At 44.6% G+C, this 72,089-nt stretch overlaps 2 protein-coding genes, 1 long non-coding RNA gene and 3 pseudogenes across 3 annotated transcripts; 3 read left to right on the forward strand and 3 right to left on the reverse strand.

Annotated features, from left to right (window-relative positions):
* Positions 1-4,624: 4,624 nt before the first annotated feature.
* Positions 4,625-8,083, reverse strand: LOC147992943 (uncharacterized). Its single transcript, XR_015615428.1, has 2 exons — positions 7,940-8,083; positions 4,625-4,847 (listed from the first exon to the last, which is right to left on the reverse strand). It is a non-coding gene; the product is annotated as an uncharacterized LOC147992943 (long non-coding RNA).
* A 16,902-nt stretch (positions 8,084-24,985) lies between these two features.
* On the forward strand, positions 24,986-26,813 carry LOC147992944 (uncharacterized). Its single transcript, XM_087541964.1, has one exon. The coding sequence runs from the start codon at positions 25,620-25,622 to the stop codon at positions 26,670-26,672; it is 1,053 nt and encodes a 350-aa protein (XP_087398090.1). The 5' UTR covers positions 24,986-25,619; the 3' UTR covers positions 26,673-26,813.
* A 6,098-nt stretch (positions 26,814-32,911) lies between these two features.
* On the reverse strand, positions 32,912-34,805 carry LOC125531398 (berberine bridge enzyme-like Cyn d 4 pseudogene; annotated as a pseudogene).
* Positions 34,806-40,482: 5,677 nt separating this feature from the next.
* Positions 40,483-41,784, reverse strand: LOC147992945 (uncharacterized). The gene has a single exon (XM_087539181.1). It carries the CDS (start codon positions 41,782-41,784, stop codon positions 40,483-40,485), a length of 1,302 nt encoding a protein of 433 aa, XP_087395307.1.
* An 18,845-nt stretch (positions 41,785-60,629) lies between these two features.
* LOC147992946 (uncharacterized) lies at positions 60,630-72,054 on the forward strand (annotated as a pseudogene).
* Positions 67,398-70,590, forward strand: LOC125540074 (nuclear transcription factor Y subunit B-1-like; annotated as a pseudogene).
* Positions 72,055-72,089: the final 35 nt, after the last annotated feature.

Consider the following 72,089-nt stretch of genomic DNA (forward strand, 5'->3'; position numbering starts at 1 on the left):
GTCCTGGCTTTGTTTCAGGTAGTTCCAATGCATGTAGCTTGTAGGATGTGAATTTGAAATCTTTAGGTACTCCCTCCGTACCGGAACAGACAATGAACTAGCCAAGGTGGAGGGGAAAACAAGAGAATTTAATGTTTATTTGCTAATTAATACCATTGCATGCAATAAACTAACCACTGCATACCATCCTAGGTAGTCTCAAGTCATTAAAAACATACACACCTCAAGTCTCTTATTGGTTAACTAGATGATACCCCGCACTTTGTTGCGGGAATATTTTGCAATATTTCAATGAGGTTTTTGGTTACACGAAACATCAATATTTGAAATAATAGTTTTTGAAAGTATATAAGAATTTGATGTAAATAGTATAATAGAATGGAATTTTACATGCATACATGGTTGCATGTTGAAGTGAATTTTTAATATACATAGTTGCATGTTGAGGTGTGCCTTTTTCTATGCATGTTGAATGATGAGGTGGCATGCTTGCATGTTGAGAGAAATATGTTAGTGGGGGCTAGCTATTTAGATATAGAAGATTTCTTTATTCAAGTCAAGGAACAAGAAATAAGGTGGGAGTTAACACACCACATCTAAGTGTTTTGTAAATATTTAGTTTTTGTAAGATGACTTATGCACTGGTACAAAGGGAGTACTGATAGACACTCTTAAGGCTTTGCTTGGTTAGGGGCTGATCCACGTGGTTCTTCGGGGATCGTGGCCCAATCCACGTGGTCCGCCCCAGCAAAGAACTATTCGGCTATTCCCCATGGATCAAAATTTAGGTGTTTGGTTTGGCGCACGTGGGGAAAATTTCGGGCCAATCCACGGGGCGAGAAAAACCGCCTCCGTCCCATGGAACGGATCAACAGTGGCGTGTCTCAAGGAGACACACGAACGGAGGCGCGGTGCGGCCGGTGACAAGTCCGACAATGACATACTTCTCCGGTAACTCTCTTCGTCCTTTCTCGCCCTCCTGCCTACCCTCCTATTCTTCCGGTCTTGGCACTCGAGCCCCGACGGCGGCGTCTTTCCGCCATCTCTCCCTTCTCGCCCACTGCGACAATGGCCTGATACACTATATATACAGACTTCCTTATAAAAAAACTATCCAGACTTTGCCAACAAGCCGCCAGCGGTTGGCGTCGTGTATGTGCTTCTACGACTGCGCGATGTCGGCCCTGTTGTGTTGTACCAGCTCCATGAGCCTGAAGCCCCGTCCCCCGCGTCCCTCTCTGAGGCGACACGGGGGAACCCTAGCCGTCCCCGCCGTCGGCCTCCCTCCACCCTCCCCTCCCCCTCGCCGCCGCCGAGAGCCACCGCTGGGCAAAGCCCAGGCAGTGCCGGCGGCGGCGGGGCTTCTCCCCTGGCGCGGCTTCCCTTCTTCCTCGCGGCGGCTTAGTCACTCCGGATGGGCTTGGTGGCGCGGCGCTTCGAAGCTCCGGCGGCGGCTCGCTTTGCGGAAGGTTGGGGGGCTTGTCCCCGTCTGGTGGTGCCGCCTAGACAGAGGCTACGGCCTAGGGCTCTTGACCCCAGATTGGATCTGGGTGGTGCTCGGGCCTAGCTATGGCTGCTTGTCAGGTGTGGTGGCGGCGAGTCTCACGGTCTCTGGGCATCGTGGAGGTGCAGGCGGCGGCGTGTGCTTAGCCTGGGGATGGCGGCGGTCGTGCTCGGGAGTTGGATTCCTTCGAACAGATCAGGGTGAAAACTTGCTTTCGGCTACTGCCAAGACCGGCGGTGGCGGCGCTATCTGCATCGTTCCCTTCTTGAAGGCATCATCGTGGAGAAGTTCAAGGTCACTCTCTGCTACCTCCGAGGAAAGCCCTAAATCGGATGATCGGATGATGGCGGCGCTCTGGTGTCGTTCCCCCCTTGGGGCGTCATTCTTGGAGGTACACACGTGATCGAGGGACCAGAGGAAGGATTCTTTGGTGGAGCGGTGTGTCATCTCACTCATTGATGGCGGCGTATCATGGCGGCATGACGCTGTGGTGACTCGACGTCCGATGCGCTGAGATGGACTCGCGCAGGAGGGTGACGCGGTCTGGCGTCGTGGTGGCGTCGATGGCAGCTAGACCGGACAAGGTAGATGCATCAGTACAGCTCTGAAGATGGATTAGTGGCAGATGGCTGCGGCGGCCTCATACCCGGCAGGCGTTCTGGTTGAGGAGTGCGCCAGACCGGTGGGTGCCCCATACCCGGCAGGCGTCCTAGATGGGACCTCAGGTTTTAGATGTTAGGTTTGGCTGCGAGGTCTGTTTGGTATTAGGCCCAGACTATCAGCATTCCTTCATCAATTGGATATGAGTAGCGATAGATGTTGCCTAGACAATGGTTTTAGTCTTATTATTGTATTACTTTGTAAGGTCTTGTGTAAATAATTAATAAAATAGCTGCATGCATCGTCCAAATGCAGAGGCCGGTGGTCTTCCTCCTTTTTCTAAAAAAAAACCCAGCTCCATGAGGTCACTCCAGCGCTGCATATGACATCAAAACATGCGCCATAGGAATGAAACGAACAATTCCTCAAAACATGCGCCTCGGCGTTATCGGCGGATCTTCCTGAACTGGAACTGGATCTTGTGCGTGGACGCCGTCGTGCGAACTCAGAGTGACTGACTATGGGGACGCGGCCACACGACCTCTGGGTCACGGGCATGCTAGGTTGATGCATCCGAGCGCGGGGACCCTGGCAGCAGCCCCCAAGCAGGAGGAGGCGAGGTCGTCGTCGATGTGCAACACCGACAGTGTACACCGGCGACAAGGGTGGCAGCAGCGCGACGAGGAGGAAGCCGCAGCAGCAACACGATGAGGGGAGGAGGAGACGGCGGCAGCAGCACGATGAGGGGAGGAGGTGGCGCTGAAACCACACACACACCGGCAGGGGGAAGAAAAAGGATCATACTTGATCCATCAACGGCTAATTAATCCCCCGCAAAAATAAAACGCTAATTAATCTTTCATTTCTCTGCACACATTGGCATCGTAATTAGCAGCAATTGTGGCACCCCTTTTCTACTTGTGATGATGGTACAACCTATGTCAAAGTTATCTGTAACCCGAAGGCGAAGAGCTTGCTTTCTCAGCTCTTGAATGGGTTGACATGTATCTCCATTCATGTATACATGCCAAGTTTGAACTCTTCAAACTTTTTTCAACTCTTAACAGAATTTGACAGTGTTAGTCCTACCTTGGACTGTCTAATTAACAACCAACTGTTTTTTAATTGAGTCTCAATTGAGAAACAGGAACTGATAGAAAACATCAGAGTAACTAATGCCGAAGGTTAGTTTCTTGCGCTACTTACCAACTACTCCCTCCGTCCGGAAATACTTGTCGCTCAAACGGACCATGTCCCTCTCCAATTGTACTACTAATGAAGAAGGTTCCTGCGGAAAAAAAAAATTCTCTGCTACAAAGAACCCTGCCGTGACTAATACTGAAATTATATACACTTCCTTTGATACACATCCGATGCTATTAAGTAACGCCTAATTTTGGTAATTATGTCTTACAATTATATCCATCATTAAAGACAGATGATGAAGATAAAGAATTACAAAAAAGAAGATATAGATGAATACAGCTTGGCAGCTATGTGTCAACTCTTGAAACTAGCATCAAAATGATATATATATATATATATATATATACATGCTGCAGGAAGACACGAATGACCAGCAAAGTTGCATAGCTAGGCACATCAATCATGTTCAGCATTTTTTGCAAGTGAGCGGGCTTAAATAAAACAGTAAATGACAAAAAGTTTCAAATTGTTGGAGTTGAGAGCACAATGAGAACATGGGTGCAGGAAACACCACATAATCAGTGAGTAGAATATCAAAATAAAGGGCAAGAAAAAGGTGAACTGAAGTTCGTGCCCTACAACCTAGCTACTGTACATGACCATGTTGCAGTAAAAATGAACTACATCGCTCTACTAAATTCAGTTTACTGCACTGTGGATATATAATCGAGACAATGCCCCATAAAATTCTAAGCGGCACACTTTTCAGTTAAGATACTGTGAGAAACAAACACCTCATTAATGTCCATAGATCATACGCAACCAGGAACACACACAAAAGGACTCAAATGATTGCATTTTAAGAATTTAGACTACTTATTAAGCTTAACAAAGATGAGGGACAGGTGCAGCTTATGGTTCTAACTCGGGCAAAGCCAAGAAGAAAAAGTAATGCTGCGAAAAAATTCCAAAAGCCATTGAAACACTTCTGCTGATGTAAACATCACACAAAAACACACTCGCAGTGTATTCCGGATCTTCATACAACCTGGCGTGAATCAGCACAGACTGCACCAGGCTCTGTACAACCAGTCAAATGGAAGGGATTTATCACCCCAACAGAAGTGAATAATAAAACGTTGGTTATCAACTTATCATGGAGGTCTAAGGGCCAAAATTTGCATATCTTAGTGCTTACCATAGGAAACTTCTAGCCAAATCCTATAGTATGATAAAATTGGTTATCAACTTATCATGCTTAATTAGCTGAGAATTTGGATACGAACACATGTAAAGGCTAACTTAGAAATATCTTGATACCGATCCCCTTCCATTTGTACATCACCCCCCCCCCCCCCCCCCCCCACCTCCTCTTGATACTGCCTTGACATCATTGCTTGATGCCATACTCCTTCTGCAGCTCAGACACCATCTTGAGAACCTCGGTCACATCATGACGGGATACATTTTTAACACCTTCTGCTCGGAGACGCCAGAAGATCTTCACAGCCATATCATCGACATCCTTGATCTTAAACACTTCCAGGGCCGCCCGGATCTCGGCATCCCTCTGGGCAGCTGTTGGCTTGAAAAGACCCTGCAAACACACATACATACACACACAAATCAGAAGCAAGATGATAAGCCATCAAGTTTCAATTGTACATGCATCTGAAGGTAGCGCAGGAAAGATTGTGCAGTCTGCTCTAGGCAAGAGAGAGGATAGAGCTCTCGATGGTGAGCAACTCTTGAAAACTTGTAATCAGGAAGAAGTTATGTAGCAGACAGGAGGATAGGCAGGGCACATGTCAGCAAGGTGAAAAGGTGGCAACCGATCGTGGGGCCATCGGTACTCTGATGGGCGCGAGTGACGACGCCCGTCAGGAGCCATGAGTCTCATCAGCTGGAACTGCCGGGGTTTGGGGCAACTACGGACAGTTCAAAAGCTCGTGCGCCTGGTGCACACTTATTGCCCAAAGATTGTCCTCTTGCCAGAAACATGTCCATGTGAGGAGAAGGTGAAAAGAATAAAATGGAGACTGGTTTGAAGCATTGCCTTGTATTGGGATGAGTCAATCTTTCCTACTTCTAAAGATTTGAGTTGGTGGTGAGTTCACTCACCCTCATCCTCCTACTATAACACGTGGGACCTCCAGCAACAGCAGTCAAATTTAGAAAATGACTTCAAACCCATCTCTACTTCACGACTTGCCATTTGTCGCCCCCAATCCCCCGTCTTCTGCAGAAAACAAATCATCGTTCTCCGGCCAGCTGCCCACTCCAGTAGCTGTCCATCCGCGTTGGCAAAATTTGAATCCCCGTCTCTCACATGGACGCTGCAGACCACAGACGCCTCCCTCCCCGCCTTCCACCACCCACCACTCATGCCCGCCACCATCACTTCTACTCCGCCACCGTCGTTTCTGCGGCTCGTCAGCTACCTCTGTCTTCTCCACGCCGGCTCCGGTAAGGCAAGGACGGAAACGTGATCCTCTCCTATCTCCTCTTATTTTTAAGCAGTGAAGCAGAGGCGAGTGTCTGGTCGTTGGGAGGGGTATGGGCCACCACCGGACAGAGGGAACAGGGAGAATCCTCCACATCTGCAGAGGGGGCGGGGGGAGGAGGCCTAGGCAGAGCTTGGTGTGGGAAGAGAGTAGGATGGCGCGGGGGTAGAGGTCGTCAGGGTGAGGAGGATCCAGTACAGAGGGGTGGGTAGAAGACGAGGAGGAGAAGAGGGGGTGGCCAGCGGCGTGTGGGTGGCGGAGAGAGCGAGCCAGGTCGGCTCATACAGAGAGCGGGCTGGCGAGTAAGTTACTGCAAGGAGAGGAAGGGGCCATGGTGAATAGCGCCAGCCGTTAGGTTGCTGCTGCTACAACTACTGGAGCTCGACCCTGCGGGTTCCAGAACGATGTGAGGTGATGCGGTGCAACTGGGATTGGGGCTGGAAATTTTTGTTGAGGCTGCAGTAGAAGGTTGATTTGGGAGAGAGAGCAAGCGGGGATTGGAGCTATGGTTATGACTGTTGCAATTTTTCCAGAGTCATAAAGGGCCGATGGATGTACTAGTTTTGTTTTAGAAGTTCAATAGAAATACAGACCTATCAAGGTAAGTGGACAAGAGAGAGGAATCTCAAATTTGGTCAAACTGTGTTGTGTTGTTGAGCCTTCGTGTATTGATAGTTTGGCCTTCACATTCTGGGCATCATTAACCTGCAAATGAACTCACCTATTCATGCTATTATATAACATTCAGAAATCTGATGTGTATGTACCTTGTAGCTAGGATTTTTGCATCCAGAGTAACCGGACAAGTTTTGAAATGAATTTTTAGCTCAAGAGGATTTTGCATTGACTCGAATGTACAAAGTGCTTTCTGAAAATTGCAAAACTTTGGTAGCTTTCTTGGTTAAAGTGCACTATGGTCACTATGACTACTAACATTGCCAATAGTTTTCCTATTTTTTTACACTGTCCATGTTGCTTTTATAGAACAAGTTGCATGCCTCCACTAATGTGTTACAAATTATTTGTTCATGAGCACTCCACAGATGTAGGTGTTGAGAACTTGATGATGCTACAGCATACAAGCGCAGGTATGTGCTCGTGAATACACGTAGCTAGCTTTTTACTTGAATAACATAAGCTTCATGTCCTTCACGGTAACAGTTTGTTTGCATTGGCTAAAGTATTCTGGTATGAATTGGTATACGGATTTGCAACATAGTTTTATAATATATGGATGTAAATTCACTTAACACAATGTACTTACATCAATGGTATCTATAAAACAATGGGCATGCTTCTTTGTTGATATCCCTTATTATCCATTCAGTGTTAAGTCTTTATCATAACATAGACATGAGAAAGACAACAAACATATACATGAGAAAGAATAATAGTATAGGGGGAGATGCCAGTGGGGATACCAACTACGATTAGAAGGTTTACAAAGTTTTTCATTGCCATCCAGTTTATACCACTTTGTAGAATCTTAATTACTTTCAGAATGCTCGGCATGTCATGAACTCACCCTAGAATTAAGACATGAGCGTAATATGATAGTGTAGCCTGCATATTAATTAATATCAACTTTGCCACACCATTATATGGATATCACCTCATTTTTCCTATGGTGTTCCTGATCTTCTGTTTTTCAGTCTGGTCAAACTGATTGACACTTTGGAGCAAAAAATAAATACAAACCACATGACAAACACCAAGAGTAAAGAAAATTAGGTATTAACTTTGGGCGTTTTTTTTGTTTAGATATTGTTATGTCAGATATAACTATGAATATTTTGCAGGATCAACAATTGTCTTAGTAAAACTCTCTCGACCAGGAGTAAGATTGGCAGTGTGGAATGCTGTTGGAGCCTTTTTTCCTAAACCGTTTGAGCTAAGGACAATAGGTGGCGCACTTTCACATATTTTGGCTCGAATATTTTGTGGTTGCATCTTTCCTGTAGTACAGAAAGCTCCACTCTTTGCGGTGCTTAAATGGGCTATGGAAATCACAACTGGAACCTAATCTGGAAAGCTAAAGAGTCGAGAGGATGGAGGAATCGGCAGCAACGGCCGTGCCATGGACAACCCTAGTAGATCTTGTTCTTGTCCCCACGCCGTAAACACTGCTTGAGAGGGCGGGCAGCAGGGAGAGGGGGCGAAAATATATATAGGAGAAAAGAAGTACCGTTCTTGTCCCGATCCGGAAGCACAGCCTCCTCCATGCCTGCAGGAGCGCCGCCATCCTTCCCGCCGACTCGATCCGCCGCCGCCGCCTCTTCTTCTTCTTCTTCTTCCGTCGGTGTCGGGTGTCGGCTGTTCGGGCGAGAGAGTGCTCCTCCTAACCCACCGCTCTAGCGTAAGTGGGCCGTCCCAGGAAACGCTCCCGGTGCCCCGCGAGCGCCAGTGATCGGTTATTAGCCACGTTTCTTTTATTTCTACCAATTTTTCTATTAAAATGGTGATTTATTTTCCGAAATTTAAAAGACTACTCTACATGAATTTGAAACTACGTTCGCAGGTTATAAATAATTTTTTTCGAAAATTCTTTAATTTTTTCACGAATTTTAAAAATGTTCTAGGATTTAAATATGTTCAAGAATTTAAATATGTTACGAATTTTAAAAAATGTTCCACGATTTAATAAATAATAGTGATAGGTAAAAATAAGGGTAAAAACAGAAGAAAAACAAAGAATACTGACCGGGATGTTCCGGAACCTGGCTCCGTTGTGCCCAGCGCGCCCGATCATCCCTGGCAAGATGAAAGTTCCGGACTGCTCTCTATTCTTGTCGTGTCATGTTCCGAACCAGGATACTTTAGTGAGTTATTACACCAACTCCAATAGCTAGCCGAACAACCAACACCAACCAATAAGGAAGGCACAGATTGAGTCGGCTAGAGCAATGGAAATGCTCCAATATGCGCAAGTGAGGTGTCTGGCAGATACATTTCAACCTCCTACATCAAATGACAACGTATGTGCATGATGTCCATCACTCTTCTCTCCTACCTCTGTTTCGATCCTTTGTGGTTGGCTATCTTAGCTCGTCGGGGTGTCAATCGCAAGGTTAAAAAGGGGGCAAATAGGGTTCCCTGCATCACCCTATGTGAAGACCTAAAATAGGTGCCCACTTCCCCATTAATATTGATGATGGTGGTGCTACGACTCATAATGGTTTGCATGATACAATAACACCAATGATCATCAAAACCGCTCCGCTCAAGAACCTGATGCGGGAAGAACTAGTCCAAGCGGTAGTAATAAGCCTTCTAGAAATCCAGCTTAAGGAACACCCCCATTTAACATTATACCTTAACCTCGTGAACTATCACATGGAGCACCCATATCCCATCGTGAATAAACCTCCCCTTATAAGGAAGACAAATTGGTAAGGATGTGTGTGGCGTTCCACACCAGGAAAAAACCGTGTCGCACAAACCTTATCGAGATCCAGTGGAGGACATTGATCATCATGATCAGCCACGTGCTACTCCTTGCCTCATTGTGCCACTGACCACATTAGATGGATGCTCTCCACATAAGGGAATGTGCCATCAAAATAGACGAAAATATCTTGAAGCAAGAGAATGCAACAAACTCAATGCTCTAGTAGTACACGCAACCAATAAGGAGCTCGGCTTCCGGACGGTTGGTGAACCACACGACGATGACCTAATATGCCCTAAGCAACAATGTGAACATCGGTCCCGGTAGTTGGCTTGATTCACATGGACCATACTGAGAGTAGAAGAACTCATCATTTGGCTTGACCCACGGGTTCCTCATCATGGAGAAAGCCCACAAGCGTAGCCTATCATTGATGTGGAGGCCACTCTTGTACGTGATCACTATTGACACTTTTGGGAAGATGGAGGATGCCATTGCGAGGTAGGAAGTGTGCTCCGTTTGATTCTTGGGAAGGATGCTTGTAGCTTTTATATGCTTGGATTGATCGTGGGATGGGTGACTAAATTGGAGGGGAGGTCGAGGGAAGGGGAAATTTTGTTATTGCTTCAACCCGAATATAAGCTCGTGGCGAAGTGGGAGCGGTTGAATCTACAGAGGAGATCGAGGACATGGGAAAAGGTTAATGTGACCTCTCTCTGTGTGTTTTGGAATACATGTATTTGTTAGGCAACAAGACTTGCCATACACCTTCCTCGTTAAGCAACTTAAACATCCATTTTTTTTCAGTGAGCACTTGTTTTTAGTTTCGAGATTCTCAATGCCCAAACCACCTCGATCCGTAGGCCTACCTAAGATGTCCCACCTAGCATGTTTGTACTTCCGTTTCTGCTCATCGCATTGCCAGAAGAACCCATAATGAAAAAATTCTAGCCTCTTTAGCACCCCTTTGGTTATCTCAAGCGAAGAGCATGAACATCCACTACTAGGGAAAAGTCTATACACAGAATTTTGCCAGCAGCGCGCTTTAAAATAAGGCGCCGCTGCTAACTAGCAGTAGCGCTCGCGCACAAACCTCGCCGCTGAAATGAATGTATCAGCAGCGCGCCCACTCTAAGACGCGCTACTGCTATAATTGCCACGCCGCCGCTGCGAGGCTAGTTCTAGCAGTAGCGCGCTTGTATGAAGAGCGCTGCTGCTAGGGACCATAGTAGTAGCGCATTTACACAATAACCGCTACTGCTAAGTTTACTAAAAAATTTAGTCCCACCTCACTTCGTGAAGAGAGTTTGTACCACCTTAAATATGTTACTTCTCAAACTTTCACAACCACTTGGTCTTCATTGAACTCTATGTGTAAAATTTGTGACCGCAATATGAGTCTTCAGCAGTTCCTAAACTGGTGAGGACTCATATTGACAAATCAGATTGTACACAAAAAGATCATTGATGATCAATGTATTTTTGATGTCTATTTTTACATACTGACACATAGCAGTAGCGCGCTCTTTGTGAAAGGCGCTACTGCTAGGTAGTTTAGCAGTAGCGCCTTTTGCTATAGCGCGCTACTGCTAAGCCATTCCATCTCCCCCACTCTCCTGAAAGAAATATGCCCTAGAGGCAATAATAAAGTTATTATTTATTTCCTTATATCATGATAAATATTTATTATTCATGCTAGAATTGTATTAACCGGAAACATAATACATGTGTGAATACATAGACGAACAGAGTGTCACTAGTATGCCTCTACTTGACTAGCTCGTTAATCAAAGATGGTTAAGTTTCCTAACCATGGACAAAGAGTTGTTATTTGATTAACGGGATCACATAATTAGTTGAATGATCTGATTGACATGACCCATTCCATTAGCTTAGCACCCGATCGTTTAGTATGTTGCTATTGCTTTCTTCATGACTTATACATGTTCCTATGACTATGAGATTATGCAACTCCCGTTTGCCAGAGGAACACTTTGTGTGCTACCAAACGTCACAACGTAACTAGGTGATTATAAAGGAGCTCTACAGGTGTCTCAAAAGGTACATGTTGGGTTGGCGTATTTCGAGATTAGGATTTGTCACTCCGAATGTCGGAGAGGTATCTCTGGGCCCTCTCGGTAATGCACATCACTTAAGCCTTGCAAGCATTGCAACTAATGAGTTAGTTGCGGGATGATGTATTACTGAACGAGTAAAGAGACTTGCCGGTAACGAGATTGAACTAGGTATTGGATACCGACGATCGAATCTCGGACAAGTAACATACCGATGACAAAGGGAACAACGTATGTAGTTATGCGGTCTGACCGATAAAGATCTTCGTAGAATATGTAGGAGCCAATATGGGCACCCAGGTCCCGCTATTGGTTATTGACCGGAGACGTGTCTCGGTCATGTCTACATTGTTCTCGAACCGTAGGGTCCGCACGCTTAAGGTTTCGATGACAGTTATATTATGAGTTTATGAGTTTTGATGTACCGAAGGAGTTCGGAGTCCCGGATGAGATCGGGGACATGACGAGGAGTCTCGAAATAGTCGAGACGTAAAGATCGATATATTAGACGACTATATTCGGACATCGGAAAGGTTCCGAGTGATTCGGGTATTTTTCGGAGTACCGGAGAGTTACGGGAATTCGCCGGGAGAAGTATTGGGCCTTATTGGGCCATACGGGAAAGAGAGAGGGGCTGCCTAGGGCAGGCCGTGCGCCCCCCAAGGCCTAGTCCGAATTGGACTAGGGGGAGGGGCTGCGCCCCTTCCTTGTTTCCTGCTCCTACTACATGGAAGGACTCCTAGTTGGACTAGGAAAGGGGGAATCCTACTCCCGGTGGGAGTAGGACTCCCCTAGGGCGCGCCATAGAGAGGGCCGGCCCTCCCCTCCTCCACTCCTTTATATACGGGGGCAGAGGGCACCCCATAGACACACAAGTTGATCTTCGTGATCGTTCCTTAGCCGTGTGCGGTGCCCCCCTCCACGATATTACACCTCGATCATATTGTAGCGGTGCTTAGGCGAAGCCCTGCGACGGTTAAACATCAATATCGTCACCACGCCGTCGTGCTGACGAAACTCCTCCCCGAAGCTTTGCTGGATCGGAGCCCGGGGTGCGTCATCGAGCTGTACGTGTGTCAAGAACTCGGAGGTGCCGGAGTAACGGTGCTTGGGTCGGTTGGACCGGGAAGACGTACGACTACTTCCTCTACGTTGCGTCAACGCTTCCGCTTCGGTCTACGAGGGTACGTAGACAACACTCTCCCCTCTCGTTGCTATGCATCACCATGATCTTGCGTGTGCGTAGGAAATTTTTGAAATTACTACGTTCCCCAACAGTGGCATCCGAGCCTAGGTTTTTATGGTTTGATGTTATATGCACGAGTAGAACACAAGTGAGTTGTGGGCGATATAAGTCATACTGCTTACCAGCATGTCATACTTTGGTTCGGCGATATTGTTGGATGAAGCGGCCCGGACCGACATTACGTGTACGCTTACGCGAGACTGGTTCTACCGCCGTGCTTTGCACACAGGTGGCTGGCGGGTGTCAGTTTCTCCAATTTTAGTTGAACCGAGTGTGGCTACGCCCGGTCCTTGCGAAGGTTAAAACAGCACCAACTTGACAAACTATCATTGTGGTTTTGATGCGTAGGTAAGATTGGTTCTTGCTTAAGCCCGTAGCAGCCACGTAAAACTTGCAACAACAAAGTAGAGGACGTCTAACTTGTTTTTGTAGGGCATGTTGTGATGTGATATGGTCAAAACGTGATGAGATATAAGTTGTTGTATGAGATGATCATGTTTTGTTGAAGTTATCGGCAACTAGCAAAAGCCTTATGGTTGTCTCTTTATTGCATAAGATGCAAGCGCCAAATAATTGCTTTACTTTATCGCTATGCGATAGCAATAGTTGCAAGAGCAATAGTTGGCGAGACGACCATGTGACGACATATTGATATAGATCAAGATGATGGAGATCATGGTGTCATGCCGGTGACGATGGAAATCATGACGATGCTTTGGAGATGGAAATCAAAGGCACAAGATGATGATGGCCATATCATGTCACATATTTTGATTGCATGTGATGTTTATCTTTTATGCATCTTATCTTGCTTTGATTGACGGTAGCATTATAAGATGATTCCTCACTAAATTTCAAGATAAAAGTGTTCTCCCTGAGTATGCACTGTTGCCAAAGTTCGTCGTGCCCAGACACCACGTGATGATCGGGTGTGATAAGCTCTACGTCCATCTACAACGGGTGCAAGCCAGTTTTGCACACGCAGAATACTCAGGTTAAACTTGACGAGCCTAGCATATGCAGATATGGCCTCGGAACACTGAGACCGAAAGGTCGAGCGTGAATCATATAGTAGATATGATCAACATAGTGATGTTCACCATTGAAAGCTACTCCATTTCACGTGATGATCGGTTATGGTTTAGTTGATTTGGATCACGTGATCACTTAGAGGATTAGAGGGATGTCTATCTAAGTGGGAGTTCTTAAGTAATATGATTAATTGAACTTTAATTTATCATGAACTTAGTCCTGGTAGTATTAGCATATCTATGTTGTAGATCAATAGCTCGCGTTGTTGCTTTCATATGTTTATTTTGATATGTTCCTAGAGAAAAATTGTGTTGAAAGATGTTAGTAGCAATTATGCGGGTTGGATCCGTGATCTGAGGTTTATCCTCATTGCTGCACAGAAGAATTATGTCCTTGATGCACCGCTAGGTGACAGACCTATTGCAGGAGCAGATGCAGACGTTATGAACGTTTGGCTAGCTCAATATGATGACTACTTGATAGTTTAGTGCACCATGCTTAACGGCTTAGAATCGGGACTTCAAAGACGTTTTGAACGTCATGGACCATATGAGATGTTCCAGGAGTTGAAGTTAATATTTCAAGCAAATACCCGAGTTGAGAAATATGAAGTCTCCAACAAGTTCTATAGCTAAAAGATGGAGGAGAATCGCTCAAGCAGTGAGCATGTGCTCAGATTGTCTGGGTACTACAATCGCTTGAATCAAGTGGGAGTTAATCTTCCAGATAAAATAGTGATTGACAGAATTCTCTAGTCACCATCACCAAGTTAGTAGAACTTCATGATGAACTATAATATGCAAGGGATGACGAAAGTAATTCCCAAGCTCTTCGTGATGCTGAAATCAACGAAGGTGGAAATCAAGAAAAACATCAAGTGTTGATGGTTAACAAGACCACTAGTTTCAAGTAAAGGGCAAAGGGAAGAAGGGGAACTTCAAGAAGAACGGCAAGCAAGTTGCTGCTCAAGTGAAGAAGCCCAATTCTGGACCTAAGCCTGAGACTGAGTGCTTCTACTGCAAAGGGACTGGTCACTGGAAACAGAACTGCCCCAAGTATTTGGCGGATAAGAAGGATGGCAAAGTGAACAAAAGTATATTTTATATACATGTTATTGATGTGTACTTTACTAGTGTTTATACCAACCCCTCAGTATTTGATACTGGATCAGTTGCTAAGAGTAGTAACTCGAAACAGGAGTTGCAGAATAAGCAGAGACTAGTTAAGGGTGAAGTGACGATGTGTGTTGGAAGTAGTTCCAAGATTGATATGATCATCATCGCACACTCCCCTATACTTTCAGGATTAGTGTTGAACCTAAATAAGTGTTATTTGGTTTTTGCGTTGAGCATGAATATGATTTGATCATGTTTATTGCAATACGGTTATTCATTAAAGTCAGAGAATAATTGTTGTTCTGTTTACATGAATAAAACCTTATATGGTTACACACCCAATGAAAATAGTTCGTTGGATCTCAATCGTGGTGATACACATAATCATAATATTGAAACCAAAAGATGCAAAGTTAATAATGATAGTGCAACTTATTTGTAGCACTGCCGTTTAGGTCATAATGGTGTAAAGCGCATGAAGAAACTCCATGCTGATGGGATTTTGGAATCACTTGATTATGAATCACTTGATGCTTGCGAACCATGCCTTTTGGGCAAGATGACTAAAACGCCGTTCTCCAGAACAATGAAGCAAGCAACAGATTTGTTGGAGATCATACATACTGATGTATGTGGTCCGATGAATATTAAGGCTTGCAGCAGGTATAATTATTTTCTGACCTTCACAGATGATTTGAGCAGATATGGGGATATCTACTTGATGAAACATAAGTCTGAAACATTTGAACAGTTCAAAGAATTTCAGAGTGAAGTGGAAAATCATCGTGACAAGAAAATAAAGTTTCTACGATATGATCGCAGAGGTAAAATATTTGAGTTACGAGTTTGGCCTTCAATTAAAACAATGTGAAATAGTTTCACTACTCACGCCACCTGGAACACCATAGTGTAATGGTGTGTCCGAACGTCATAACCGTACTTTATTAGATATAGTGTGATCTATGATGTCTCTTGCCGATCTACCACTATCGTTTTGGGGTTATGCATTAGAGACAGCTGCATTCACGTTAAATAGGGCACCATCTAAATCCGTTGAGACGACACCGTGTGAACTATGGTTTCGCAAGAAACCTAAGCTGTCGTTCCTTAAAGTTTGGAGTTGCGATGCTTATGTGAAAAAGTTTCATCTCGATAAACTCAAACTCAAATCAGAGAAATATGTCTTCATAGGATACCCAAAGGAGACAGTTGGGTACACCTTCTATCACAGATCCGAAGGCAAGACATTCGTTGCTAAGAATGGATCCTTTCTAGAGAATGAGTTTCTCTCGAAAGAAGTGAGTGGGAGGAAAGTAGAAAACTTGATAAGGTAATTGTACCTTCTCCCTTATTGGAAAATAGTTCATCACAGAAATCTGTTCCTGTGACTACTACACCAATTAGTGAGGAAGCTAATGATGATAATCATGTAACTTCAGATCAAGTTACTACCGAATCTCGTAGGTAAACCAGAGTGAGATCCGCACCAGAGTGGTACGCTAATCCTATTCTGAAGGTCATGTTACTTGACCATGACGAACCTACGAACTATGAGGAAGCGATGATGAGCCCAGATTCCGATAAATGGCTTGAGGCCATGAAATCTGAGATAGAATCCATGTATGAGAACAAAGTGTGGACTTTGGTGGACTTGCCCGAGGATCGGCAAGCCATTGATAATAAATGGATCTTCAAGAGGAAGACGGACACGGATAGTAGTGTTACTATCTACAAAGCTAGAATTGTCGCAAAAGGTTTTCGACAAGTTCAAGGTGTTGACTACGATGAGAGATTCTCACTCGTATCTATGCTCAAGTCTGTCCGAATCAAGTTAGCAATTGCCGCATTTTATGAAATCTGGCAAATGGATAAACAAAACTGCATTCCTTAATGGATTTATTAAAGAAGAGTTGTATGTGAAGCAACAAGATGGTTTTGCCAATCCTAAAGGTGCTAACAAGATATGCAAGCTCCAGTGATCCATTTATGGACTGGTGCAAGCATTTCGGAGTTGGAATATACGCTTTGATAAGTTGATCAAAGCATATAGTTTTATACAGACTTGCGGTGAAGTCTGTATTTACAAGAAAGTGAGTGGGAGCACTACAACATTTCTGATAAGTATATGTGAATGACATATTGTTGATCGGAAATAATGTAGAATTATTCTGCAAAGCATAAAGGAGTGTTTGAAAGGAGTTTTTCAAAGAAAGACCTCGGTGAAGCTGCTTACATATTGAGTATCAAGATCTATAGAGATAGATCAAGACGCTTGATAAGTTTTTTCAATGAGTACATACCTTGACAAGATTTTGAAGTGGTTCAAAATGGAACAGTCAAAGAAAAAGTTTCTTGCCTGTGTTACAAGGTGTGAAGTTGAGTAAGACTCAAAGCCCGACCACGGCAGAAGATAGAAAGAGAATGAAAGTCATTCCCTATGCCTCAGTCATAGGTTCTATAGAGTATGCCATGCTGTGTACCAGATCTATTGTATACCATACACTATGTTAAGAGAGGGAGTACAATAGTGATCTAGGAGTAGATCAATGGACAGCGGTCAAAATTATCCTTACTGGAATAAGGATATGTTTCTCGATTACGGAGGTGACAAAAGGTTCGTCATAAAGGGTTACGTCGATGCAAGTTTTGACACTGATCCAGATGATTCTAAGTCTCAATCTGGATACATATTGAAATTGGGAGCAATTAGCTAGAGTAGCTCCATGCAGAGCATTGTTGACATAGAAATTTGCAAAATACATGCGGATCTGAATGTGACAAACCCGTTGACTAAACTTCTCTCACAAGCAAAACATGATCACTTTTTGGGTCTTAATCACATAGCGATGTGAACTAGATTATTGAATCTAGTAAACCCTTTGGATGTTAGTCACATGGAGATGTGAACCAATCACATAAAGATGTGAACTATTGATGTTAAATCACATGGCGATGTGATCTAGATTATTGACTCTAGTGCAAGTGGGAGACTGAAGGAAATATGCCCTAGAGGCAATAATAAAGTTATTATTTTATTTCCTTATATCATGATAAATGTTTATTATTCATGCTAGAATTGTATTAATCGGAAACATAATACATGTGTGAATACATAGACGAACAGAGTGTCACTAGTATGCCTCTACTTGACTAGCTCGTTAATCAAAGATGGTTAAGTTTCCTAACCATGGACAAAGAGTTGTTGTTTGATTAATGGGATCACATCATTAGTTGAATGATCTGATTGACATGACCCATTCCATTAGCTTAGCACCCGATCGTTTAGTATGTTGCTATTGCTTTCTTCATGACTTATACATGTTCCTATGACTATGAGATTATGCAACTCCCGTTTGCCAGATGAACACTTTGTGTGCTACCAAACGTCACAACGTAACTGGGTGATTATAAAGGAGCTCTACAGGTGTATCAAAAGGTACATGTTGGGTTGGCGTATTTCGAGATTAGGATTTGTCACTCCGAATGTCGGAGAGGTATCTCTGGGCCCTCTCGGTAATGCACAACACTTAAGCCTTGCAAGCGTTGCAACTAATGAGTTAGTTGCGGGATGATGTATTACGGAACGAGTAAAGAGACTTGCCGGTAACGAGATTGAACTAGGTATTGGATACCGACGATCGAATCTCGGGCAAGTAACATACCGATGACAAAGGGAACAACGTATGTAGTTATGCGGTCTGACCGATAAAGATCTTCGTAGAATATGTAGGAGCCAATACGGGCATCCAGGTCCCGCTATTGGTTATTGACCGGAGACGTGTCTCGGTCATGTCTACATTGTTCTCGAACCGTAGGGTCCGCACGCTTAAGGTTTCGATGACAGTTATATTATGAGTTTATGAGTTTTGATGTACCGAAGGAGTTCGGAGTCCCGGATGAGATCGGGGACATGACGAGGAGTCTCGAAATGGTCGAGACGTAAAGATCAATATATTGGATGACTATATTCAGACATCGGAAAGGTTCCGAGTGATTCGGGTATTTTTCGGAGTACCGGAGAGTTACGGGAATTCGCCGAGAGAAGTATTGGGCCTTATTGGGCCATGCGGGAAAGAGAGAGGGGCTGCCTAGGGCAGGCCGCGCGCCCCCCAAGGCCTAGTCCGAATTAGACTAGGGGGAGGGGCTGCGCCCCTTCCTTGTTTCCTGCTCCTACTACATGGAAGGACTCCTAGTTGGACTAGGAAAGGGGGAATCCTACTCCCGGTGGGAGTAGGACTCCCCTAGGGCGCGCCATAGAGAGGGCCGGCCCTCCCCTCCTCCACTCCTTTATATACGGGGGCAGGGGGCACCCCATAGACACACAAGTTGATCTTCGTGATCGTTCCTTAGCCGTGTGCGGTGCCCCCCTCCATGATATTACACCTCGATCATATTGTAGCGGTGCTTAGGCGAAGCCCTGCGACGATTAAACATCAAGATCGTCACCACGCCGTCGTGCTGACGAAACTCCTCCCCGAAGCTTTGCTGGATCGGAGCCCGGGGTGCATCATCGAGCTGTACGTGTGTCTAGAACTCGGAGGTGCCGGAGTAACGGTGCTTGGATCAGTTGGACCGGGAAGACATACGACTACTTCCTCTACGTTGCGTCAACACTTCCGCTTCGGTCTACGAGGGTACGTAGACAACACTCTCCCCTCTCGTTGCTATGCATCACCATGATCTTGCGTGTGCGTAGGAAATTTTTGAAATTACTACGTTCCCCAACATCTCCGACCTATCCGATCCACTCACACACACACTCACTCGATCTCCCCGTCACCCCCCAACGCCGGTCCTCCCCCGTCGCCCCTCCTCTGATCTGCGCCGCCGCCACCTCCTCCTCCTCGCTGGAGTCGGTACCAGCCTCCTCCTCCGTCCTCCCTCTAGTCGTCGCTGGCCGGCCCCTCCTCGCTCCGCCTTCCTTCTCCGTCCTCCCTCCACTCGCTGCCGGCTGGCCCCTCCTCGCTCCGTCTTCCTCCTCCATCCTACTCTCTTCTCCCTCCTCGAGTCGCCCCTCCTTCTCCCTCCTCCCTCCTCCATCCACAACCCCTCCTCCCTGCTACATTTTAATTTAGTAGGCTAGTTGATTTAGAACATTTTAATTTAGTTGATTTAGTATGTAGTTGATTTACTTGATTTAGAACATCTTGATTTAGTTGATTTAGTAGGCTAGTTGATTTAGTTGATTTAGAACATTTTGATTTAGTTGATTTAGTATGCTAGTGGATTTAGTAGGCTAGTTGATTTAGTTGATTTAGTATGCACCATTTTATTGTTATTTTTTGTACATGGATAGCTAGATGCTTTTGTTTTTTTGTAATAAGTTATTTTTTTGGCAAAATGTAGGTGCCAATTTAGTTAAATTTGCCACTTGTTTTTTTAATCAATTATCTTAGGCAATAGGGGCCAGATGAGATGAAATGTCTTGGTAGTTGGTACCCTTATTTGGTAGATATTTGTGAAAAGTTTTTTCGGCAATAGGTGCCACCGAAATGCTTTGTCCATAAAATTGCTTTTCGTGGAAGAACCAAAAATATCACATGCTACTGTTTTTCTTTCCTGTGAAGTGAATCGTTAATCCTTTGCTCATATTGCTTTAGGAAAATGGCGCCACCACCACCACCACTATGTCGACTGTGCAAGTCAAGGTGCACCAGTAGCCTTGCAACTGGCAAGCTGTTCGGCATCTACTTCCAGCCGAGTTTTCGTCATGCAGCGGTAAGGGAATTAGATGAAATGTAACAACTATTTTATTTTTAGTGTTGGCATTATTGCATTGTGTCATTTTGCTTTTTTTACACAGATCGTCCCATGCAATGTGAGGTTGAAATTCAACAAGCTGACAGGAGACACTGTGACATTTGAGGTTCCTGGGGGGCTGTACACTATGGAGGTCGAGAAAGGATGCAATATGTCGCAGATTGGAGGAGATGGATGGGCCCGTTTCCTTGCCCACATGCGTCTTACTGGTGGTGAGTTGATCAGGTTCTCCTTCAGAGCAGAAAGACCCAAGCTGGCCGTCATTTATCTCAACTTGGTGGAAGATGACGAAGATGATGAAGATGATGAAGATGATGAAGATAATGAGGACCCACTCGATGAAGATGATGAGAACCCATTTCATGAAGCCATCATAGCTCAAAGAATGAGGCTGAGCGAGGAGGAGGTGTGAAACCTATGGGACATAATTCCGCCACGTGATGACTTTGTCGGGGTGCCATTCGTGACCCGCCTGACAAGTACTATGGTCGATCGGCATGAAATGGTATGTTATACGTACTGCCTGTAGTAATTTGATGATATATATATGCTTTATTGTTATACTTACAAATGCAAATTATTCGATGATATGCTTAGTGAATCCGATGATATGCTTAGTGTAGAGTCCAATGATATGCTTTGTGGAATCTAGTCGATGGTATGCTTTAGTGTAGAGTCTGATCACATGCTCTTATTAGTGTAGAATCCAATGAACTATTAATAGTGTAGATAATCCATATATACTTATTAGTAGAATTCATGATTAGTTAGAACAAATGCGTAGTACTGTGTCTTTTGATAGTTTAGAAATCTAGACTTAATAGAAATATATTTGCAAGAGTATGTGCGATGCTATTTATTAATTGATATGTTTTTATTATTCAGAAATTGTCAAAGAACCTATTTGTGAGTTGTGGTATCGAGCCTAATGAAGAAGGCTCAGCTGGACTATGCCTTACCGCAAGGGGCTCCGTCACCACCTATACTTACCGCATGGACACAGACGGTCACACACACTTAAGCTCAGTTGGGTGGAAGAGATTCCTCGTTGGCAAGAATCTTCGTGTTGGACAGGCCATCCTAATTACTATCAGGAACACCCACCGACCAGGCTTGAGGATGATGATCGTCATCGATATCATCTAGAACTACATGTGTGTGTGTGTGGCTATATCATCTAGAACTACATATGATGATCGTCGTCGATATCATGTAGAACTACATATGATGATCGTCGTCGATATTATCTAGAACTACATATGATGATCGTCGTCGATATCACCTTGTACTGCTTGAGGATGCATGTTGAGTATATATGAAATTATTATCTAGTACTCCCTCGGTTCCAAATTACTCGTCGTGGTTTTAGTTCAAATTTGAACTAAAACCACGACGAGTAATTTGGAACCGAGGGAGTACTACCTAGTACCTATAATGCTTTATGAAATTGATATCTAGTAGTACCTAGTATCTGGAAATTGCTGTTTATTGAAGCTGAAACGGGGTAGGAAGCCGGGGGGAATGATGAAAGATATAGCAGTAGCGCGGGGCAAGGAAATCACTACAGCTAATTAATAGTAGCGCGTTCCGAAAACGCGCTGCTGATACAATCCAGAGCAGTAGCGCGTGTACAGACTGTGCTACTACTAACAGTTAGCTGTAGCGCCTTATTGGTAGCGCGGCTGCCCGCGCTGCTAATAGCCCCAAAACTCGCGCTACTACTAGGGATTTTCCCTAGTAGTGATCCGTTGGCTAGTAAGAACAATGTTGGTGAGGGTAAGTTGTCCTCCATATGACAAAAGCTTAGACTTCCAACTGTGAGCTTCTTTTTGAAACGGTATTTGATTATTTTTCATTATTTGTTGGTGATCTTGCAGTGATGAATGAGAATTCCAAGTTATGTAAATGGAAGGGAGCCCAACTCACAACCAAACAATTAGCTATACTGACTCTCTTCCTATTTGGAATTACCAAAATAGAAGAGCTAACATTTGCGGAAACTAACTTTCAGACCCTAAAGTGTCCGAGAAGACAAATGATTAACTTCATATTAACCATCTTTTGAAGGTCATGTTCCGTAAAAATGACCGCGTGTCATCCACATACTACAGGATAGACGCAACTTCGTCAACAGATGAGGAATAAGGCCCCCAACCTGATCCTCCTCCTTAGCACTTGCTATGAGAATGACCAACATATCCACCATGATAATTAAACATGATTGGGGACATGGGGTCACCTTGCCTTGGTCACTTTAGGCATTCCCTCCGTGTGGAAGGATATATAGTCGGTGCAAAAGAACGTGTACATGCATTGATTCACCCAGTACCTTCCAATGCAGATTCCCTCTTAATAGTATGGAATTCCTATGACCAAAGAAATAAACATGTCGGAACCACTGTCTTCGATCTTTTCCATCCGAAGGGAATGCCTAACCTTCTTGTACCAAACAAGATGAACCTGCGTAACTTGACACATGATTAGTCCGCAAAGTAGATTGTCATCATCACCAAAATACTAAGGCAGAAATTCCCTAACAATCTCCCCTTTTTTGGTGGATGATGACAACCACACGATTTGCAATGGAGGTCTAAAAATGTAGACACGCTCCCCCTAGACGTGTGCACTATTTTGATTTGCCTTTGGAATGCAAAGTGCTCACATGAGGATCAACACTCCCCCTAGATTTTATGGACCAACCAATGAAAGCAAAAGTTAGGAAATAGACAATAAGTACGCATTTGCAAGAGTATGAAGTAGAGCATATAGTAAGGGCAACAATAATAAACAAGCTCTACAAACATAAGAGACAAGATATAAAATATTGAGAATAGATAGATTGGGATCGCATGTCTCACACCATGCACAAGGTCTCGACACACAACAAGTTCACAAACCAACTCAAAGAAAATAAACACACCCATGCAAATACCGAGACCTAATAGAACACTCTCCCCTTTGGCATCAAGACACCAAAAAGGAAAAGAGCGATGCTAATGCCCCAGAGCTCACTTGTCCATCTCTGACTCCTTGGTCTCCTCTGGATCATCATTTGGATCTCCACCATCAGACTCCTCATCCTCCTCCATGATATCATCATCCCCAACAGCAGCAGAGGTAGACATGGCAGGTGGGACAGAGGCCTCATCATTAGCCCAAGTGTTGTTCTCAAAGATCCAACGATCCTCAGGGATGATGCTCTTCTCAGTGCCACTATCAACCTGAATGTTGAGGTGCCTCATTGTCTGAATTTATCTGCGTTTGGCGAGCTTTTCATTGACATGAGCTTCATAAAGCTTCTTCTGAGCCTGCAAGCAAAAAGTCTTCTTCACCTTGGCAGTTAGTTTAGCAACCCAAGAGGGCCTGGCCCCAGTCTGGAACACAAAGTCCTCATCACTAGAAGTGGCATACACATCCTCGGGATCATCAGCCGGATAGCGAGGCTCCGCACGTTTCTTCCTTTTTAGCTGCTTGACCTCATGCATAGTGAGGTTGTCTAGAGAAGACAGAGACTCTCCTGGCGTGCGAACTGCCCATACAGAGTTCAGGAAGCACATGAAAAATGTAGCATATATGGGTACCTTCTGGTAAATGACCATGCTGTACATCTCCTCCCACAACCACTTGGACACATCAAAGGTAGCACCAGAACCCACTTTGGTCTTCATATCCACCAACAAATCAACCAGATATCCATAGATCTCATCCTGATTTTCAACCTTGAGCAGAAGCACATTGCGGAACACACGATGCATGATATTATATACCTTCTCAAGATCCTTGGGCTCACCAATGACTCCACATTCTCAGATGTACAAGAGAGCAAGTTTCTCCTTGTTCATGGATGTAGCACGGTCATGAGGACGAATGCCACCATCCCCAGAGAGACCGGTATCATCATATCCGGGAAGGGCAATGATAGCCATGGATGAACTCCACCATAGGGAAACATGCCAAATTTTGGTAGTCCAATGGCATGTTTAGTTAGTAGTGATGGAGTCGCCGGGCGACGTGTGTGCATCGATGTAGTTGCATGAGTTTGTATGGATTTAACATATGATAATTAAGATGTCCGGATGTGAATTACATTATTTGAAGGGTCCCGGGTTAGTATCCGCAGACACGTCCGGACGCGTTCGCGGACGTTTGAGGGGCTGATTTTGTCAAGTCTGACTGTAGATACTCTTAGTAGCGTACAGGGTGTCTGCTACTATAGAGCTTTTTTGCCCGTTAGTGGAAACTGTTTTTGTAGTAGTGAATTGATGGCCCACTCGCATAGTTCTCCAGAAAAACAAGGTTGAAAAGATGCGTCCGCGAACATTTGAGGGGCTGATTTTGTCAAATCCGGCTGTAAATGCTCTGTAGCGTACAGGGTGTCTGCTACTATAGAGCTTGTTTGCCCGTTAGTGGAAACTGTTTTTGTAGTAGTGAATTGATGGCCCACTCACATGGTTCTCCAGAAAAATAAGGTTGAAAACTATGATTTGAGCTCATCTAACTAACCCATTCTCTGACATGGATTGTCATGCTCGACCAGTGCCGTTTTCATGCTAACTACTCCTTCCGTTTCTTTTGACGTAAACTATGATTTCCTCCACTTCCGTTTTCACGAACGAGCGATTGTGGAGTGGATGTGTGATTTGGGGTATACCTTATCCACTCCCTCCTCGATTTCTTTTGCACGCTTCAGCGGTGCCGACAGAACCACGGGCCACACCACATGGGCTTATCACTCTTGATGTGTAGTATATAGTACTAATATACTCCTGTTTGTATTAGACGTACTAATTAGATCGTACTCCAAGTTTGTATTTTCCTAGCTGGAGATCTATATGGTGTTGGAAATCTATATCGTAGACCTTACATCCATTTATATCTGTAATATGACATGTTTATTAATATTTGTTTTAGTATATTATAACATGTTATTTGGTACAACAATTTTATTTTGCATTTAAAAAATATTTTTTCATGCAATATCCTCTCATTAATATGAGATAAAAAGGCCAAATAAAATATATGATTATCTTGAATTATATTTGTGCAATCACACAGTAATGGCATTTCTACTGTATATTACAGTTTGCCTATTACTTAGAGACATTTTTTATGTCTCCATAGTGCTCTTCCAAATATATCAAAATTCGATGATATACACATATATGGCTTACAAATTATAAGTGTTCCTCTAGAACATATTTGTTGTTTACCAAAATAAATTTTACTATCAAGTAAAATTAATTAAATGCATGATCATACATGCAGGAAATATGGCTGACATCAATAAGAAAGAATTCCAAGAACTACAAATAGATGGAAGTAACTATCTATCATGGGCCATGGATATGAAAATATTCTTAAGTGGACGTAGCCTCGGTCCTTGCATTGTCGCACCCCTCGAAAATGCTCCAGAAATACCTCAAGTGGTAAAGTATGCAGCATTGCACTACATAAGGCACCATCTCCATCCTGATTTAAAAACTGAATATTTGATGGAGGAGGATCCCTTAGCTTTATGGAACTCCCTCAAGGAGAGATATGACCAACAAAGAGCAGTAATGTTGCCAGAAGCCCAAAGAGAATGGTCTCTTATAAGGTTTCAGGACTTTAAGTCTGTTGCTGCATATAATTCTGCCGTGCATAAAATTAACTCCAAACTAAGATTTTGCAATCAACAAGTTTCAGATGCAGACTTAATAGAGAAAACTTTATGCACTTTCCATCCCTCGATGAGGATATTGCAACAGAAGTATCGTCAACAAAAATACACAAAGTATTCTGAGCTCATATACACATTACTTCAGGCCGAGAAGCATGATGAACTTCTCATGAAGAATCACAATGCTCGCCCAACGGGTGCCATGCCTATCCCCGAAGCACATGCTAATGCTCATTCTACTAGTAAATTTGGAAACCGTAAAAGGAACTTCCAGAAATTCAAGGGAAAATGGAAAAAGAACAATGGTCAAAAGACCAACGGTCAAACTAAGGGGAAAGGTCATTTCAAGAAAAATGATCAAAATGACAACTCTCAAACTTGTCAAAGGTGTGGATGCATGAATCATCGTACTAATCAATGCCGAATTCCCAAGCACCTTGTGGATCTATACATGAAGTATGGAGGAAAAGGCAAACAAGTTCATGGAAATAAAGCTGAAGCTCACTTCAACGCCATTCAAGATAACCCTCAAGCTGGTCCTTCTCAAAGCGCTATTCAAGTATACAAGCCAAAGGAAGATCTCATCCTCGATGAAGACATGCTTGTGGATTACACCCGAGATGTTTTTGGAGACCTCAGTTAATCTCCATAAACAAATTGATGTCACTTAGCTATTTAAATACTACAAGACGTTATATATTATATAACAATAAGTAGAATAAAGTCTTTCAGACTATGTATATTGCATTATGTGAATCAGACATAATATTGTAGTGAATTTATATTTGAGATTGTAATATAAATATTATGTATGTAATTTAATGAATATATGAATAAAAATAAATTTATTCTAAAATATTCCTTTTCTATCTATAGAATTTTAACGGGAACAATCCGATGGAAGAAGAGTTATGTTTAGTGGATAGTGCTACCACTAACACAATTCTAAGGGAAGCAAAATATTTTCAAACTCTTACTAAGAGAAAGGAAAATGTTATGACCATAACAGGAAGTAACAAAGCAATTATTGGTTCAGGAAGAGCCACATTCACACTCCCTATGGGTACTACTATCGTAATTCAGAATGCACTCTTGTATCCTGAATCTACACGTACTCTTATAAGTTTCAAAGATATCCGATCTAACAATTTCCATCTAAAAACAATAGAGGTGGATAACAAAGAATATTTGCTTTTAACAAAAAGCAACGGATATGAGGAACAAACTCTTGAAAAATTCCCTTCATTTTCATCCGGATTATACTTTACATACATAAAACCCGTACCTTATGTTGCATACAAAATAATTTTTCAAAATCTTGATAAATTCAAGACTTGGCATGATCGCCTTGGTCATCCTGGAATAGGTATGATGAGAAAAATTATAAGTAATTCTGTTGGTCATAATTTACCAATTAAAAGATTTCCCAAATCATCAGATTTTGTATGCACTGCCTGTGCTACCGGGAAATTAATTATTAAGCCATCTTATCTTAAAGTTAAAAATGAGTCGCTTAATTTTCTTGAAAGAATTCAAGGAGATATATGTGGTCCAATTCAACCTCTATCCAGACCATTTAGGTACTTCATGGTGCTCATCGATGCATCTACTAGATGGTCACATGTGTGTCTATTATCCACACGTAACCATGCCTTTGCCAAATTAATTGCTCAAATTATCAAATTGAGAGCAAATCATCCTGAACACAGGATAAAAACAATAAGAATGGACAATGCTGCTGAATTTAGTTCACGCGCATTTAATGATTATTGTATGGCTTTAGGAATCCATCTTGAACATTCAGTACCCTATGTGCATACTCAAAATGGAATGGCTGAATCTTTAATCAAAAGAGTAAAATTAATTGCTAGACCACTATTACAGAATTGCAATTTACCAACCTCTTGTTGGGGACATGCGGTTTTACACGCCGCAGATCTGATGCAAGTTAGACCAACTGCATATCATGAAACTTCCCCATTTCAAATAGTACATGGCAATCAGCCAAGTATTTCCCATCTGCGAAAATTCGGTTGCGCTGTATATGTACCGATATCACCACCGCAGCGTACCTCTACGGGACCCCATAGAAAATTAGGAATCTATGTGGGATATAATTCTCCGTCAATTATAAAATATTTAGAACCCCTAACAGGGGACCTGTTCACAGCCCGGTACGCTGACTCAATTTTTGATGAGGACCATTTCCCGGCATTAGGGGGAGAAACAAACCACAAAAAATGCCAGGAAATAGATTGGAATGTAACAGGCATTCAGTCCTTAGATCCACGTACTAAAGAATCTGAATCTGAAGTTCAGAAAATTATAGATTTGCAACACTTTGCAAATAACCTGCCAGACGCATTTACTGATCACAAAGGTGTCAGTAAATCTTATATCCCCGCAGTTAATGCACCAGAAAGAGTAGAGGTACCAAATAAAACTACTCAACTCCCAATTACAAATAAAAGGGGGAGAAATCTAGTCACAGCGGAAAAGGCTTCTCTAAAGCCTCCGCGGAAACAAATAAAATCAAAATCTATGACAGTAAATGCAAATCAACCTCAAGTTGACGGACACCAAATTGATGTTCATCATCAAGAACCCAACATAAATGTGCACACAAATTATAATGTTGGGATATCGAAACAATCAGCCTCCGTTTCTATGGGAAATCATACGGAGCCTGAAGAAATTAATGAAATATCCATAAATTATATTGATTCAGGAGAAACATACAATAGAAGCACTATAGTTGTCGACACAGATTTCTCCTCGACAATTGCTGAAACCCTTCAACTGGATCCAGAGCCAAAATCTATGAAAGAGTGCCTCAAGCGCTCGGATTTGCCTAAATGGAAGGAAGCAATTGAGGCAGAATTACACTCGCTTAACAAAAGAGAGGTATTTTCTAAAATAATGCCTACTCCTCATAAAGTCTTCCCTGTGGGAGCTAAATGGGTTTTTGTTCGAAAAAGGAACGAAAACAATGAGGTGGTGAGATATAAAGTGAGACTAGTAGCTCAAGGGTTTACGCAGAGACCCGGTATCGAGTACGACGATACATATTCTCCTGTAATGAATGAAATTACATTTCGATACTTAATATCTTTGGCAGTACAAATGAATCTACCTATGCAGTTAATGGATGTAGTGACTGCTTATCTATATGGGTCACTCGATGCGGAAATTTATATGAAAGTTCCTGATGGACTTAAAATTCCGAATCCAAATATAAATCGAAACATGTATTGTGTAAAACTACAAAAGTCACTCTATGGCTTGAAGCAGTCGGGTAAAATGTGGTATAACCGACTCAGTGAGTTCCTTCTCAGTAAAGGATACTTGAATAATAATGATGGCCCATGCGTATTTATAAAGAAATCCTCAAAGGGATTTTGCATCATCTCAGTATATGTTGATGACCTCAACATCATTGGCAACGCATCAGATATAACTGTAGCATGCAATCATTTAATTACGGAGTTTGAGATGAAAGATTTGGGAAGAACCAAATTCTGCTTAGGTATACAGCTTGAGCATTTTCCCTCAGGAATACTCGTTTATCAACCCGCTTATATTCAGAAAATTTTGAAAAAATTCAACATGGATAAATCATATCCATCCAAAACACCTATGGTCGTCAGATCCCTTGATATGAACAAGGATCCTTTTAGACCAAGGGATGATAACGAGGAGGTACTGGGACCTGAGTTTTCATACCTCAGTGCCATAGGAGCACTAATGTACCTTGCAAATTGTACTAGACCAGACATTGCCTTTGCGGTAAATTTACTGGCTCGACATAGTGCAGCTCCAACAAAACGCCATTGGACAGGAGTAAAGAATATCTTCAGATATTTACAAGGTACTAAAGATCTTGGTTTATTCTATCGGAAAAATCAAGACATGACCCTGATTGGTTATTGTGACGCTGGATATCTTTCTGATCCCCATAATGCCAGGTCACAAACAGGGTTTGTATTTTTATATGGTGGAACCGCTATTTCATGGAATTCAACAAAACAGACTTTAGTAGCTACCTCCACTAATCACTCTGAAATAATTGCATTATTCGAAGCCTCACGAGAATGTGTATGGCTCCGCAGAGTAATAAATCATATTCAGACATCATGCGGTATTGGTTCATTACAATCACCAACCATTATCTATGAAGATAATGCTGCATGTGTTGCTCAAATGCATATGGGATATATTAAAAGTAATATCACAAAACATATCTCTCCAAAACTATTTTTTCCTCATGAATTACAGAAAGATGGAGAGATTGATATTTTGCAAATAAAATCTTGTGACAATCTTGCAGATTTATTCACTAAGTCTTTACCAGGAGCAGCATTTCAAAAATGCATTCATGGCATTGGTATGAGACGACTACGAAATTTGCAAAGTTCACGGGGAGAAAACTCCTAGAATTAAAAGTTATTTATTATTATCCTCTGATAATAAATAAATTGTACTCTTTCCTTATGAGTTTTCCAACGGATTTCTCATAAAGATTTGAATGAGATAATTGGTTACACTAACAATATATATATCAAATTCCAATTATTTATATATTTTCACAGGCTTCTTGCAAAACATAGACAATACAAGATCAAAGATTCTTGAAGCTCCAAGACCAAGACAATCCAGAAAATGCAAGATATTTCAGCACTCAAGACAATGAAGATTACAAACAGCGTTGTCCAAGGGGGAGTGTTAGGAATAAATTAGTATTAGTTTAGGCTAATCAGGCAGCCAATTATTCCTTAGAATATTCCGTATGGCAGTTAAGATACTGCGTTGGCCAGACGCTGTTCCTAGCGAACCGTCGCCGCGTCTTTCCGAAACGACGCGAACTTTGTAACGGGCATGTAATCACGACTGCTCAGGACATATAAGTACCTGCAGTAACTATCAATGAAATCAATCTGTTCACTTCAATCTTTCTGTTTCTCTTCAGAATTCAACGTATCTCGATCGTCAAGACAGGGTGTCCCCATTTTCCACGGTCTCGCTAGCTATCAGCGTCACGACCCTCGTGTGCGCACCTTCCAACGCCTCTCGTGTCCACGTCATCTGAAGAACCGCATCTGTTTGCCCACTGACTTGATGATGAGTAGATTTTTTTTTGGCGACTGATGATGAGTAGAAATTGAACAGGGATTAGGATAAGTTACAATGTAAGGGCGTTTCTAACCAATCCCCTAAAACTTAACCGAGTATCTGCCGGAGTAAAGTTAGTGGAGTATATTTTTACTACACTAACAGTGGCCGCACCTAGCTGACCCCCTATAGTGAGTGGAGTAAAAAAACCAAACTTTATAGTTTTTTTGTCCTACACAATATACATCTTAAAAACATTAAAACTAAAACATGCATAGCATAATTGCCATAACATAAAGTTTCATCATCTAGTTTTTCAAATGAAAACATGCGAAGTTCATGCAAAAGACATCACTTCGAACACAAGGTTTTTGCCAAAATCACCATAAATATAGCAATGCATATGTTGTGGATCGAGCCAACCCCCCTCGGCCACCTCCACTCAAACGATGTCGTCGGCGAAGAAATCAACTCCACCGTCCTCTCAGCCACCACCATCAACACCGGCATCCTCTCGGCCACCACCACCACCATCACCACCACCACCACCAACAGTAGCACCCCCTCGGCCACCACCACCAACATTCCGAAGAGAGGCTTCCAAGATATCTCCACAAGTAATCTCCCAATACTTTCTTGCTGTTTCATCCATTGTGTTTGGATTCATGAACATGATAGCACGTTCCTCAGCCTTCTTTAGACTAATGTCCTCCTTGTGGTTGTAGTTTTGGGTGTGCCACCGTTGGCCCTTGGCGCTTGCTTCGGTCACCTCCACAATCCCCAACTCCTCGGCCTCCTCCCCCTCGGCCTCCATGTCTTGGGTATCCGAATGTTCCCAAAACAAGTCATAGTTGAGCTCATCAAGGCCAGCAGAGGCCAAGAACTCCAACGACGCGAGGAATTCAGCCGTGTTCATCTCTACCGATCGCCAACAATCACTACCGATCCAGCGGCCGCCTCCGCAAGCGCTGACACCACCGCCGTCGGCTTTCGAGCCTGTTTGCCTCCGGTAAGCGCGGCCGGAGGGCGGCGTGCCATTGCTGGCGAGGCGATGGCCACCCCGGAGACCATCGGAGCGGTTGGAGGAGGAGCTTTGACGCGGTGGGTCTTCTTGATTCCCAATTTTTTCGGTGAAGGCGGTGACGCGTTGGTCAATTCATGTAGCGAAAAGCCGGCGCCAGTGCCCGGCGGGGTGAGAGAATGAGCCTACCTATCCATTCCGGCCGAGCCAGCAGGCGGCGGCGCGCGGGGGAAGGGGGTGGCGGCGGCATGAGGCAGTGCGGCGAGAGGGAGAGGCGCCACTTTTACTCGGCCGTGGCGGGATGAAGTAAAAATAGAGAAATTTTAAGGGAAATAGAGAGTTGGGGTAAAAAATGTACTCTCTTACGGCAGATAAGGGATCAGTTAGGTGCGTCGTAAGGGAGTAAAATCGAATTTTTACTCCATTGTGGCATTATAAGGGATGGGTTAGAGATGCCCTAAGACATGGTAGTCACATTGATGACGGTCTTGCAGACTGCCACTCATGCATCGAATCATGAAACTTTGAGATTGTTTATAGTTATCTTTTGTGTTGTTCACAGTGACCCTTTTGAATCATGGTAATGATAAACTTGTATGGTACAATAGTATAGAGAAGTCACACGGTCCTACTATGTTTAACACTTGGTGGATGTTTCTTTCTTGGTTGGAGTCATCCCCTTGAGTATTATTATAATGGTGAGTGTATGCAGGTATGCATAAGCGCTTGTGTTTGTACTTTCTTTAAAAAAATTAGACAAAGGGACAATATCATTCCATTTTATTTATTATTTTTCATAAACTTGACACGATACACATACTTTTTCATCCATGAATATTATAAACACGTCACGTCACCAAGACGCACAAATTTAGCAATAGAGACCAAAATTAAGAGTCTCAAATGGAATCTATCATCATTTTGGCAGTGGGAAGAGGAGGGATGCTCTGCTCATTCCTGAAGAAATCATGGGGATCCACCATGGTCTTCACGGCTGCCAACCTCTTAAAATTTCCTTTGAAATACTTGTCTCCCCAGCTGACTCTAGCCTTCTCATAGCTCGTCACGTCACCGTCCAGCTCATTCGTCCCCAGGTCAAGGTCCCTGTAGTTGACGTACACCGCCCTCGGGTTCTTGGACACGTAGGGCTCCATCTCCTTGTACAGCCCCCTGACCCAGCTCATCCGCTTCTCCGCCGCCGCCGTCCCGTTCTCGTACCAGAAGGAGTAGTACTGGAGCTGGTAGAGGTTCCCCTGCCGGTGCGGGAACGGCGTCTCCGACGGCGGGATGCTGCTCATCACGCCGCCGTAAGGGTCCAGCATGAGCAGCGCCGCCTCGGGCTTCTCCAGCCATGTCGTCCATATGCTCTCCCACACGTCCCTTGGAATCGGCTCCTGCACGTGGTCCGACTTGGCCTTGAGGTAGTAGCTCGGGTTGCTGCTCCTGTTGAGGAGCTGCTCCGGTGGCACGGACGTCGTGGAGAAGCCGAAGAAGGCCGTGGACTGCACCCAGCTCACCTCCTCGCAGTCTTGCTCCGTCATCCCGAGCTCAGGGAAGCGGTCTTGCATGAGCCGATGGAGGCCGCCGCACCGGCCGAGAAACAGCGCTTGGAAATTAGCCTGCTGGTTCAGCACGAGCACGCGGAGGTACAGCTCTTCCGGTGAAGCCGGCGCCATCTCCTGCCATTTGGTGATCAGTTCGACGGCGGATTGGCTCCTTGACCGGACGATGCTGAACACCGTGACGGTCTCCGGCACGGGGACCAGCCGCACCTTCCACGACAGCACCACGCCGAAGCTCTCGCCGCCTCCGCCACAGAGAGCCCAGAAGTGGTCCTCCCCCATGGTGCTCCTGTTCACCAGCCTTCCGTCGGCGTCCACGACGACGGCGTCCAGGACGTTGTCGGCGGAGAGGCCGTACTTGCGTGCCAGCGAGCCGAACCCGCCGCCGCTGAGGTGGCCACCGACGCCCATGGTGGGGCACGAGCCCGCCGGGAACCCCAGCGAGCGGCTGGCGGCGCCGACGGCGTAGTAGAGCTCGCCGACGGTGGCGCCGGACTCGACCCACGCCTCAGCACGCGCCGCGTCGACGTGGATCGCCCGGAGAGCGGCGAGGTCCAGCACCGCGAAGGGTTCGTTGCGGTTGTGGAGGTGGACGGAGGCGTAGGAGAGGCCCTCGTAGTCGTGGCCGCCGCTGCGCACGCGGACGCGGACGCCGTGGCGGCGGCCGCAGCGCACGGTGGTCTGCGCGTGGGCGTGCTCGGTGGCCGCGATGATCCCTAGAGGCTTGGAGGTGTCCGGCAGGACGTAGCGGAGGTTCCGGGCGGTGGACAGCAGGAGGGCGGAGTAGGACGACGGGGTTGCCGGGGTCTGGATGAGGCCAGACGGGATGTCCGCCGAGAGGCACCCAAGGAATTCATCGATTGCACTTGCAGTGGAAGCTAAAGAGGGCGTGTTTTGAACCCAGAGGATGCAGCAGAGGGTTAGGACAAGGTGTAAAATTGTCGTCCTCGGTGTCCTTGCCATGATTGATGGATGCACGAGTGGTGGCAACTATGGCTGCCTGTGAGCGGGACATGCGTGCGGCAACCAGTCTATATATATAGTTGAAGCATCATCTATATGAATTTTGATTTTGCTAACCACATGTGCCGTGCGGTAGTTGAAGCATCATCTGTCATATATAGTTGACGGTGGCCAATAAGTTCCGTACAAGAAAAAGAAAAACGGTGGAGGAAATCAACTTGGCAAAGTTATTAGAAGAACAGTGTACCAAGAGTTCAATATATGTTTTGTGTCTAATCTTCACCTCCATTGCTGTCAAGCTCCATATCCCCAGTGCTATTGCGTATTGCCTACGCCTACCTTCGGTGAACCATTTTTGGAAAACAGAACCATTGTGCTGGGCTGTTTTGGTTTCCTCGTTTGGTAGAGTTCCTGCAAAAGATGCTGCCCCTATTTTAGTTATTGAGTAACTTTTGTTCGCAACATATTCCAAATTACAGGGACATCTCTCTCTTCTTTTTTTGCAAAACCAAAACAGAGAGAGGTCTTTTTGTTAACTCAATTACTCAGCATTCTTCAAAATTGTCGTCCACAGAACAGGGCCCCCAATTTCTAATTAGCTTTGGTTGATTTAGTAAGTGAAAAAAAGTCCCAACAATCCCAATAGGTGAGTGTGGCAGATCCTGTTGAGTTGGTCGAACTTGTATTCGTAAAAGTGATCTCATCTTCGAAAAAATGACTTTGCCGGCCTGTTCGTGTTCTCCTAGAATTATCCGCCATTTGCACCTTGACATGGGCGCATGGCAACTTATCATACATTAGCGAACAATTGTCTTGCATTTCAGCAGCGCGAGCGCATCACCTGCAAGTGTCGATCACCAAATTGCCAACATCCTCATCTCTCGCAAATTGCTCTCAACCCGAGGACTTTCATCTTCCTATAAGAGATTATATCCTTCTATGTAAATAAGCGCCTAGCTAATTATAAGAAAAGAACCTAGCCCTAAGCTTACTAGAATTTGTTAATTTTAAGGCGCAATGTGCATTTCGCACCGGGGCCTCAAATCTATAGAGACGGCTCTGGGCAAGCTCCCAGTGTGTCGAAGCAGGTTATCGTGTTGAGGTTGCTCATTTTTTCAAAAAGGGGCGTTTTATTACTTAAAAGGTTTAAGCATTACATCCGGCCTCTGCATAACTAAGATACACACAGCCAACAAAGTTCTCACACCAAGGCAAAATAAAAGAATAAGGCGGTATACAAGGATAATGAAATCTGTATAACGCCTAAACTGAAGGTGGCCCAATCCTAAGATCATGCTGCCACCCACGTTGGATAAAAATATCCCTCGCCGAAGCCTCCAATCGTGTACACACCTCCATAAACAGGTCTCGATTCTCCAGTCGTTGTAGAGAGGACCATAAACGAAGAGTCCCGATACATCTGTAGATAACCTGCATAAGAGAAGTATTTTTATCACTAAAAATCTTATCATTTCTACATAGTCAAAGCGACCAAATCACGGCAAGCGCTCCCACCCTGATAAGACTTCTAAACTTGTGATCAATCCCATGTAGCCAGTTGCCAAATATATTAGCAACACTACAAGGAGGATACAAGCCAGACGCTATTTGGATGACTGACCATATAAAACGAGCCAATTTACATTGGAAGAATAAATGTTTTATTGTCTCATCATGCGGACAAAAGACACATTGTGTACTTCCATGCCAATTCCTCTTAATAAGGTTATCTTTAGTAAGAATGACTCCGCGACGAAGATACCATGCAAAGATTTTATTCTTAAGAGGTATCTTCATCTTCCAGATCTTCTTATTATTATCAACTGGCACGTCAGACTGGATCAAAGCTCTATACATAGAATCCACTGAGAATTTCCCATTCCCATGTAGGTTCCAGCGAAATACATCGGACCCTTGTGACAACTGTACCGTGGCTAACCGCTGGAGTAGTATGTTCCACGATTGGAGTCTAGGTCCAATTAATTCCCTTCTGAACGTCACATTTGGCGGAAATGATTCCAAAACCTTGGCGATAGTATCACCCTTGTGACGCACAATATTGTATAGAGCTGGATATTGTTCATGGAGTGTAGCATTACCTAGCCACTTATCCTCCCAGAATCTAATTTCCGATCCATCCTTAATCAAGAAGGACCCATAGCGGAAGAAATGTTTCTTCGTTGCCATTAGTCCCGCCCAAAAATGGGAGTCCCCAGGCTTCCAGTATACTTGTGATACTGCCTTTGAACCCACATATTTCCTTCTAAGGAGGGTTTGCCATACACCATCTTCCGTCAATAACTTAAACAACCATTTGCCGAGAAGGGCCCTATTCTTAACCTCAAGGTCATGAATGCCCAACCCGCCTTGGTCCTTTGGACGGCAAACCACACTCCATTTAGCCAGTCGATATTTCTTTCTCTCGCTATCTCCTTGCCAAAAGAATCTCGATCGGAAGTAATCCAATCTATGTAATACTCCTTTCGGCAACTGGAAGAGGGAAATCATATATAGTACCATATTACTTACTACTGAATTTATGAGGACCAACCTTCCATCCAGAGATAGCAGTTTACCTTTCCAACTGCTAAGCCTTTTTTGTAGTCTCTCCTCGACGTATTTCCATTCAGCATTTGTGAGTCTCCGATAATGTATCGGTATCCCCAAATAAGTGATTGGAAACTGGCCCAACCCGCATCTGAATAGGTCAGCATACAGATGGGCCTCGTCTTGAGCCTCGCCAAAACAAAACAATTCACTTTTATGGAAATTGATCTTAAGCCCTGAGAGTTGCTCGAATGTTGATAAAATTAATTTCAGATTTCTTGCTTTCTCGAGGTCATGATCCATAAAGAGAATTTTATCGTCAGCATATTGAAGGATGGAGAGACCACCATCAACTAGATGATTCACCACCCCATCAATTTGGCCATCAACCTTAGCACGCTCAATCATGACCGCTAGCATAAGCCACTATATTGAATAGCATGGGCGATGCTGGGTCACCTTGTCGCAATCCTTTCTTCGTTTGGAAATAGTTACCAATGTCATCATTGACTTTAATGGCAACACTACCTCCAGTCACGAAGCTATGGATCATTGCGCGCCACTCTGCAGAAAATCCTTTCATTCTGAGAGTCTGTTGAAGAAAAGACCACTTGACTTTGTCATAAGCTTTTTCAAAGTCGATTTTAAGAACTACCCCATTTAGTTTTTTCCGATGCAATTCGTGGACTGTTTCATGAAGGACAACAACCCCATCTAGGATGTTTCTGCCTTGCATGAAAGCAGTTTGAGAAGGATGAACCACATGTTTAGCAACCGAATGTAGTCTAATTGTCGCAACCTTCGTGAAGATTTTAAACTGACATTAAGGAGGCAGATTGGCCGATACTGTTGTATCCTTTCATCCCCATTAACCTTAGGTAATAAAATAATTTCACCGAAGTTTAATCGAAACAACTCTAGTTGGCCAACATGAAGGCAGCCAAACAGGAGTAGGAGATCATGTTTGATGACATCCCAAAAGTTTTGGTAGAACTCAGCGGGAAAACCATCTGGACCCGGAGCTTTGTTGTGCTCCATTAGGAAAACCGCCTTTCTAACTTCCTCCTCAGAAAATGGAGCTGTTTGAAGGCTATTTTCTGCATCAGAAACTTGCGGGATGTCATCTATTCGAGACTCATCCATCGAGAAGTTTCCTTCCTCAGGGATTCCAAATAGATTTTTGTAATAATTCGTTATATAAGACTTAAGTTGCTCATGCCCTTCAATCGTGCCCTCCTCCTGATGTAGGGAATGAATAAGTTTCTTCCGATGTCTATCATTGGCGACACCATGGAAATATCTCGTATTAGAATCATCTTTTAGGATAAACTGAGAGTTTGAGTGCTGGTACCACTTAAGTTCCTCCTCACGTAGCATGCGAGCTAACTGGGCATTCGATTGACCCTTGATCTCTATTTCATGCTCATAGAGAGGTCTAATCTCTGCCAAAGCTTCTAAATCATCAATAATAGATGAAAGACAAATATTTTCTTTTTTGAGGACACCCGCAGTGTGCCTAGCCCAACCACGAAGGAACTTACATAAAGCACGCATTTTTTTGTTCCATTTGTGAATTGGGGTAAGTACGGCAACAGGTTTATCCCATACCTCCTTGACCATGTCTTGGAATCCATCCCGATGCAACCAACCCAGTTCGAACTTGAACTTGCGTCTGTGCTGCGGTCGTGGCAATCCAGTAGATAAGAGGATGGGTGCATGGTCTGAGATAGCCTCTATACGAGGTAGAGCGCGAACAGAGACCATTGGGAATTTGAATTCCCAGTCGGTATCCATTAACACGCGATCTAGTTTCGCATATGTCGGCTCCGGGAGACTGTTCGCCCAAGTGAACTGTCTTCAAGTCATGGAAATCTCTCGCAGATCTAGACTGTCTATGACAGCGTTGAAAAGGAAAGGCCAATGATTATCAAACCTACCACGGCTTTTCTCATTTGGAAATCGTAGCAAATTAAAATTCCCACCAATAAGAATGGGATAGGGATTATCTTTCGCCAGATTAACCAATTCACGGAGAAAAGCAGCCTTGAACTCATCCTGGGCTGCCCCATACACGACGGCGAGGGACCATGTGAAGTTGTCAGCTTTATTTCGGATATGGAGTTTAATGTGAAACTCACCCTCCGAAGAAGCCAGAACATCCATAGTCCCTATGTTAACGCCAAGTAAAATGCCCCCAGAACGACCTCGAGGTGGCCATGAAATCCAATTATAGTCTATCCCGCCAGAAAGACGGTTAAGAAGACTTACTAAGAAATCACATCTCCCCGTTTCAGATAAGGCCAAAAAGTCTAAATTATACTCCCTATTACATTCCGCAATGAATAGATGTTTAGCCAAGTCACCAAGACCTCTGCTATTAAAGAACATGCCATTCATGAGGAAACAATAGGAGATTTAGAAACTTTCACCCTCTTAGAGGGTTTATGACCTCTTTTCGAACGGTCAGACTTGGATTTACGACCGGAAGCTGTAAGCTCAATCAATGAACTAAGCCCGGGTTCCTCCAAGCCCACGTCCGAAACCTCCCCTACTACATGCGCGAGTAGCTGACCATCTGATGTGGCATGCAGCTCCTCGTCATCTAGATGTGAGAAGAAAGATTTGCTCGAAACTCGTGGTTTAACCTTTAATCGGTCATATTCCAAATGTCTAAGGCGTTTGCAGAAACAGAAATATCATTCTCATTATTTCCTAGGCTAACACCCACTTTATTCAACTTAGAAACTATGGATGTAGTAGAAAAGGATAAAAATGATTTGGGTGATGACGAAGTACCTTGGTTGTCGAGGTTCTGCGTTGCTTTATGCCGCATAGCCTTGGTCAAAGAGTCCTCGTCAGTGGCCGTCCTACCATCATCGGCCACCAAATGACGGCCACTCCGGCGTGTGGGTGTCACCTCCGCTGAAGAACATCGCGCAAGCACCGCTGCCGGAGGAGGGGATGAGGGTGGAGTAGCAACCCCCTCCCCGGCAGTCTCGATCGCCGGTTCACACGACGCCGCTAGTAAAGATGGCGTGTCAGTACACGGGACCACGGGAGGAGCTTGGAAAGGAGAGGTGGACACGTCCGGCTCTGTCTGATGCTGAGGAGCAGCTGCGGAAGCGTCTTGCTCCACAGTAGTCCGAAGATCCGCCGAGCTTGCACCACTGCATGGATGCACGCCCGTCGATGCACTACATGGCTTAATACCCGAGGCAACACTGCATGGTTGTACATACGTGAGTAGTCCTTCATGTTCCAGCCCTCTTGTAGTATGCATGCGCTGCTTGCTGGACGGCCTCATCCCCAGCCTCTGGATGCCCGCTCTTCAACCGCGCACCGGGGCGCCCCGCAGTACCTCCGGCTCCCTGCACCTGCTTGGGTACAGCCAGCTTCGACGGTGCCGTCCGTGTCGTCGACGGCGGCTGCGACGCCACCTCAGCAGCTCTTTGTACATTATCAGAAGGAGAGACCGAGTGCCCTGCCGAGCCACCGGTGGCCTGCGTCGCCTGGAGGGCAGCTGGCGGCGATGTAGCTGCCCGAGAAGGCAACGACGGCTGAGATACATATATTGCCCGTGGTGTATGAGGCAATGGTGACTCCTGCCGGTGCACTCGTGAGGATTTATGAAGACCCGCGGCATGCTCCATGCCTTTCGGCCTCTGCGACGAGGAGTTAAATGGAGTGACAGCCAAGAGCACAGAACCACCTCCCGTCGCACCACTAGAGCCCCCACTCGACAGACCATGAGACACATTAATGTTATTCGCCGGAGCAGCACTACACGACGGATGGTTGGATGGTTGTTCTGAGGTGTCCATCTCATCGTCCTTCTCCTTGGCGCCGCTCTCATCGTCAGCATCATCACCCTTCCATTTCCAGATATACGGGACAAAGTCAGGATCCGGAATGTATCCTGATGGCTCCCTCCTGAACGTGAAGGCGTAGCCCTTGAGCTTAACCAGCACATCTGTTGCAACAAAAGGCCCCGCATCATCATTGTCTTTAGACAAAATCCGAGAGTTGGTCATAGCCACGAGAATCCGGACAACACCACGGCGCCGAAGGCTAATGAGATCCACATCTAAGGTCTTGCCCATCAAAGTACCAACGGCCCAAAGCCCCCAAAAATGGCACACTGTATGAGGAACACCCTCAACATGGAGCCAAATCTGCTGAAGCTCCAGCTTATGTGGGACCTCCTCTGATCTCCATGCTGTGACGGTCATCTGGGCATTAACGGACGGCACGTTCATCTGAATTCCATCGACCCTATCCAAATCCTCGAAGGACGGAAAGCTAACAAGGTAAGCATCAGATCCATGTTGAATAGCCTCCCACTTCCATTGATCATGTACCGGGCATCTCCTTGCGATCTGGCTCTCGACAACGCTAGCCGGTACCATCAACCCACTAACCTGAACATGAGCGATCGGAGTCTGTGTCGGCGCCAAATGATCCTTCACCACATTGTCAGGCAGTTGAGTAAAATAAGTCTCCTTGGCGCCAACTCCTGAGACAAACGCATTGGGCTTAGGGAATTTCAAAATCATGGTCTCTGATATGGTTAAGTATTCCATACACCACACTACTTACGGGTAAAAACTCAATCCATCACAAAATATATAAACTGGAGGACGGGATTTAGAACATTTGAGAACAGGCTCGACGGGGAGATAAACGGAAGAAGAAAGGCCCGACCTTGAGGGTAGAGGTTAACTTGTCGGTGATTTCGTAATCCTTTTGTAACATATCTATTTGATACATGTAGCACGGTTCTTATGAGAAATAGTCAAATGCCCATACATTAATTTATAAATTACCTATTATCCTTTGGAGAATAATAAACTAAGAATTATGATGATATAAATAGCAATATAATGATATAATAATTACATATGTAAGATAATAGAACATTAGGCAAAGAGAAAGAAATATTAGAAATGATCTCAGTAGTCCAGGTAAACAATCATATTGAATTCCAATGCATGCATAAGAAAAATTCCAAAATAACTAACAGAAATAAATATAAATTCCTATTATTGCTTTTCATATAATTAAGATAAAAATAAAAGTGATCTCCCTTTTATGATAGATTGAGTTTAATGAGATAATTTGACGGATACAAGGCATAATATAAAAAGTATCAAACTGCTATTTTTATAAAAAATGTGGTAGAACTCCGAAATTAATATAATTGCAAGGAAATGGAAAGAAATAGTAGAAATAGATCACAATAATCGATATTAATAGTCATATTGAATCCAATACATGCATCAAGAAAGTCATAGATACATAGCAGAAACAAATATAAACTTCTATAACTTGTTTCCATTTAATTAAGATAACAAGAAAGGGATCATCCATCAATTTGACTCATACAAGATATAAATAAAATCAAGAATAGTACTCCCTCTGTCTCATAATATAAGATCGTTTTTGACGCTAGTATAGTGTTAAAAACGTTCTTATATTTTAGGACAGAGGGAATATCTTATTAAGACTACGACAACTAACAGTTGCAAATGCACGGGAAGATTGACTAGTTAGAATAGTAAGTAGAGTTCAATATATATTTTGTGTCTAATCTAACCTATGCTAATCCACTTCACCTCATTGCAGTAAAGCTCCGTATCCTCTATGCTCTTGCCTATACCTATCTTCAGTGAACCATTTCTGGAAAACAGAACTATTGGACTGGGCTGTTTTGGTTTCCTCCTTTGGTACAGGTCATGCAGAAGATGCTGCCCCTATTTTAGTTATTGAGTAACTTTTGTTCGCAAAATATTCCAAATTAGAGGGACGTCTTAATTTTTTTTGGGAAAACAGAAAGACATCTTTTTGTTAACTCAATTACTTAGCATTCTTCAAAATGTTTCTTCACCATTTTTTATGAACAATTGAGATGCTTGGTCGACAGCAGCGTTGATGCCCGTGCCGCCGTGCTCCCCGCCATACCGGTGAGGCTCCGCCGGGCTAGGCGAGGGAGGTGGAGCAGCGAGCTTCCTTGACCGCTCGTATCCGGCTGGCTCGGAAGACCATCCAACCGGCTTTTATGCTGGAGAACTGCTCTTCCAACTAGTCGGATGCGATCGAAAGATTGGAGAAAATGGTGAAACAAGGAGATGGGGAGCGGCAGAGAGGGCGGACGGGAGAAGCCTGGCCGGTGTTGCGTTTAATGTTGGCTCGCTCATGACCGGACATGTGGCCGGATTAGCTTTCTCGGCTTCCACGCGCGGTTATTGGAGGCGTTTGAATGCGGAGAGGAGGCGTGTTAAGCCGGGCATGCAGCGGGCAGTGCCCATGCCCGGCGCACCGCTTCAATGGCGGAGGCAGTGAGAGGTCGCGTCCGCTCTGAGCCGTCATTATTGTTGAGCAGCGCGCTCTACAGCGGCATGAACGCGGGCAGCTGGCGCCGGGCGGGAACACGTGCGTGCGAGAGAGGAGGGGTTTGGGTGGGCCAGGACGGTCAGAAGCGGGCATAATAGCGGTACGGACTCCCGCAAACCTCCTGCACGTTTGTCTCGAGTTTATGAGAGAAACCGTGTCCGGATTGCCCTAGGAAAGTGTGTACACATCGACACGTACATGGTCCGGACAGCAGGATCTGGACGGTTGCAGGAGATTTGAGGGTCGGCGTTGCAGATGCTGAAAGTATGTACACGTCGACACGTACTCTAACTTCAAATTTGTTAGAGTTGTAAGAGCATCTATAGGACTTGGCAAATCTGCCCCCTCAAACACCCGCGGACGCGCCCGGACACGTCCGTGGGCACAGACCGGGCACCCCTCAAATATGTAATCCACATCCGGACACCTCAATTCATCATATCTCAAATCCATACAGATTCATGCAGCTACGTCGATGCACACACATCATCCGACTACTCCATCTCTACTAACTAAACATGCCATCGGACTACCAAAATTTTGCATGTTTGGCTATGATGGAGTTCATCCATGGCTGCCCTTGCCCTTCCCGGCACCCTTGTTGTCCTTCTCACGGAAGTACCGGTCGAAGACGCGGTATGGATCGAGCCGAATCTTCTCGTCACCGGAGCTTTCCCCGCCTTCGTTGTCCTCCTTCTCCTCCTTTGGTGGTAGTCCGGCAATGGCACGGACCGCCTGATTCTGCTCTCAGACGAGGGTGCGCGTGTCCCTCTGCTGCCATTTCTTCACAATGCTGGCGCAGATGGCTTCCTCCTATGCGGCCGCCTGCGTCGCCGCATCAACCCCCTCCACCGCCGCCATTTCCGCTGCGATAAGGGCCTCAGCGGCCCTTATCCTCTCCTTCCCACGGCGGGCCGCCCGTTCCCGATGGGACTCATAGTCTGTCCGACTGGTGGTAGGGAAGGAGAGGTGTTCCGGCTGCCGTGGCCCGAGCACCTGGTGAGCCGACGCTATGGCGTCGTGGTGGACGGATTCGTCCGTCGGTCGGGCGCTGTCCTCCCGGGAGCGGCGGAGTGCAATGCGGACTGCCATTGCCTCCTCCAACCCGCACGGGGTGACACCCAGTCGATGGATCCAGAGTGGTCGGAGTCCGATCCGCTGCCTGCCATGTCGGACAAGGCCGAAAACCACCGGAGGTGAGCTCGGGTGGCGGAGGGAAGTGTAGTGAAGTGGTTAGGGTTTGCTCCGGCGAGCGGATGGGGAAAAATATATGTGGGGTAGGGTGAGCCAGCATGGGCCGGGTCCGACGTGGAGGGCGTGCCCGAACGCCCTATATTCGCCCTATATTTGAGCTAGATATGAGGAATACCGGTCAATCCAGGCATTTGAGGCGTCCGTCTGGGTCAAAAAATCGTGACTGGTTAGTGACCGAATGGCCCGCCCGGACGTTTGAGAAGGGTTTGGCATGTCCGGATGTAGATGCTCTAACGTGTCTTGCACTCGTGTATGCGTGTAGTCTGCGGTAACTGTAGGAGCATGGTGTCGCACCTGCGCCGCCTGCTCACCTCCCATGAGTACACCATCTTTCTTTTTCGAACTAGCCTTTTGCCCCGTTTTATAGATAAAGTAAACATCTATACAACAACCCAGTAGCAGTCATGAAAGCAGATAAGACGGCTGAGGTCACAGCACAATCACGCCAAAGAAACGAAAGAAGAAACAAAAAAGGCCACCGTGTGGCAAACTACTACGCCACCTTCACGTGAAGAAGACTAGCAGGCTGAAGCTAGTACACTACTAGCCTTTGACTTGACTCCCAACAGGCCCATAGACTGGCCGATACAGACGCATGCATCTGTTTTGACAGTTTGAAACTGATGTTGAGGCAAAATAATTTAGAAGCAAGCTACATAACTGGTACTCCAGGCACGCACGCCCGCCATATTTGGGCTGGAGTATTACAAAAATGCTAGAGAGTTTAAACGATGTATGTAAATAGATAGATAGTTGAAGGTCCAGAAACCAAATTGAAGAAGATGCAAATGCTATTCCTGAACATCCACCGAAGCAACCGGCCAGAAATTCAGCTACATGACAACGTGGTTTTTCATAATGTGGAATGCCGTGTCACAGCCGAAAACAAGGGTCTCCACATACACTTTTTTATTTGCAATAATGTAAGTATGCCTCTCCACGCTGACTACTACTACTGCGGTGTTCATGCCCAATACGGCCGTTTCACCTGCTAACTTCTCAATCCAGTCTCTGCATTGCGTGCGTGGAAGGCCCAGTACGTGGGGCCTAAGAAAACCGATGAGCTTACAGTTTGGCATATCTTTCTTTCTTACCTACCATGTGGAATATGTCACATGCAATCGTGTTGTTGTTTGCTTGCGTTGGGTCCACTGCTTACGGCTGTGCCACTAGAAACCTCATCCCAAGAATTCAACGTTTGATGATACGCAACTTCTAACACGAGATATCATCACCTTTTTCTAATTCTTTTGCGGGGGAGATATCATCATCATAATTATTGAATTGCCGGGATGAACTGCAGCTACAGGTGTATATATACGCACAGAGCGACAACATGAACTTATCAAACTATCAGCATCCAGTCGCTATGCATTGCGTACATGGAAGGCCTGGTACATGGATCCCGCAAAAAAAAAGGCCTGGTACATGGGGCCTAAGGGCATCTCCAACAATAATTCACAAAAATTCTCCGCATCCGTCCGTGGACAGGAGGACCAGTCCTTGAACATGGATGTGGGAGGTTGACATACAACGCTAACCGCATATATTTCAAACTCCTTTTCAACAAACCGCATGAAATTCATGCAAACATGGCCGGATTTCGTACAAACATGACGGATTTCATACAAACCGGACCGAAACAATTACATTTTGAACCTATTTTCAACTAAAAAGTTAAAACTATGTGCACGTACGGCCGCGTGGAGCTTCACTCCTACGACACAGATACTCTACACTAGTCTACGGCCGGCCGCGGCTTGTCTTCCCCATGTCTGGAAGCCTGCTAGCTCACCGAACTGCCCGGAGCCCTGGAGGTATATGCTTCAGCGCAAAGGGCGGCTCGCTTCCCGCCGCTCGTCGGAGTGGAACCCGAGCTGATGCTTCAGCCGAAGGGGAAGGGGGCGCGTCCGCTTACATGAAGCCCAAGCGAGAGCCGGCGATGGTCTGACATAAAGAAGAACCGGGCAAGACACCGGCTGTGTACGCTGGCGTCGCCTCGGTGGTGGCCTTCATGGGACCCAAGCGGCAGCGGCTTCCCGTGTTCTACTTCTCCTCAATGATGCTGGTGGGCGTGGACGTGTTGGCCGCCACCTCGTCCACATCCCCGCAGCCGGCTTCTTTCTCTTAGTCAAAACCGATTCCAAAACTTCCTCGCAGACTCGCCAGGCTATTAGATGTTGTAGCTAAGGTCATTGGCATCCGGGGGCCGAACATAAGTGCCCTGGAAGTCAGGACGGAATGCATCTTTGAGCTCTTGCCAGCTACCGATGGAGTTCTTGGGCAAGCTATTGAGCCAATTAATGCCTCGCTGGTCCTTTAAGTTTTGATGGCGTGGAGGCCATCTCCTCGGGCCATATGCATGTGGAGATGGAAGCCTTCGATCCACGCATCTGGGTCAGTGGTTCCATCGTACTGTTCGATATTTACAGGTTTAAACCCCTCTCGGAACTGATGTTGCATGACCTCGTCTGTAAAGCACATCCGGTGCGCGGCTCCTCAGACCGGAGATACGGCTTGCCGAACATCCGTGGTTGTCCGAGCACGCGCATTATCCCGAGCCCTGTCATGCTTGTCGAGCCACTCCTGATATCCGGCATGTCCAGCAGGCGCCAGATCCCTAGATCTGTATATGGACCATGGGGCAGGCTGAGCCGTCAATTCTTCCCGCAGATCATATTGCAGGGAGTACGTTACTAGGTCTTTGCCTTCACGGTGAGGGATGGGGGGGGGGGGGCTCGAGGATCTCCCCTTGACCTGTCCAGTCCCCGAGGAGGGTGATCGGGCTGATTTGTTTTATCATGTTTGTAATATAGATTGTCATCGACTTCGTCATCGAATGCTGGAAGTAGACGCCATCGTGGGTAGGTTTTGGTTTGGTCCATGCGCCGTGGCTCGAGGTCCTGTTCGGTTGCAAGGACTTCTGCCTACTTATCATTGAGCGTGTGTTGATCGGCTTTTAGCTTCTCATGCCCTCTTTAATACTTCGAGCGGAAGCAATGAGTCCTCGTTGAAAAGTTTCTAGATCAAGGAAATCTTTGGGGACATCGAATTCGTCGGGTCCAAGACTTATATCCTCTTCTGATTCTGGCATGTAGTTGCTATCATCGGGATCGTCAAGATCATCGAGGTCCTCCGTCCCTGCGGCACCGTCGATTGGACCGGACACGATGTCATCGCCCTTGCCTTGGTTTTTGACACCATTGGAGGTGGTGTTCTTACCAAGAGTCCCATTACCGGTGTTGTGGTTGTTGGTGCCCCCTTGCTGATGCGTTTACTGTGCTTTCATCAGCATTGGGGACAACTTTTTTCTCCTCCTTTTTCTCATCGTCCTTAGGTGTGTCTAGCATGTAGACATGGTAGGTGGACAATGGTGAAGGTAGAGGGTGGACAGGGTGGGCCATGGCCAACCCTGAGATTTGAAAATAGTCGTATACCATAGGAGAAAGGCTAAAAAATAATAGAAAAATAATAATGTATATGTACAGTTATACTATTGGCCCACCCTGGCCTAGTGGGCTAGGTCTGCCACTGTAGGATATTTAAGCGCTAGGCTGATCGCCGACATCTTCATCCATGTCGGTCACCTCCTCAGAGGCATAGTCCAGTACGTCGGTTAATTCCTCGACTGTAGTGACTAGGTGGGTGGTGGACGTAAATTTCCCTATCATCGGCTTTACATCCGATCTGGTCATAGAACGAGGACTGATCGTCCAAAATACTGAGCTTCTGGATTCATTCCAACATCTCATTCAAGAGCGAGAGTTCTGCTGGGCCCATCTCTTGACAGTGGGCGGGTCTGACTTGCATTATGCTCGACGAAGCACGTGATGCGTCCTCGGAGCATGGACTAGCCAGGGCGAGGTCCTGGTCTGATACCGAAGTGATCACATCCAAACTCGAAGTTGGCTCTGTGATGTGACCTGATCGGAGGTTCGAGTCTATGGTCTGGTCCGAGGTTAAGGCCACGGCATCCGTGGCGTTCTCAAGCCGTTCTAGAAAAGGGTTTTTACGGTACCCTATACTGCTATCGGGGAGGGAGCAGTATATGTGTGATCCCACCGTTGATCACAAAGGGAATTGCTCTGGTGGGTCAATATTTCTGAACGACCAGGACACAAGCAGATTGAGCCATGCCTGGGTGAGCATTCTAGCACACGGCGTGGTTGTCGACCTCACAGCAAAGGCAGATGAGCAGCTCCACGCCCCGCGAGATGCGGCCGAAGTAGAGGTTCCGCCACGCTCCGGCACTCACCAAGACGCAGCTCTTCGGGCGTCAGAAGACTGGCACATCTTGCACATCCTGGCCTCGTCGTCGACGGCGGCGAGCTCGTCCGCGGCGCAGGGTGGTTTGGCATGCGTTGCCGCCATGCACAAGGCACAATAACCGTGATGCTAGGGTGAGGATGGGGCGCACGGCGACGGACCATAACGTCATACCTGCAGAAGCATCAGTCCACAATCACGACGAATTAAGGGGAGATGGCCCGGCCGGCAGGCGCACGGTCGAAGGGAGGACGAGCATCCGGGGACGTCTGCCGGAGATGCAGAGTCACCGAATAATGAACTGCAAGCGCCTATACCGATGGACGAGAGACACGCAATACTAACGATACTGCTGATCCATTTTCACCAGTACAGATATCTAACAGCCCTTGGATCTTTGCCATTGGACGGCCTGTATTCAATACAGGATACCATAAAAGAGCTCTAGAAAACAACCAAAGAGGGTGAGATCACGGGAATCAACAGTGTATTCCAAACTTCAAAATCTCATGATCTGATCTGGGGCAAGGTTCTCAACACGGCCGAGGCGTCCTGTTGGATCGATGTGAAGAACGACGCTGCCGAACGCAAAAAGCTGGCTGGGGACGATGATGTCACCGCAGCCGATGTCGCTATTGATCTGAAGGAGAGAGATTGATCTATATATTTTGGCCACATAGCGGGACCTGCATAGGTCACCATTGTTGGTGCTAAAACCGGTGGATTTCAGGTAGGGATCCCAAGCTCTGGGTCTTGGAACAATGCTAACAATGGACATAGGGACACGATGTTTATCAAAATTCGGGTCTTCTCGAAGAGGTAAAATACTACGTCCTGTTTTGGTCATATCGATGTGATGGAGTATTGAGTACGAGATGATCTACCTCAAGATCGTATGATTGTGTTCTAAATCCTTAGTCTGGTAATCGTGCCTCTAAAAACTAAAACCCTCGGCTTATATATATACCGGGGGTACCTAGGTTTATACATATGGTCGGTTACCGATATGACAACTACAGAGCAATCCTTAAACTACAGAGCAATCCTTAAAGTAGAGGCCAAGTCTCTGGAGGCTTCCATCTTGATCATGTTGGGTTTTGATGGCTTCGGTAGTCCTTCCTTCTAGTGATTGGCGGACCAACAATCCGACCCATGGACTCTGGACTGTACGGGTTTGTGCCCCTTAGTCCAAGACACCGTCAGTGTCCGACGGTGGCGGTGCGGTGAACTAGGTGCTTGCGCCGTTGCCACCGCCCACCATGTTCTATGTAGCTGATAACTCTTAGTCATATCCCATGTATATAACCAAACATCGTGTAGTTGCATGAGCTGAACCAATGCAGGACACCAAACGTCATGCCAAAATTGACCCCCTAATGCAGGAAGCCTAGACGGGAGCAAACAAATGATGTGTAGATGATGGTTTTTTTTCATATTTTTCTTCAAACAGACCCAAGTGAGACACACATGCAATACAGGCAAAATCGATGCGAGTAACCAAACACGCCCCTAGCATACTGTCGGTGCACTAGAGTAGGGGTACCCTAGTACCCCGAACTCGTGCACGGGCAGTCGCAGCATCCCCGCGGCAAGGCTTGCCGGGTGACTGCCAAGACCCTCCGCGGCTACTTTGAAGGCCATTCAAGAACAAAGTACTCAAAACAAGGCCCCGGCAAGAGGAGCTTGCCGGGAAGGCAAACCAAGGCCCCGGCAAGAGGAGCTTGCCGGGAAGGCTATCAAGGGCACCTCGAGACCTCGGCAAGGGGAGCTTGCCGGGAAGTCCACTTGAGGCATTTCAAGGAACTTGCCGCGGCGCGCTACGCGCCCAGGCAAGACCCGGTGAGCGACAAGCTCCCGGGCGCGACAAGACGACGAACGCGGTAAGACGCTTGCCGCGGCGAACCGCCTCTCCGAGCCCGCGCTCCAGCACACCCGCCCACGTGTCGCTCTCCCGGGCACACGTGGCGGGAGGCCGTGCAGCTAGGGGTGCGAGGTGGCGAGCAGGCGCTGACGAGACAACCATCGTGGCAAACGGTGGCGTCCCTAAGCGGTCCCTCTCGGTACTGTTTAGGCGACACAGACGGGCATTTAATGCCCTTGTCCCCTGCCGTCAGGGTTAGGTATGATAACACTGTAGCAGGTAGCTGTGCCTACTACAGCACCTAGCTGTGCCTATCCACGGCACCCTTTCCATTTTTGCCCTCGACCTCCGTTGCTATGTCGGTATCCCTTTGAGCATATAAAAGGAGGCCCGTGTGCAACGTAGAGGGGGGTCGGCCATTTTTGGAGAGCCACCTCGAACACTCACGCTCGGTCTCGCCAGCTGCTGGAGTGTACTGTAGCACTCCGCGCTCCCGAGCTAGAAATCAATACCAAACCACAAAGCAGGAGTAGGGTTTTACGCATCCGTGCGGCCCGAACCTGGGTAAATCGCTCGCGTGCTTCGCCTCGATTTGCCCTTCGCACGACCAACCGCCCGCATGTTTCGCTTCGATCTGCTCTTTGCGCAACCTCCGCCCCCCGCCGAACCAAAAGGGAGCCGGTCCGCCGGTCCCATAGGTGTCCGTGGATCAGAAACCCCGGCATCTCATACAGAAAAACCTACAACTAAAACTAGATGTTCGCAGACCAAGAACAAAAGCATACACTCCAAAATATGTTTAAGATTTAGAAATCTTACAAAGCAAGAAAACAACAGGCTACACGGTACCCCTTATCTTTGCCATCCATTTATGCATCAAGATCCGTGCAAACACATTTGTCTTTTTTGTTTCTCTCAAACGACACAACATATGAACTTCAAATTTTGCAGAACAACAATACATTCTAACTACAATATAGGAAAAAACTTTCAGATTTTTTCATGTATTTTAAATACTTGAAGTAATATTTTTATTCAAAGAAAATCTCATTTTATATATTTATATCAGACCAAAAAATCTGAAAGTTTTTTCACACATTGATGTTCTAATGTTTGTTCGGTCTGCAAAGTTTGAAGTTCATATGTTGTTTCATTTTCAAGAAACAAAAAAGAGAAATCTTGTTGTTGTTAGTTAGTTGGAGAGTACGGATCTCAAAGCAAGGTTGGAGGGTTGAGGATAAAAGGTTCCATGTAGCCTGAGCTATAAAGAAACTTTGTGAAACAACAAAGATCCAAACGAACCCATTCTATTTACTACATTGATAATCGAAGGAAAGACCTACAACGAATCGACCTCACAAAGCTAGAAAATAGCAAAGATCACTTGCTTGTTATGCCATATTTCTTCTGCATCTGACACACAGCTTTGAGAATCTCGGTCACTTGAGCATGGGTTAAACCTGGAGCATCTCCAGTCTGCCGGTGACACCAGAAGGCCTTCAGAGCATAATCATCGAAATCATCAATCTTGATCGATTCCAGGACAGCCCGGTTCACGGCATCCTCCTGGGCAGCCGTTGGCTCGAAAAGACCCTGTACCACACACAAATTAAGCTGAATTTTTCGCTCCAAGTTTCAATATCCCTCGAAGATTTTTGGTCTGGGCTCGAAAAGATTAAGATTTGCGCATAATTCAGGCGGGGGAGGGGGCAGGCCGGTCGATGGGCAAGGCCAAATTGGCCGACCGCACAGGGCCCCAAAATTTTGGGGGCCCCCAGTCCAGGAATGTGTACACACATATATATAATAAATGGCCCAGTAAAAACGCACTCCAGGCAGCCCAAATACAGTACGCATGCAGCCCCTGCAGGCTGCAGCCCGTCTGTTAGTTTCCCTAACCCCGATCGATTAGCAGAATCTCATTCGATTAGCACCGAAGTTAGCGCTCGAGAAGCAAGGGTGACGGCGGCTCGGTGCCTGCGATGGCGAGTCGGCGACAGAGGTCTCTGGTCTCAAGGAGGGCTACAGCGGAAGAGGAAACACGTCCGTTCAGCCGTGCGTATGCGGCCGCCGGCGCCGACCACGCCCCACGGCGATTCATTCATCCTTTGCCGGTGTAATTCCTTGTAGACAAAACCCTATTTTTATTTTGCCAGCGCAAACAATATTTTATAATATTATTACTGTAATATGGTGAAGTCTTTATCTATTTTCTTAGCTATACAGTGCTAAAATTCCTAGAGATTGAATTGATTCAGATTACTTTTTGCTCCATTAAACAGAAATATCCATGCATTAAACAGAAATATTACTGTAATAAGGAGCTTTTCTAAACTCAAGTTGTTGAAATCCTACTTGCGTTCTACTATGATACAAGAAAAACTCAATGGATTGGCAACAATAGCACTTGAAAATGATGTCTTGGATAAGATCAATTATGAAGATTTGATCGAAGTTTTCATTTCAAGAAATACTAGAAGAATGTTGCTTTTTGGTAGAAAATGAGGCCAGTTTAGAAGTTTACTGCTTTAGCACCATGTTTGCTATTTTATCATTAGTATTTGATATATTTCCTAAATATTGTATCAAATCAGACATATTTGAAGTTAAATAATTAAGGAGAGTATGCTTTACTTACATAAGTTCTTCAACTATATGTTTCAAAAAAATATTAGGGCCCTATTTTTATTTTTGTCCCGGGCCCCCAAATTTCTGGAGACGGCTCTGGGAGGGGGCCAGCAACAGAAAAAGGCTGGGATTTATTTAGGGAGCAAAGAGGATGGAGGAATCGGCAGCAACACCGCTTGAGAGAGCGGGCAGCACGGATAGGGGGTCCAAAGTTACAGGAGCAAAGAAGTACCGTTCTTTTCCCGAGCCGGAAGCAAAGCCTCCTCGCCACCTGCAGGAGCGCCGCCGCCATTGATCTCGCCGACTCGATTTGCCGCTTTTCAGCGTATGGTGTCGGCTGTTTGGTCAAAGCGTTGTCACGCACGTCCATCGATCAGGATTTATTGAAGTATTTCACATCTTAGATCATCGATGTTATGCGGAGTTTTTTGTCAAACAACAACTCCCTTTAAAATAACCGTCGCTTACGGGGCAGCACGGATAGGGGGTCCAAAGTTACAGGAGCAAAGAAGTACCGTTCTTTTCCCGAGCCGGAAGCAAAGCCTCCTCGCCACCTGCAGGAGCGCCGCCGCCATTGATCTCGCCGACTCGATTTGCCGCTTTTCAGCGTATGGTGTCGGCTGTTTGGTCAAAGCGTTGTCACGCACGTCCATCGATCAGGATTTATTGAAGTATTTCACATCTTAGATCATCGATGTTATGCGGAGTTTTTTGTCAAACAACAACTCCCTTTAAAATAACCGTCGCTTACGGAAAGTTGGGGCAAAAAAAACTCTCCTCTCCAACAGTCCTGTAAACTGGCTTTATCTTTACAGGATCTCATAAATAATGTCATTTCTCCCTACTGATTTACGGAAAGATGTCCTTTCCGTATCTTTTTGGTGGGATAGCAACCGCCTGAAACTTTCATGTGCGGTTCATCGGAACCCAACCACTCCGCCGAAACTTCGCTGCAAAGCCGTCGCCGCCCACGCTGGAACACCGTTGCGCCGCCCGCCTCCGCCTCGCCCGCGACACCTACCGCCTCCGCCCGGGCCACCGCCCGCCGTCCCCGCTAGGCCTCTGCCACCGGTTGTCGCCTTGCCTGCACCACCTGTCGCCATCACCCACGCCCGCCACTGTCACCATGCCCGCCGTCGCCTCGCCCACTCCACCCGCCGCCGCCTTGCCCGCACCACCCGCCACTATACCGCCCGCTCCCACCACTACCGCCATGCACGCCGCCGCCTCACGCGCCAGCGCCACCCACCGCCGCCATCACGACCGTCCGCCGCCGTCTTGGCTGCGCCGCCGTCCACGCCCGCTGCCACACCCCTCGCCAGCGGCCATCGCACGGCCTGCCAGTCTCACTGTCTGGTGGGTGCTAGCAATCATCTAATTTTTTGCCTCATTGAAAATAAAACAAAAATGCATTTAGCGGAAAAAGATTAGTAGGGGAACTAACAAAAGATGCTTTCAAAAAACTTCCCCGAACTTCTACGAAAAGGCCAAAAATGCATTTAGGGGAAAAAGATTAGTAGGGGAACTAACAAAAGTTGCTTTCAAAAAACTTCCCCGAACTTCTACGAAAAGGCCAAAAAACCACTTTTAGGGGAAGATTTCTAGGGGAACTGTTGGAGTTGCTCTAACCTTCTTTTTTCCTGTTATTGTAAACCGGAGTTAATCAGACCACCGATTAATGAGATCAACGGCTCAGATTTATTGTATACTCTTACCTCTCGTGTGAAAAGAGGAGGTAAGAGGGACCATGTTAAAACTACTCATGAACAAATGTTATAGATGCTTGCAAAGTTTGGTGGTCAAATGACAACCGAGGAGTTCTGTACGAAAAAAAACAAAATTACAAATTTTGCTCAAAGAGTGCACATACATTTTGAGTAAATGTTTTTTACGGAGCTCATAGAATATCATTTGAGTGAAACTTTGCAAGCACCTATAACTTTTGTTCATGATCATTCTCACAAATTTCAGTTTTTTCCAAAATATTTTACTATGTTTTCTTGGGTAGGTGTAGTGTGGATGCACCGTGAGGTGTAGAAAAACCACTCTCTTCGTGATATTATGTACTAGCATCATGTATCTTCTTGCCCAAGGGTCGGCAACAACAGCCGGTGATTTGTAGGACATACACATTCGCCGTCCAAGCCACCCCGCCACCACATCCTCGCCAATCGTGTTTTGTGCCCCGTCCTTTTCCGCGGCCTGCCTTCGCATCGACAACACATCATATGATGACAGGAAATCGCCGCCCACGGGGGCCATCTGACCATGGAAGCAACAGTGAAAAGATGGACACCCAAAAATCGCGTGGGCCAGTTGACCATGGAAGCAACAGAGAAGTTCAGAAGAGGGACTGCACCAATGCTCTTCTGAGTTCTCACTGTCAATCAACTGTACAAAGACATTTTTAGTCTCTGTGGAGTAAGATCATAGTAGTGTAGCTGGTGTGTGGCTCCATGTAACTCTGTGATGTTTGTAGCGTCATTGTACAAAAACCTTTTTTGTTTGGCTAGAGCATAACATTCTCTCGACAAATATCTTACTATAGTACATTTGGGTTTGTACTTTTGTTATTCCACTACATTTCATGTGATTCCGTAATGTAGCATAGGTATCTTACAAGTGTGGTCCTATAACTTAGCCCGATCATGTAATTCATATCAAAACCACTTTGTTCTTATACTTTGAGAATTATTGCGAAGATACGCACTGAACCCCTTAGGAAAATTATCGTGATACAAGGTCTTAACAGTGCTGAGAATACTACCCTGAGCCCGTGGCTACGTTCAGGCAACAAGCCGGAACAAGCATGCCGGGCCACACAAAAAGGGCTCCCTAACCCATTCACAAATACCACAGCAATGACAAAGCGGACTTGGTAGAACAGCGTCATGCCCTAGAATTGTCCCCTCGTCTTGCAAGAGAAAGAACGCCTTACTCATTTAATTGAGACTTTAGATTTAAAAGCCGAAAGCAATCTTCTTATGATTACCGAGCAACACTCCAAGTCCGAAACTGAGCAAAGCTTACGCGCTCTTCTTAGAGAAGAAGAGCTCAAGTGAGCATTGCGTGCTAAAGTGCTTAAGATTGTCCAAGGAGACGATAATACACAATTCTTCCATATGGTTGCGAATGGTAAACATAGGAAGAAAAAAAATCATACAACTCGAACAGGACGAGGGGACAATTCTAGGGCATGAGAATTTGAAAGCGTATATCTCTAATTACTATAAACAACTTTTTGGGCATTCGGAAGCAAGCACGGTGGCCCTAGATGAATCAGTTTTTGGAGATATACCTCAACTTCAGATAGAGGAGAATGATATTCTATCTGCACCATTTACTGAGAAGGAGGTTTTGAAAGCCATCTCACAAATGAAACCGAATAAAGCACCGGGGCCAGATGGGTTTCCAGCTGAATTCTATAAGAAATGTGGGCATATTATTAAGAATGATCTTATGCCTATGTTTCATGACTTCTTTAGTGGCCATCTCGAGCTGTTTCATCTTAATTTTGGCCTGATTATGCTGTTACCCAAAAAAGAAGAAGCGGTTCAGATTGAACAATTTAGGCCAATATGTCTTCTTAATGTGAGTTTCAAAATTTTCACAAAGGTTGATACCAATAGATTGACACAAATTACTCATTCAGTGGTACAACCGAGTCAGACAACGTTCATGCCGGGGCGACACATACTTGAAGGGGTTGTCGTGCTGCATGAAACGCTTCATGAAATCCATTAGAAGAAGCTAGATGGGGTTATCTTCAAAGTGGATTTTGAAAAGGCATATGATAAAGTTAAATGGCCTTTCCTTCAGCAGGCAATGCGCATGAAAGGATTTAGTGAGGCTTGGCGGAACCAAGTGGGTTCTCAAGTCCAGAATGGTAGTGTCGGAATCAAGATTAATGATGATATCGGTCATTACTTTTAGACACATAAGGGTTTGAGATAAGGAGATTTCATGTCTCCTCTCTTATTTAATATAGTGGCCGGTATGTTGGCCATTCTTATTGGCAGAGCCAAACAACATTGTCAGGTGGAGGGTTTAGTTCCCCATTTGGTCGATGGAGGAGTCTCCATCTTGCAGTATACTGATGACACCGTCCTATTCATGGAACATGACATTGCTAAAGCGCGCAATATGAAACTTATATTGTGCCTCTTTGAACAATTGTCTGGATTAAAGATAAACTTTCACAAAAGTGAGTTGTTCTGCTTTGGGAAGGCCAAAGACGAACAAGACACATATAGACAACTGTTCGGGTGTGAATTAGGGTCGTTACCATTTAGTTATTTGGGCATACCAATTCACCACCGTAAGTTGTCTAATAAAGAATGGAATTGTATTGAAGATCGAATTGAGAAAAAGCTGAGCTGCTGGAAGGGTAAGCTTATGTCTTATGGAGGTCGGCTAGTGCTGATTAATTCGATATTGACCAGTATGCCGATGTTCCTACTCTCTTTCTTTGATATCCTATGAGAGCGACTTGATTTCTTCATATCTCGTTTCTTCTGGCAGTCAGATGAGGCCAAAAGAAAATACCGACTGGCGCGATGGGACATCCTTTGCCGGCCAAAAGACCAAGGAGGTCTTGGTATTGAGAACTTAGAAATCAAGAATAAATGCCTTATGAGCAAGTGGCTCTACAGGTTGGAGATAGAGCCGGAGGGCATATGGGCACAACTTTTGCGCAATAAATACTTGAAGTCGAAAATGCTCGCCCAGGTTACCATGAGACCAACTGACTCGCCATTCTGGAAAGAGCTTATGAGAGTGAATGATTTATTTTTTCGTAGGGTCAAATTATTGGTTGGCAATGGGACGTCAACAAGATTTTGGGAGGATACATGGTTAGGAGCAACACCCCTGGCCGTACAGTATCCCACCCTTTATAATATTGTACAATGCAAGGAGGATTACGTAGGTACCGTGTTCCAAACAATCCCCTTGAATATCCAGTTTAGGCGTGCGTTAGTTGGTGAGAGATGGACTGCTTGGTTGCACTTGGTTCGGAGATTGATAGATGTTCAACTTTCCGACCAGCCGGATTCGACGCAATGGACATTAGCTAAGAATAGAGTTTTCACGGTGAAATCTTTTTATATAGATTTGATTAATTCTAGCCCAATCTCGAGATCGTTGCATATTTGGAAGATTAAGGTTCCCTTGCGTATTAATATTTTTATATGGTTTGACCACAAGCAAGTAATACTCACTAAGGACAACTTAATCAAGAGACGATGGGTAGGTAGTTCACGTTTTTGTTTTTGTGATCATGATGAAACAATACAACACTTATTCCTTGAATGCCCTCTCGCTAAATTGCTTTGGAAAACTATCCATATTGCCTTCAATATTAATCCCCCAGCTAACATTGAATCATTGTTTGGAACGTGGTTAGCTGGGGTTAACCATGATACTGCTGCTCATATTCGGATTGGAATATGTGCGCTTTTGTGGGCTGTATGGAACTGTAGGAATGATTTGATTTTTAACAGACAACACACTTTAATTTTCTTGCAGGTTATTTTCAAAGCTACAGCTTGGATCCGTACGTGGTCCTTACTCACTCCTACGAACTCTAGGAAGCCTTTGATTACTGGTGCAACCAATGGGAGATGGTAGCACGGGTTATATTCAATCGGTTCGGATGACGGTCGCATAACAGGATAGGAGTCTAGGGAGCTTATCCTCTTTTTTTCCTTACAGTTGTGATTCTGAGCATGTACTTTTATTTTCTTTTTTTTTGCTCTGCTTGCGAGCTGTAATACCTTTGTGACTTTATGATATTTCGAGACTTTTTAATAAGATGGCTCCATGCATCATTATGATGCAGAGGCCGGGGGCACGCCTTCATTTCAAAAAACAATGCGCCCATACACCGGCAAGCACCCGGCGGGCTCCCTCGGAGAACAGCGAGTCATCCATCTGCCCTGCCGACCTAATAAGGCAGTACCAGCACACTGTCGAGGTCGGGTCAGAGCTCCGGATCAGTGGCGGACCTAGCATGTGTGCATGGTGTGCCATGGCACACCCAGAGTTTGTGAGAATTTTTTTATACCATATAATATTTTAGCCCAATTTAACTAAGCCAGCCAGCCAGGCCTAACTGCCATCACGTGAGAGACCCGGACAGAGCGAGCGAGAGAGAGAGATAGGCAGAGCGGCGCGACCTAATGGCCTAATCCCTTCTCTCTCGGCCGCTGCCCAACCAGGACGCGCCGCCGCTCGGCGCTCACCGCATCACCCACTCGGCAGCTGCTGCTCCCCTTCGAAGTCGAAGCAGCGCCGGCCACCGGAGCTCCTTCCCTTTGGCGAGAACAGCTAGCAAGCAGCAAGCGCCGCGACCCGCGAGCCGCCGACCCGTCGACCCGGACCAGAGGGCCGCCGCCGCCCCGGAGGAGCTCTTCCCGCCCGTGCCTCCCGTCCCAACGGCCGAAGTCTAGTGATGCATCTCATAAAGAACAACTTGCTCTCTTCATACGATTTGTTGAGAAATCGGGAAGAGGATGTGAGAGGTTCCTTGGAGTTTTTCATGTTGCCAATACAACTTCATTGTCACTTAAGGATGCAATTCAAACTTTGCTTAAAGATCATCATTTGACTCCTAGTCAAATACGTGGGCAAGGATATGATGGGGCTAGCAACATGAAAGGGGAGATTAAAGGGTTGAAAACATTGATCATGAAAGAGTCGCCCTCTACCTATTACATCCATTGTTTTGCACATCAACTTCAGTTGGTTCTTATAGCTGTGGCAAAGGACAATGAACCATGTTTGTGGTTCTTTGATCATGTTTCTTATTTGCTCAATATTTTTGGAGTTTGTTGTAAGCGCCATGACATGCTTCGAGATGTTAGAGCTCAAAAGGTGTTGGAAGCACTTGAAATGGGTGAGATTGAAAGTGGAAGTGGGCTAAATCAAGAGATGTGACTAGCTAGACCCGGCGCCACTCGTTGGGGTTCTCATTTAAAAACCATTATGCACATTGTTAGCATGTATTCCACAATCCTTAAAGTACTTGATGCTATTGGAAAAGATCCTTCACAAAAAAAGTGAGTGGACAAGAATACGTGGAGTTGCTCAAGCCTTTGAATCATTTGACTTTGTTTTCAATCTTCACTTGATGCTTGTTATTCTTGGCTACACAAATGAGTTGTCCAAATCTTTGCAAAAGAGAGATTAAGATATTGTCAATGCAATGACACTTGCTAGTTTGGCAAAGAGTAGAATGCAACACATGAGGTCTCATGGTTGGGAAGATTTTCTTGCAAAGCTAACCTTATTTTGCAACAAACATGACATTCAAGTTCCTTTGTGGGAGGATATTTATGAGCCAAATCGAAGATCACGTCGGTATTATGAAGTACAAACAAATGATGATCGTTATAGAAGAGAAGTATATCTTGGTGTCATTGATCAAACCATTCAAGAGCTTGACAGTCGGTTTGATGAGGTTAATACCGAGTTGCTTATTTGCATGTCGGCTTTGAGGGGGTGTTTGTTTCCAGGGACTTTTTTGTGTAGGGACTAGAAAAAGTCCCTCTTAGAGACTTTTTTACCAAACGGGAGGGACTTTTTAGGGACTAAACTAGGCATTTGGGACTAAATGAAGAAGACTCTCAAGGAGAGTCTTTTTTGGGACTTTTTGGGACTTTTCCAACAATGCCCCTCCATGCATTCAATGGCCCGCCACCCCATGGTGTTGTTTGATTGTTATTTTTCTACTTCTCTGGTCCTTTTTAGTTTGCATATAAGATTTGACTGAAGTAAAGGCTCGTAAAATTTGACCAACTTTATAGAAGAAAGTACCAACATTCATAATCTGAAATCAATACCAATAGATGTGTCATGACTTAAAGTTTCATATTGTATAACTTTCACTACAAGAAATATGTCAACTTATGACCTTCTGTCAGTGACCCTCGAAGAATTGGTCATAAATTTATGACCATTTTAGACCAATTGGTCAAAAGCTGTTCAGGGGGCTCAAAACCCTAAACCATTGCGACCATTTTGGTCAGAAAGGTCGTAATTTCCTTACACGAAATGGTCACAAAGCAAACAGTGCTAGTCCGCTGCCTTATTTCTAGTTGTTAATGACCAATATAGATGGTCATAGCCTTGTAGATTGTGGTGGGTTGTGATGACTAGGCGCCATCTCATCAGTTTTGCCTATGTGTCATGTCCATGTGGCAGTTTTTGCCCTAGGTTGTGAAGCAACCTATATTTCTATCATTCCCAAAATTCCCAAAAAAATCTCATAAATTCTTTGGGTCATATCTTCATCAAATATGTAAAAATCCTTCCTTGCCTAGTTCAAAACTAATTCAACAATATTCATTTTCCTATTATGTTCACAACAACACTTTATGAAGGAAGTGCTATTTATATATTCTTGATTGCCCTAGGAATTTTTGGGCACTCCTTCGTATCCAAATCATTACCGCATGACAAAATTCAGCTCCATTTGCCTAGCAAATCTTCCTCGGCAAATTTCCAAAGTTTTTGTCCACCTAGAAGCATTGTGAAGGAAGTACCTTTTTTATATCTCTAAATGACATGAAATTTATACAGTTTCTTCATATGCCCAAATTATCACCCTCCTCCAAATTGCAGCTCAGTCAAATCATCTATGTGAGCCCAGGTTCAATTTATATTTTATGGCCAAATTGGCACGTTGCAAAGCAAGTGTTATACAGACCCGTCCTATTACCCTCAAACTTTTCGGGCACTCTTCCATACCCAAATCATTGCCACATGATAATATTCAGCTCAATTTTCCTAGTAAATCTTTCTCGGGAAATTTCCAAAGTTTCTACCTTGAGAGAAGCTTTGTGAAGTAAGTACTAGCTAGGCTTACCCAAATGATCTGAAAATTGACCAGCGCATGACCATACCTAAGTAACTTACCTACACCAATTTTGAGCTCATTTCATTCATCCAATCTCTCTCACTAGTTTTCCCAAGTTTCTGTCCATAGAAGAGCATTGTGAAGGAAGTACTACTTTGGCATGTCCAAATGGTATCAATTTTCTACAATGCTTTCCTATGCCCAAATAACCATCCTTCACAAAATTTCAGCTCAATCCATTCATTATTTTGAGCCTAGCTTCAACATTCATATTTTTGTCCAGCGTGGTACTTTGCAAAGCAAGTACCACCTAGGATCCTCCTTTTGAGCGAAAAATTTGTGAAGACATTCTCCTTAGTAGATGATCATCCTCAGCCAAAACTCGCGCCCATTGTCCATGTGCATTTCCCGTACCGCTAATCAAACACTTGGCTGCTAATTCATGTTTGAGCATCGATCGGTCTTCTCGTGAGAATCTTAGGTTGTAATTTTCTTCCTAGCACCAACCTGGGGAGTGCCCAACCCACTAGACATGCCTAAGCCGCCCAGAACACATGGCAACATTACGGTCACGCGGTGACCACGCGACGGGCATGCGAGTTTACGCGCTCTAGAGTTGGGGCCCTCGGCCATCGCCCAAACCTCGACGTATCGCCACCAAACCATGTATTTATGATTAAATAGGTCCTTATGTAACTAGAAATGATTTTTGGAAAAAATAAATAGCAAACTATGAGGCAGCTGCAGTTCAAATTTGACCCGCTTCCACCTGAATTGGCGGAAATTTATATTTTTCACGAGAGGTGGATCAAAACTTTTTACACCCAACCATTTTGTCAATTGTGCATTGAATATGTCCTAGTATTTTATAAAATTGATTTGGTCCAATTTTGCAACAATTATTTGGTAGTTCCTTCACAAAAAAACCTCCTTTCGGGCACTCGGAAAATGAAAAATGGTTTTTTCGTCCAAAGAAAATGAAAACTTCCTTAGGCAACATTGTTTGCCATTCCAATATGCACCCTTGTGCACAATATGAGATCATTTGAACAAACTATGCCACGAATGTGGCCATAAGATTGATCATTTGACTTGAAAGCCATTGATCTCCACACGTGATAATTCGTTTCTAAGAACACTTTTTTAAAATAATTGCCGTATTACAAGTTTGTTATTTTTCCTGGGAACTTGGCAACATATAATGACACAATGCGAAGGTTTCTCAATTTTTCGATTTTTTTTTGAATTTTTTATGCCCATTTCAAAATGCGGTCAAAACGGCGGGTTTGACCGTTCCTAGTTAGTGGTTGAATCTTGGAAAAATTTTGGTGTATCTCTGATTAAATAGATACTTATGTACCTAGAAATGACTTTTTTTAAAAAATAAATAGCAAACTATGAGGCAGCTGCAGTTCAAATTTGACCCGCTTCTAGCTGAATCGGCGGAAATTTGTCTTTTTCATGAGAGGTGGATCAAAACTTTTTACACCCAACCATTTTGTCAATTGTGCATTAAATATGTCCTAGTATTTTAGAAAATTTATTTGGTCCAATTTTGCAACAATTATTTGGTAGTTCCTTCACAAAAAAACCTCCTTTCGGGCACTCGAAAAATGGAAAATGGTTTTTTCGTCCAACGAAAATGAAAACTTCCTTAGGCAACATTGTTTGCCATTCCAATATGCACCCTTGTGCACAATATGAGATCATTTGAACAAACTATGCCATGAATGTGGCCATAAGATTGATCATTTGGCTTGAAAGCCATGAATCTTCACGCATGATAGCTCATTTCTGAGAACACTTTTTTAAAAGAATTGCCGCATTACAAGTTTGTTATTTTTACTGGGAACTTGGCCACATATAATGACACAATGCGAAGGTTTCCCAATTTTTCGATTTTTTTTGAATTTTTTATGCCCGTTTCAAAATGCGGTCAAAACGGCGGGTTTGACCGTTCCTAGCTAGTGGTTGAATCTTGAAAATGTTTTGATGTTTCTCTGATTAAATAGATACTTATGTATCTAGAAATGATTTTTTGAAAAAATAAAGAGCAAACTACAAGGCAGGCACAGTTGAAATTTGACCCGCTTCCTGCTGAATCGGCGAGAATTTGTCTTTTTCACCGGAGGTGGATCAAGGCATTTGACACCTAACCATTTGGTCAATTGTGAATCAAATATGGCCTAGTATTTTATAAAATTGATTTGGTCCAATTTTGCAACAATTATTTGGGAGGTCCTTCACGAAAAAACCTCCTTTTGGGCACTCGAAAAATGGAAAATTGCTTTTTCGTCCAAAGAAAATGAAAACTTCCTTAGGCAACATTGTTTGCCATTCCAATATGCACCCTTGTGCACAATATGAGATCATTTGAACAAACTATGCCATGAATGTGGCCATAAGATTGATCATTTGGCTTGAAAGTCATTGATCTCCACACGTCATAGCTCGTTTCTGAGAACGCTTTTTTAAAATAATTGCCGTATTACAAGTTTGTTATTTTCCCTGGGAACTTGGCCACATATAATGACACAATGCGAAGGTTTCCCAATTTTTCGATTTTTTTTGAATTTTTTATGCCCGTTTCAAAATGCGGTCAAAACGGCAGGCTTGACCGTTCCTAGCTAGTGGTTGAATCTTGGAAAACTTTTGGTGTTTCTCTGATTAAATAGATACTTATGTACCTAGAAATGATTTTTAAAAAAAATAAATAGCAAACTATGAGGAAGCTGCAGTTCAAATTTGACCCGCTTCCAACTGAATCGGCGGAAATTTGTCTTTTTCACGAGAGGTGGATCAAAACTTTTTACACCCAACCATTTTATCAACTGTGCATTAAATATGTCCTAGTATTTTAGAAAATTGATTTTGGTCCAATTTTGCAACAATTATTTGGTAGTTCCTTCACAAAAAACCTCCTTTCGGGCACTCGAAAAATGGAAAATGGTTTTTTCGTCCAACGAAAATGAAAACTTCCTTAGGCAACATTGTTTGCCATTCCAATATGCACCCTTGTGCACAATATGAGATCATTTGAACAAACTATGCCATGAATGTGGCCATAAGATTGATCATTTGGCTTGAAAGCCATGAATCTTCACGCATGATAGCTCATTTCTGAGAACACTTTTTTAAAAGAATTGCCGTATTACAAGTTTGTTATTTTTCCTGGGAACTTGGCCACATATAATGACACAATGCGAGGGTTTCCCAATTTTTCGATTTTTTTGAATTTTTTATGCCCGTTTCAAAATGCGGTCAAAACGACGGGTTTGACCGTTCCTAGCTAGTGGTTGAATCTTGGAATTTTTTTGGTGTTTCTCTGATTAAATAGAAACTTATGTACCTAGAAATGATTTTTGGAAAAAATAAAGAGCAAACTATAAGGCAGCTACAGTTCAAATTTGACCCGCTTCCAACTGAATCGGCGAAAATTTGTCTTTTTCACGAGAGGAGGATCAAAACTCTTTACACCCAACCATTTGGTCAATTGTGCATTAAATATGGCATAGCATTTTAGAAAAATGATTTGGTCCAATTTTGCAACAATTATTTGGTAGGTTCTTCACAAAAAAAACCCTTTTGGACACTCGAAAAATGAAAAATGGGCACTTGAAAAACCTCCTCAATTATTGACGAGAGGTGGATAGACAGCTATTGAGACACAAGCATTTGGTCAATTGTACCTAAAATATGATCTAATATTATTGAAAAATAGAGTGGTGCCATTTTGCAACAAATATTGGTAGGTGCTTCAAAAAATATATACCATTTTCGACACTCCAAAGGTTGAAAATGTTTTTTTGCAAATAAAACTCATTTTTGAGATCAGTTTTTAAAGATATTTGTATTATTCCAGGTTTGTTATTTTTCTGAAAAACAAGTCTCACTTGTGACACGATGCTATTGTTCTTATTTTTTTATAATTCTATGATGTTATAAAATAGGTGACATGATTTAGCATATTATTTAATTGATTACGACCAATTTAGATGGTTATAAAATCGTCAAAGTGTGTACTACATTGTGATTGGTGGAACCGTTTGTGGCACGGATCGATGAGATGGCAGACATCCTACCATCCATTGCTAGCAATCCAACATCCATCCATCCGTCCATGCAAAGAAAGGAAAAAAACCCACCGCACCAAACCCTACCTCTCTCTCACCTCTCGTCCCTTCCTTCCACCCGCCGCCTCCCTCTCTCTGTCCCCGATCCAGATCGGCCTCTCCCTCACCCCTCGCGCCACGCCCTCCTTCCCTCGCGCTGGCACCGGCGGCGCCCTCCTTCCTTTCTATCACCGGCGGCGCCCTCCTTCCTTTCTGTCACCGGCAGCACCCTCCTTCCCTCGCGCTGCACCCAAACCTCGCTCCCGCTCCCAGCTCTTCTTCCTCCGCCCACGCCCCCAACCCCACCCACTTCTCCTTCCCTCAGATCTCGATCTGCCGCCGCCCCCAACCCCACCGCCACCGCCACCATCGACGACCCTCGCCGTAGACGAGGTTGAGGCCGACCCAAGATCGAGCCCATGCCCAGAGCCGCCCCTAAGATTCGCAGGCAACCCCACGCCAATCAGGACCTCGATCTGGATTGAGCAGGCGCTCTCCACCAACGGGACTTGGGCAGGCGAGCCAACCGTAGCGGATTCGGCCCTCAGCTCCTCCGGTGGCCAGAAAGGCGCCGTGGAGGCTCGCGGAGCACGGGGACGTCCCTCGCCGCGCTCACCGCACCTCCATTCCCCTTCACCACCTTCCCTCCCTCCCTCTACACGCCCGTCTATATAAGGCACGCCTCCCTCTCCCCTCACCTCTCTCCCCGCACTTCCGGAAGTCGGGGTCTAGGGTTTGGTGCGCCGGTGCGCTGATGGATCTGTCGGGGTTGCTGGTGTGCTGCAGGAGGGCGGCCGGATGTCGGACGCGCCGGCGAGCCCGCCGGGCGGTGGCTTCGGCGGTGTCAGGGAGCAGGACAGGTTCCTGCCCATCGCCAACATCAGCAGCATCATGAAGAAGGCCATCCTGGCCAATGGCAAGATCGCCAAGGACGCCAAGGAGACCCTGCGGGAGTGCATCTCGGAGTTCATTGCTTCATCGCCAGCGAGTGAGTGCCTCTGTTGACCGCTGCCGCTCTGTTTTGCTTGCCCGAATCAAGTGTGGTCTGGTGCTGACCTGTCGCCATTTTGTCTTGTCTGTATTGTAGGGCGAGTGACAAGTGCCAGAGGGAGAAGTGCAAGACCATCAACATCGATGACCTGCTCTAGGCGATGCCCACGCTAGGCTTTCAGGAGTACATTGAGCCCCTCAAGGTTTATCTGCAGAATTACAGAGAGGTGCATGCCCATTTAGCCATGTGGGATTTTTTTTATCTGAACTAATTGGGGATGGATTAGTGCTTTGAGAGTTAGGTAGGTCCATGATAGTTTAATATGTTGCTGTTGTAGCCTGAAAAGCTCTGTTTGGCACTTTTGTTAGTCCTAGTTGGCAAATTTAAACACTCATGTTCAGCTTGGTGACTGATGAGACCCCACACTGCGTGGCACCAATCATCTTATTGTCCTTAGAACAAGTGTTGATTTATCCCTCCAATTACTACTGTCATTGAGATCTTCAATTCTTTTCTGTACTATTTATTCAGATAACTGAATGATTTGAAGCACTAAGAATTGTCTTCGGAGTCCAACTATTAAACTGTTTAAGTAGCTACTGAATCTGCTTGCTTGGTTATGGCAGACATACATGTCTTACAAATTCGTTATTCTTGTTTGAAGCTAAGCTAGGCTACTGTTGTTCCAGCAAAAAACAGGGGAGCCGCTCTTTTTGTTCTTCACTAATAAATTCTTGTTTGAATGCATATCCTGGGGGTGGTGAAGCTGGGAGCCTTTCCTCCCCATAAAAATACTTTGCTCTTCATTATGAGCAATGCCCTTATATAATTAGCTGCTAGGAGTGTTTATATACTTGATCACCACACCTCTACTATTCTGGTTACTTTTGCTTTCTTCTCTGTAGTTGTCCAGGGCATAACAGTCTTATGTGTGGCTTGTTATTTTGTTACCAGCCTACTTTCTTGTGCTCCTGGTCGAGTCTTGTGGAGAAGCAGGGCGAATCGGGCATCATCTTACTTGTGCCTATGTGGTAAGAATAGAACACCACTCTCGCTTGATGTGCATGTATTAGTACAACAAAGCATTCTTACATGGTGATTGTTAGCGACACAACAATTATCTTGCAACATAGCTTGCCAAATTGCTTGCTTGCTTACTATATAACCTGTACTGCTAAACATGTTATCCCACTCCATGATGTTGTATCATTTGCCACGAACGCGGTGTCCGGGACCATGACCTCGAGCCACACAACCTGCTCATGGGTGGATGCGCTGGTATCCTCTAGTTTGATCCCAGCAAGAGGTAGTCTTCTCTTCTCTTTATCAACCAAAGGCACTTTCTTTTCTCATGGATGGATGGGACTCCATTAATTTAGTATCAATTTAGGTGTTAGTATGCTATTGATGCTCGTGTTGATGCCATGCTTTTTGTCTTGTCATGTCTTGAAATTAAGTGGCAGCATCAAATGCAAATCTATTAGTGTTGTTAAACTGCTGGTAGGCTAGCTACAAACTAACTTGTTATTTTCTTCTCTAGCAAATTGTATACATGAATCTCTAGTTGGCCATAAATTTGACATATTGATTTACATATGCATACACATGACTATTTCTGTACACTCAATATTTAAGCTTCTGCCTAGCTTACCAAAATTATGTATACAGAGCTGCACGTTTTAACACTAGAAATCAGTTTCTCTAGCATATATAATAGAAATACAGAAGTGCTTCTTTCCATATTAGAGCTGTGCTTGGCTAATTTTTCCATGTGATGACTACCACTTTTACAGGTAACGCTGATGGTTTCGGAGATACTCGTAAAGAAGAGTTGTACAATGCATGTGCTACTCTTAAGGTACTTGGGGTCCTTCACTTCTCCATAGTAGATTGTTTCCAACCTTTGAACTCCTAGGAGATTTTAACACAAATTGTAACAGATGATTCCCTTAATAAACAATGCATGTGCTACTCTTAAGAATTTAATAAGTGCATGCTATACTGTTGCTTACTAGGCCAGAAGTGTTTTTTTATGCTAGAAGTCATTAGTAGATCATGAGCAGAGTGAAGCCTAGAATTGCTGCTGCACAAATAGATTGCTTGCCACTTTGCTACCTGAAACAGAGCCTCGATTCCATTCAGACGCTTTTCTGACTCTTTATTTATTAGCGGCCCGTGTAAGAACAAAAAAAATAAAGCTCCAATTAAGTATGGTATTTTGTTTTTATTTCATGCTCTTTGTAGCTGACGGGTTGGGCTGTGCTTGGATGGGCCATGTTGTAGCTTACAGACATTCTGCGTACTAACTCAGCCTCCGTATTACAAGTTTAAAAGAATTGCTGCGTAGTTCACAAACCTGGGACTAAACATTTCATTATTTTTGCTCTTGACGACTTTTACTTGGACTTTCAGTTTCAATAAGCCACATCCTTGTATAAAACTTAACACTGTCATGCACCTGTTTGCGCGTATGCCTATGATAGGGTTAGGACCTGCCGCACCTTTAGAGTTGAAAATGTGATGATTTAGCTCAGTTTCTTAACGTGATGTTGCTGCTGTACTCCATAAATTACTGAACATTTGTTAAAACTCCAAAAATATAGTATTTGCTACTGGCCTATTAGTGTTAGCAGTATTTGCAGCTGGAGTATTTAGAGATTTAGTTTCCTACTCCAAATTTTGTATGTTTTTGATGTGAAACGCTTATGCATGACTAAGTGTTAAGTTGATACAATTTTGAGTCTGCACTGCTGTATGTTTTTGATGTGAAACACTTATGCATGACTAAGTGTTAAGTTGATACAATTTCTTTGGTAGACAAGCATGGAAATATGTATTAACTTTCCTGAAAGTAGACAAGCATGACAATTCTGTTCAATTCTGATTTCTTTTGTAGTCAATTATGTTCAACTGATTTCTGAATATTTCTGATGTGACCTGTGGCAGGTACCAGAGGCGATCGGCATCCTCCTGGTGGCGCTGCTCCTCACAAAGTGTTGAAGTTGGATTACCGCCTCATGTTGATGGCATTGTTTCTTTTTGGTGATCTAATGTCGCTTAGGTTGCTGCTGCTGTGATGGAAGCGCACCACAACTTTAGTTGATGTGTATCTGTTTTTGCTTGTTTTAGTTGAGGTTGGACGTGCAGACTTGTATGTGCTGTTGTGTGTATTTGGATGAATGATTTCTGAATTTAATCATTTAATTGAGAGAATTATTGAGTGTTTGCTGTTCAAATGTGTAAACTGGAAATCAGTGAATAATAAAAAGACCAAATGGTCTACTGGATCAAAAATGCTACAGCCCAAATAATAGTGGACTGGAATATTGTGCATTTCTGTAAAACCTTACAAAAAGGCCTAATGAAATGGTTTGCAAAAGGGCCATGGCCTAGAAAATTAAAAGGCCGAATTGTAGGGCGTGGCCCATGTAGCCGACCAAAAATTCACATGAAAAAAACAATAAAAAGGCTGAATTAATGGGCTCGGCCCATGTAGAAAACCGAATTGGACCGGGCTGAATCTTGTGCCACATCAGCTTGCCACGTCGGATCCGACATGGCCTGGGGAGAGAGCTAGCGACCAAAACAGAAGGTCACAGGATCAACGACCTTTTGTTAAAGGTTGCTATAGTCAGTTTATGACGCCCAGCTTTTGACCTTATGTTTTTGGTCACAAAAAGGTCATAAATGGAAATTTGTGACCATTCAGTGACTAATAGTGGTGGTCATAAGTTGACATATTTCTTGTAGTGTTTAACATGGCAGATGTTGATATTTTCTTATATAAATACGGTCAAACTTTGTGAAGTTTGACTTTAGAGAATTATAATATGCAAAGTAAAAAGGACCGGAGGGAGTATATACTAGGGGCAACATGGTCATTTAATAACCTCTAGGAAGGGACTAGGGACTTTTTAGTCTCTGGAAACAAACAGGGAGGGACTTTTTAGGGACTAGAGACTTTTTAGTTGGGACTAGAAAAAGTCCTAAGACTTATGAACCAAACAGGGCCTGAATCCCCTCAATTCATTTGCTTCTTATGATGCACTCAAGGTAATGAGACTTGCTGAATTCTATCCCATGGACATTTCAAGCATAGATTTGATAAGGCTAGAATTTCAACTTACTAATTTTATTGATGATATGAGACAAGATGATAGGTTTAGAAATGCAAGTAATATTGGTGAGCTCTCTATTATGCTTGTTGCAACAAAGAAGCATGTTCTTTATGATTTGGTCTACTTACTCATCAAATTGATATTGATTTTACCGGTGGCAACGGTGAGTGTTGAAAGAGTGTTTTCAGCAATGAATCTAGTGAAAAATAAGTTGAGGACTACTATGAGTGATGATCGCTTGAATGATTGCTTGGTGACATTTATTGAACGGGATGTGTTCATGGAAGTAAGCGAAGATGACATAGTTGATGCTTTCATGGCAATGCAAAAACGTAGAGTTACCTAGTGATGTAATTTTCTACTTGTTCTTCTTTCATGTAA

This window comes from Triticum urartu, chromosome 1A (genome assembly GCF_056163025.1).
Source record: "Triticum urartu cultivar PI428250 chromosome 1A, HENAU_Tu73, whole genome shotgun sequence".
NCBI lineage: Eukaryota > Viridiplantae > Streptophyta > Magnoliopsida > Poales > Poaceae > Triticum > Triticum urartu.

Bases quoted from the DNA above. Each gene is read 5' to 3' on its own strand.
- LOC147992945 (XM_087539181.1), bottom strand. From the start codon at position 41,784: ATGATTTTGAAATTCCCTAAGCCCAATGCGTTTGTCTCAGGAGTTGGC.
- LOC147992944 (XM_087541964.1), top strand. From the start codon at position 25,620: ATGATCATACATGCAGGAAATATGGCTGACATCAATAAGAAAGAATTC.